The sequence below is a fragment of the Procambarus clarkii genome, chromosome 52, assembly GCF_040958095.1.
Source record: "Procambarus clarkii isolate CNS0578487 chromosome 52, FALCON_Pclarkii_2.0, whole genome shotgun sequence".
Classification (NCBI taxonomy): domain Eukaryota; kingdom Metazoa; phylum Arthropoda; class Malacostraca; order Decapoda; family Cambaridae; genus Procambarus; species Procambarus clarkii.
Window position 1 is genome coordinate 6,838,238 of NC_091201.1, and position 72,089 is coordinate 6,910,326.

At 47.3% G+C, this 72,089-nt stretch overlaps 1 long non-coding RNA gene across 1 annotated transcript; it reads right to left on the reverse strand.

Moving 5' to 3' along the window:
* Positions 1-18,079: 18,079 nt before the first annotated feature.
* LOC123763816 (uncharacterized) lies at positions 18,080-54,780 on the reverse strand. Its single transcript, XR_011222698.1, has 3 exons — positions 54,628-54,780; positions 40,131-40,261; positions 18,080-19,524 (listed from the first exon to the last, which is right to left on the reverse strand). It is a non-coding gene; the product is annotated as an uncharacterized lncRNA (long non-coding RNA).
* Positions 54,781-72,089: the final 17,309 nt, after the last annotated feature.

A 72,089-nucleotide genomic window follows, 5' to 3' on the forward strand; every position in this document is an offset into this window, starting at 1 on the left:
GGAGGCGACCCCGGGTATTCGTCAGAACGTCACCCCAAAGAGAATGACGACAATTGAAGTCACCCAGCAGGAGCACAGGCTCCGGCAAGGAGTCCAGGAGGTGTTTCAAATCAGGAAGAGAGAGCGGGACACTCGGGGGGAGATAAATGGAACAAACTGTGTACCATTTCCCCACAAAGATACGAGCAGCAGAACAATGGAGAGGCGAAGGAAAAAGTAAAGGAACAAAGGGAACATCAGCCCGAATCAAAAGAGCAGAAGAATTAGAAGCCCCAGCAATGGCTGGGGGGGGGGGGAGAGGAAGGAATAGCCACGAAAACGACCAGGACGAGCACCAAGCATTGGCTCCTGGAGACAGACACAAAGGGGCGAAAACCGCGAAATCAGAAGTTGGAGTTCGAGGAAATTGGCGTAATAACCTCGAACGTTCCATTGAAGAATGGACAACGACGAGAAGAGAAAGGACAAAAACAGAGAACAAGGAAGAAACAAAGGCGAAAGACCAACAGAGCACGTTAAAGAATATCAGGGTCGGGATCAGGGTCAGCAAAGTCAGGGTTAGGGGGCATGGGTAAACTGAGCAAAGACGGAGGGAAGGAAACGGGAGAACAGAGCAGAGGTGGGCGGGCAGGGTCTGGAGGAGGAGGAGGAAGAGGAGGAGACAACGGAGAGGAGCCGTCAAGGACAGCAGCAGGAGGAGGGGGAGTAGAAAGAGGGGAGCGCACCCCAGCAAGAGCAGCAACCGAAAGGGAAGCAGGGGCCAAAGAAACCTCCATAGCAGGAACAGGGGGCGCAAGCACTGAAACGGGAGGGGAAGGAGCAACAGAGCCAGAAGGAGGAGCTGAGGAAGAAAGCGAAGCCTTCTTACCCGCCGGGGAAGAGGAAGGAGAGGAGCCAGGCTTACGCTTCTGACTTAAAGAGACCGGTGTCCCAGCAACTACGTACCGGGCAACGGATTCCAGTGTCTCAACAGGAGAAGCCGAACGAGAGCACACACGACGGCCGTTAGGAGAGCGATGGACATCCGCCCGCACCGACAGGCGGTGGGGAGAGCCAATAGATGGAGGAAGAGGATGGGAAGGAGGATCGGAGGGGGACGAGGAAGAAGACACAGAAGACACGACAGACCGGGTAGAAGGAAGGGGAACCCCAGACAGAGGACCAGGAGGAGGATTCTTCGGGAGAGAACCCAAAGGAACAGAGGAGGGGGCAGTGGGCGCATCAGGGTCCAAGGCCCGGAAACGGTTGTGAGTCTGAGGAAGGCGGGAAGGACGAGGAGAGGAAGAGCGCAACACGCGAGCATAAGAGATATTAGCATAAGGCGGGAGCCGGCGAACCTGGCGCCTCGCCTCAGGAAAAGATAAACGCTCCCGGTGCTTCAGGTTGAGGACGGCTGCCTCAAGCTTGTAATGGACACACGCACGGGAGAAGGTAGGATGGGCCTCACCGCAGTTGAGGCAACGAGCCTGGGGAGAAGTGCACTCCGACTTAGAGTGACCTTCGCCACCACACAAAGGACAGAGAGAGACAGTCCCGGAGCAGCGGAGGGCACCATGCCCAAACCTCCAGCACTTGTTGCAGAGCCGAGGAGAAGGAATGTACTCCTGGACAGAGCACCGGGCACCAGCAAGCATGACAGAGGGTGGAAGGGTCCTACCATCAAAGGTAATCTTCACAACCCGGAAGGGTTGACGGCGACTACCACGAGGGGGACGAGTAAACGTGTCCACCTGGAGAATAGAATGGCCCTGGGCAGCGAGGATATGGCGAATATCGTCGTGGCAGTCGCGCAGGTCCCGAACACCGGTTGCAACATGGGGCGGGAGCAAAATAGTGCCAACACTGGCATTCAATTGAGCGTTCTTCGAGACCCGAACGGGGGTCTCGCCAAGGCAGGATAAGGCAGCCAAGCGGGAAGCAGCATCCTGAGAAGGAGCAGCAACGACACGTGTACCGAGACGAGTGGGGTTGAAAGTAATGAAGGCACCCACGGAATCAATGAGATGTCGATGAAGGGAGAAATCGTCAGGAGGCGCAGAATCAAGAGGGAGGAGATCAAAATATTTGGCCCACGAAGCGGGACCAAACAGGGCTTGATAGGTAGCAGAACTGGAAGGAATCGAGCGAGGGCGGCCGTGACGAGAACGGCGGTGAGAACCCCCAGAGAGAGAGGGGTTAAAAGGCGCAGTAGTTACAACTAGAGAAGGAGCCGCGCCAGGGGACGAGGTAGTCACCACTGGGGGCTTGGGGCTCGACCCAACCACAGAGGAGGGAGGGGAGCCAGGGGAAGGAGTCAGAGAGGCCAAAGGAGGAGCAAGGTCGGGGCCCAATGCAGCGGAGGCTACAGAGCCCGGTCTTCCAATACGGACCGACTCGGGGGCTTGGTCGCCCACCCCACGAGCCTGAAAAGGTAAGCCAGAAGCAGCCGAAACAGGGGTTATCATCTTGACGAAATTAAGAATTCACTCACGAATGAGCCCCCACACCCACCATGGAGCCACAATTAGAGGCAGGACACCCAACAAGAAGCTATCGCCGATCTTGTCGGGGCCTCCTAGGGGTGCGTCGTGAGTATACGCCCCACAAACGCCACCTTAAGAAACCGACAGTCCGTCGAGATCGGGTTCAGTGACGAAGTGTGGATTGACAATAAAAGGGTCCCCTCGCTCTCGACGTCGGGTACTGCAGTTCTACGGGTGCATGAGTATGCCTCCTCAAGCACCCGGGCGTCAAAATAGAAGAAGTCCATGGAAGAACCAGAACGAGCAAAAGGTCGGCAGGAAACGGCAAGCTGATAGGAGAAGAGGGGGGAGAAAAACGAAACAGAAGGAAAAGGAAAAGGTGCCCAGCAGAATTGGAGAGGACGGCAGCAGGAGCACAAGGCTAGAAAAGGACAGAGGACTGTCCTAAGGAGCATCACACTCCAGCAGCCGCCCACGAAGCCCCCACACGGCGACAACGAGCTGAGCGGGGAGGGGGTCTCTCCTCGTAGCTTATACCTCTCAGCTCGGGTACTAGTCTGGAGGCAAACCTTTGAACCTTCTGTGTGTATGTGTGTGTACTCACCTATTTGTGCTTGCGGTGGTTGAGCTTCGTCTCTTTAGTCCCGCCTCCCACCTGCCAATCGACTGGTGTACAGATTACTGAGCCTATTGGGCTCTATCATATCTACATTTGAAACTGTGTATGGAGTCAGCCTCCACCACATCACTGCCAATTGCATTCCACCTGTTAACTACTCTGACATTGAAAATGTTTTTTCTAACGTCCCTGTGGCTCATTTTGGTACTCAGTTTCCACCTGTGTCCCCTTGTTCGCGTCCCACCAGTGTTGAATAGTTTATCCTTGTCTACCCTGTCGATTCCCCTGAGGATTTTATAGGTAGTGATCATGTCCCCCCTTACTTTTCTGGCTTCCAGTGTCGTAAGGTGCATTTCCCGCAGCCTTTCCTCGTAACTCATGCCTTCTTAGTTCTGGGACTAGTCTAGTGGCATAACTCTGAACTTTTCCAGCTTCGTCTTATGCTTGACAAGGTACGGGCTCCATGCTGGGGCCGCATACTCCAGGATTGGTCTTACATATGTGGTATACAAGATTCTGAATGATTCCTTACACAGGTTCCTGAAGGCTGTTCTGATGTTAGTCAGCCTCGCATATATACCGCAGATGTTATTCTTTTTATGTGGGCTTCAGGAGACAGGTTTGGTGTGATATCAACTCTTACGTGTGAGTGAGTGAGTGAGTGAGTGAGTGAGAGTGTCTGTCTGTGTCTGTCTGTGTCTGTCTGTGTCTGTCTGCGTCTGTCTGCGTCTGTCTGCGTCTGTCTGCGTCTGTCTGCGTCTGTCTGCGTCTGTCTGCGTCTGTCTGCGTCTGTCTGTCTGTAGCTGTGTCTGTGTGTCTGTGTCTTAACGGGTCTAACAAAAAAACATGCAAACAACGCGCCAACAGCGTTACCAACAAATATTGGTAACGTTCCTTGCCAAATAAAATGTCAGTTTATTAATGATGAAAAGTGGCGATGATGACTGTCAGAGGCTGTCACAGTCTGGCCTCTCAAGCGTTACATTACAGTCACCGCACCCGTACTGCCTGCGTGCGTGCGTGCGTGCGTACACGTGTGTATTGGTGGTGTTGAGTAACTGTGTACTCTCTTCTCCAGAGGTGTTGAGTACCTGTGTACGCTCTCCTCCAGTGGTGTTGAGTACCTGTACATGCTCTTCTCTAGTGGTGTTGATTAACTGTGTTACCCAACACAGTTACGTAACTACCTCTACGGGAGGTAGAGCAAGAAACAGAGTGGAGGACAACGTCGAACACGGTGTCATGATAAAGGAGGAGGATTTGACGGAGAGGCAGATGAGAGAGGTCGGAAAGAGTAGCATGAAGGGTAGATAGATTTCAGTCAGCCTTGGCAAACTCTCACCTAGGGAAGGAGAAGGGAGGGTGAAGAGAGAAGGTAATAAGGTTGGGGGAAATGGTCACTATTATGGAGGTCATCAAGAACCCACCAGGTGAAATATAAGTAAATTATAGACGAGCAGAGAGAAAGATCGAGACAGGAGAAGGGTGTGAGTGCGTGAACCAACACGAGTCGGTTCACCAGTATTCAGAAGAGACAGAGAAGAAGAGAGGACAAATGGTTCAAGAAGGCGGCCTCGGGTATTTGTCAGAACATTGCCTCAGAGTATGACAACGGTTAAAATCACCCAAAAGAATAACAGGCGCCGGTAAGGAGTCCAACAGGTGTTTAAAATCAGGGAGATAAAGCGGGACATTTGGGGAGGAGGCGGGGGGGGGGGGACAAATGGAACAGACAGTGTACCATTTATTCATACAAGGCAGCAGAGGAAGGAATAAGTGACTGGAAAAGAAGGGGGACGAAGAGAATATCATTACGGATCAAGAGTGCAGTAGAGATAGAGGGCTTCAGCAAAAGCTGAAGGCGGGGGGGGGGGGAAGAAAGAAAGAAAAGACAGAGAGAGAGCGAGAGAGCGAGAGAGAGAGAGAGAGAGAGAGAGAGAGCGAGAGAGCGAGAGAGCGAGAGAGCGAGAGAGCGAGAGAGAGAGAGAGAGAGAGGAATAATCGCGGAAGCTGCCCAACAGGGCAAGCATCGGCTCCTGAAGACAGACACAAAATTACACGACCAGAAGTTGGAGTTCATAGGAAGTGTGCATAGAAACCGCGAATATTCCCTTGAAGAATAGACAGTCTCAAAAACAGAGATCAAAGAAACAGATAACAAGGGAAAAACAGTATACTAGATAGGATCAGGATCACTGAAATCAGTGTTATAGGGGCAGAGGTAAATCCAGCAAAGACGATTATTGAGTCAAGGGAGCGGTAGGATGGACTAGAGACTGCAGTGGGAGGAGGCATCGGAGGGAGGCGGTCAAGGGAAGCTGTGGGTGGAAGGGCAGAAACAGGGGAGTGGACATGATTAAGGGCAGCAGCTGAGAGAGCATCAGTGGTCAAGGAAAGCTCTATAGCAGAGGCAGGCAACTCCGCCATTGAAATGGGAGGAGACTCATGGATAGAGGCGAAGTCAAGGGATGTTTTGACGTCTTCTTACCCGCCGGGGAGAAGCCAGGTTTACATTTCTGACTTAGAGGGACAGGCGTATTAGCAGCAATGTACTATGCGACACCCTCCAAATTTTCAAGAGGAGAGGGAGCGGTTAACATGAAGACGACTGAGAGGAGGAGGAGGATGGACATCGGCCTGGACGGACAAGTGTTGTTGAGGCCCAAAGGACAGAGAAGAGGACTCAGGAGGAGGATTGAGTCGAGAAGAGGAGGGGGCACATGAGACCGGGAAGGAAGAGTGGAAACACCAGGTGGGGAACCATGAGGAAGTTCCAGAACACAAAGCAGCAGAGGTACGGGGAGGTGGAGGCGGCGTCATAGGCCAAGGCCTATGATTTGAAAAGTGATTTTTACTACACGAAGAGGCTGACGACGACGACCCGGAGGGGTCGAGTGAACTTATCAGCCTGGAGGATAGATGCCTTGGGCCTTAAGGATGTATTTAATATCCTCAAGGCAGTTTTTGAGGTCCTTGTCACCAGTAGCGACATGGTGCGGGAGAATAACTGTGCCTATGCTGGCATTTAACCGGTCATTTTTGGAGATCCTGACTGAGATCTCAAAGATGCAGGACAACATAGCCAAGCGGTTGGCCGCTTCCTAAGAGGCTGCAACAATATGTATGTTCCAATATAGATGGGGATTAATAGTGATAATGGTATCCACCGAATCAGCGAGGTGTTTATGGAGGAATAAACCATCAGGACGCATAGAATCAACATGACTTGAAATCAAAATACTTAGTCCACTTAGCAGAACCAAACAAATCCTGGAATGTAGTAGACTGGGAAGGAATCATGCGTGTTTGAGTGTGGAGGCGACGGCACCGAGCACCCCCACTTAAAAGGGGAGAAAGGTGATGAGGTAGTCACCACTGGGTGCTTGGGGCTCAACCCCGCCACAGAGGTGGGAGGGGAACAGAGAGGGGTATTCGTGAGAATAAGAGCAGCAGCTTGGTCTGGGTCTAGTGTAGCGGGGTCTACAGAGTCCTGGCCTTCCATCACAGTCCTACCAGAGGCCTGGTCGCCCACCCCACGAGTCTGAGAAGTTAAATGAGGGTCTGAAATCGGCATAGAACGAATATGAATATAATTTCATCCATTAATAAGCCCCATACCCACCATGGAGTCACAATTAGAGGACAGGACACCCGACAAGACGGGGCCTCCCGGGGTGGGGATGCATCGTGGTTATGCACCCCGCAATCGTCACCTTAAGAGGTGTCAACCCGTCAAGATGGGGCTCACCAATGAAGGCAGGTTTTGACGTAAAAGTTCCCTTCGCTCGACTACGTCAGGTACCACAGCTCTACGGGCGAGAAACATTCACTGGAAAGGCGAAGCATTAGGGGTTTACAAGCGGATGAATAGACATAAAAAAGCGGATATTAATGGGGTATTAAAAGTACCAATACGTGGTGGAGGTGGGGTCCCTTGATTGTTTCAAACGTGGGTTAGACATATATATGAGTGGGATTGGGTGGTTATAAATATTCTGGGCTCACCATAGCCCGTGCTACATGGACACTTCATTCTGAGTAGCTAAATCTAAAACAACAATAGGTTATAAATAGGAGCTGCCTCGTATGGGGGCCAATAGGCTCTCTGCAGTTACCTTTATTCTTATGTTCTTACAGTGCTGTCCCAATCACCCGGCGTCAAAACAGAAAACGAAGAATGTTCTAAATTGGCATCAAGTTGGCTGGAAGGAACAATCAGAAAGGAGGAGAGATGAGGAGGAAAAGTTAAACATGAGGGGAAGGAAAAAGAAGTCAGCAAAAATGAGTAAAGACAGCTGCAGGAGTATAAGGCTTCAAAAGGGCATAGGAAATGCTGTCTCACAGAGCATTACTCAAAGCCCCCATGACCACAAAGGGCTGGAAAAGGGACTAAGGTGAAAGGCAAGAATGGGGGGTGAATGTAAGAATCGGATAAGATAAGGAGGAGAATAAGAGGAAAGGTACAAAAAGAATGAAAAATGGGTAGGCTTTAAGTCAGGTCATGTTTGTTATGGGGCATTTAAGTATGTACTGTGAGAGGGAAGAGTCAACAGCAACAAAGTCAGGACTAAGGTTCAAGTTGGGTATGTAGTGTATCCAACCCGTCCTCGACTCAAGTCCATTACATTCAGCGGTCAACCCCACAGACGCATTCATAAATTTTAACATGCTGTTCATTCAAAACGGGAATTTTCTCAAGTATAAATTAATATTATAACATATTAGCATATTGTGTATATATAGGCATAGGATAGGTTAGGTTAGGTGTTTAGGTTCTGTTGGCGATTATTTGTAGTACGTGGGTGAAGCATTTACAGCGTTGTGGTTCTAACAAAATTCGTCAGTGAAGCACTTGTTCCGGATATGTTCGAACGTCAGCAGTTGTGAGTCGTGTATAAACCGCTTTTCATTCATAAACAGGGGGTTTGGTGGGTGCATGGAATCACTTTGGGGTCTTTGTTTGGAGGACGGGCTGAGTGTATCAGAGCAGATTCAACAAGACGGCGTTTGTGTAGAGGAAGGAAAGATTAAATGAACAAATCCACAAGGGCCGTGTTGAGGGTTCGAACCTACGGCCTAGAGGATCCCAGACGCACCTTAATCGACTGTGCTACGACATGGTTAAAAGAGTTTTAACAGAGTTCATCTGCCCTCACACGGGTCCTGCAGTCACTCCGAGACACAAACCAGGGTTTTACACAATTTCCCCGTGCACCCGGGCTCTGTCAATAAGCTGTTCTACCTCTTTAAGGTGCGTCTGAAATCCTCTCTGACGTAGGCTCGAACCCTCATCACGGCCCTTGTGGCTTTGTTCATTTGATGCATCACGCTATTGTGATTGACGTGTGTAGTGTAAGGAAAAATTATTTTTCAAGAAGACCAATCAAGTGGATGATTCGAATTCCTAACATGATAGAAGAGAGCATTGCTTGTGTCTGCAGACATAACACTACTTCTGTGCTCCTAAAGTCTGTCGATCAGTGTACAGCCAGTTTCACAGAAGTAATGGAAGGGACAAGACAAACAGGAAATATAGTAGACACCAACAGCATTGTAAGCAGGAGGGGCAGTGTGAATTAATTAGTACGAAGTGTGTTTGTTAGTATGTCGAATGGCTAATTTCATGTCAAGAGGACAAAGGGTATTAGATCCGAGTTCAGGTATGAAATGGCTGCCCAGCACTGTTACTAGTGTGGAAAACATGTTTAGGATGAAAACCAAGTGTTAGCTTGAGAATAGGCACAGTTGATAAAATGTAAGGGGGTATCCAGGACGAGAAAGACCAACAGACATCTCAGAATAAACTGAGGATCACTGATGCACACAGTCTAGAGGAAAGAGGACGACGACCATGACCATGAATTACCAGATCTGGAGAAAGTGTCAGGTCATCACACGACGACTTGCCCGAAAAGCTATGCGTATTAGTGGCTTTAGGTATTGTATGTACTAGCTCTTAATAAATCCAACATTATCTTTGTAAATCAACTATGTATGTACTTTTCCTGAATAAAAATGTATTATTATTTATTATTATAATATTATTACTATATAGCACTAGGGGGGAAAAGACACTTAACAGAAGTAGGATGGTAGGAAAAGTGAATGTATATACCACTGTGCATAGGCAGAGAAAGAAAATTAAGACAGCTGTGAACATGAACGTCTAGAAAATGAAGGAGGGAATTACACTCATTCTACTTTGAAATTGATAGGATCCAGACTGATAAGAGATGAAAAAGAAAAGGCTGGATACATGTGATAATAGAACAAAAAATATGAACACAGCAAAGCCAGAGAGGGGGTCGAGTATAAATAGTTGGAAGAACAGTTTCAAAAGGAATTCTAAACAAGTGCCAATAGTATTTAGCACAAGATTTTTATCTAAACTATGTCAAGAGAACCACCCGAACACTTCCCCATGCAAGGCGATAAAGGGACAGAAGGCAAAACTAGTGTTAGGGAACTTCGTACTAGGGTCAAGGAGAGGGATGCTGGCGGGACACCAGTAACCTGTTCTTTCACAAATTATGTCTGAATTTGGCTGTTTGCCCGTATTGCCGAAAATGGACATAATTTAAAAATGATGGAAAAATTTAAAATTTTAGTTTTATTCTTTCTCCAAACCGGCTATGTTAAGGGTCCTCTGGTAGGCAAGCAGAGCAGGAAATTCTCCTAAGGTTTCAAAACGTCATGATAAATGTTAAGGGGGCTTATTACGGGTTTCGTAAAAATTGTTCAATTTGTTTATAAATTTATGTATGAAATGGCTATAGAAAGAGGCTGCAACTGGTCCAAGTTTCAGCATCACACCCTAAACAGAAAAGGAGAAAAAAAATACACAACGTATTATGCAACGAATTTTCAACATTTTCAAATAGTTTCAGGGAACACATGTGTCAACTAAAATCATTTCTATAACACTCAGATATTAAATGTAGCACATAATAAAGGAATGTAGTGATCAGTTTTATCAAAAAAGTGTTTAGTGCAATAATATAATTATTCAAAGTTACCCTTCCAAAAATATGCAATATATGATGTTTATAAATTTTTATAAAATCAACAAATGGACTTTGGACTAAAATGTCTCAATAGGTTTGTAGAAGCACAAACTCTACATATAAGGTGTAATTTGCATATAAATTGATTAATAAATGAAAGCTCTGAAGTACTTTGAAGGTGTAAATTACTTTCCAGAGTAAAATATCCAAGTTCGGCCACCTGTAGCTGAGCTTGACTTCGACAGATTTCGTTCATAATTGGCACCCTTGCAGATAGGCATCCATTGAGCAAGGTGTGCAAGTTTCATGCAAATCCCTTGATAACAAACAAGAAAAAAAAATTGGCCAAAAAAAAAAAAAAAAAAAAAAAAATTACATATTGCACATACATATTACAATTATTACAAGAGTTTGTGCTTCTACAGCACATAGTAGACATGTTAGTTGACACATGTGTTCCCTGAGATTATTTGAGAATGTTGAACATTCGTTGCATAATACCTTGTGTATTTTTTTTCTCCTTTTCTGCTTAGGGTGTGATGGTGAAACTTGGACCAGTTGCAGCCCTTTCTATAACCATTTCATAAAAAAAATTATAAGCAAATTGAACAACTTTTAATTTATACCGATATGCCCCCTTAATTGAAAGTTCTCTCTCGCCTAACCTAACCGAGTAAGCCAGAGGACAAAAAAAAAAAAGGGACAGTACAACACTTTCGTGAGCCGATTCCATTTCAAATTACATCCATTTTTGGCCATAGCGCGCATACGAGCGAACAGCGACGTAATTTTTAAGAGGACGGGTTGAAGGGTTGCAAGCCCACATGGGCTAACCCACTTAATTGTGTACTGTCGCAGCAAGGAGGGTTAGTGGAGTAAAAGCTATTTGGACTCCCCCCCCCCTCCCACCTTGCCCCATCAATGAAGTAATTATCAATAGAAGGCACCAAACCGGGAAGGCTATGTAGCACCATCAAAGTGCGGTATAATCAGAGGGCACTAAATATCACAAGGATGCCAATACGAGAACAAAAACGCATAAGGCGAACGATATCAAAAGTATCAGAGTCGCCAAGAATTCTATCAAGAGACAAGCGACCACGGGGGACAGTCGGAAAACAAGACACACGCTCGTGTCGTGTCCTGGAAGTCAGGACATTCAACAAGCAGACCGTACGACTACGACCGTAAGAGGGACAATGCAATTCGGACAATAAGGAGCCGGGCGGCGCTCCATCAAGTGACCGTGAGTTAAACGGGTATGGCCAATACGTAACCTAGCCAGAGCCGTTTCCCACCGCCGGTTACGGTGGCAGGAGGAAGGCCACTGGGACACACAACTCTTAAGAGTACGCAGTTTGTTACCAAGAACAGAAGACCAACAACTCTGCCATCGGGCAAGGATGGAGGCATGAATAACTGGGTAAAAGTCAGAATAAGGAACACCTTTATGGGAGATGGGACAAGTGCGGATAGCGTCCTTAGCGGCAGCATCCGCACGCTCATTTAAAGAGAAACCAACATGGCTGGGAACCCAGCAAAATGCAACCGACTTAAATTTACTGGAGATAAGAAACAGCCAATGTTGAATCTCGATGACCACAGGGTGGGCTGGATTAAAGGACCCTAAAGCCATGAGGGCACTACAAGAGTCAACTACTACCACGAAGGAGGATTGCCTCCGGGAAAGCAGGAGACGAAGAGCATAGAGAATAGCATAGAGTTCTGCTGTGAAGATGCTAGCCTCCGGAGGAAGGCGACACATATAAGTATGGTCAGGAAAAACAACAGAGTAGCCCACACCGTCAGCAGACTTCGACCCGTCAGTGAAGATGGGAACAGGAGTGGGAGTGAGAAGAAAAGTGCTCAAGGAAGAGGCGTTTCAGAACTGTAGGAGGGGTAAAAGCTTTAGTGATGCCGGTCAGAGAAGTACAAAATTTGCGAAGGGGGACCCTCCACGGGGGCAAGGAGGGAACAATACGAGGAGAAACATTAATAAGACGAACCGAAAGAGAACCTTGTAAGAGAGACAAACGGACAGAAAGAGGAAGGTGGTGAAGAGGAACAGGAACTACAGGTGGGATAAAAGTCAAAGCACGATAGAGGCGAGAGTGAGGATGCTGTAAGGATCGCGCAAGATAGCGAAGACTGTAGCGATCACGGCGGTCCTGGAGAGACAGAAAGCCAGTGTCAGCGTACAAGCTGAGGGTAGGAGTTGAACGAAAAGCACCAGAGCTGAGGCGCACCCCAGTATGGTGCAAAGGATCAAGACGGCGAAGAGTAGAAGGAGAAGCAGAAGAGTATGCAGGGCAACCATAATCGAGTTTAGACAGGACGAGAGAGGAATGCAAATAGAGGAGCGTGCGCCTATCTGCTCCCCAAGAAGTATGGGACAAAACCTTAAGTAGGTTAAGGGCCTTAGAGCATTCAACACGGAGGTGAGAGATATGGGGCGACCAAGACAAACGAGTGTCAGAGAATAACCCCAAAAGCTTCGTGGAATCTTTGTACTCAAGGGGATGACCATACAGTGACAAAGAGGGACGAAGAACGGCCCGCTTCCGAGTAAAAGTCATGGCACAAGTCTTAGTAGTAGAGAACTTGAAGCCATGATCGGTGGCCCAAGATGACACGGCATCAATCGCAAGTTGAAGCTGCCGTTGAAGGAGAGGCGAATCATCACCTCGACAGCAAAGAGTAAGATCATCAACATAAAGAGCAGAGAAGATGCCAGAAGGAAGGGAGGTAAGGAGACCATTGAGGGCAACCAGAAAAAGAGTAGTACTCAGAACACTACCTTGGGGCACACCTTCATACTGCCGAAAAGAGGCAGAGAGAGTGGCACCAAGCCTGACTCGAAAGGATACGACGAGAGAGAAAGCTTTGAAGGAAGAGAGGGAGATTATCACGAAGGCCAAAAGAACGAAGTTGCGACAGAATATGGTATCTCCAAGTCGTGTCATAAGCCTTTTCCAGGTCAAAAAGGACAGCAACAACGGACGTCTTCGCAGCAAAAGCAGTACGAATATAGACCTCCAATTTTACCAGGACATCTGTCGTGCTGCGGCACTTGTGAAAACCAAATTGAGAAGGAGAGAGGTGGTGATGGTGTTCCAAGAACCACATCAGACGGACATTTATCATACGCTCAAACAGCTTGCAAACACAACTCGTGAGAGCAATAGGGCGGAAGTCCTTAGGGGACGTACCGAGAGACCCTGGTTTCCGAATAGGGAGTACAACGGAATCGAGCCAGTCCTCAGGGACAGACGATGACTCCCAGACTTGGTTATACAGTTTCAGTAAATACTGAAACGTGCACGGAGGGAGATGGCGAAGCATCTCATAATGAACGTCATCCGAGCCCGCTGCCATAGATCAGTAGAGGGCCAGGGCAGACCGAAGTTCAGAAAGAGAGAAAGGATCGTTATAGGGAAGGCGGAGAAGAGTGTGGAAATCTAAAGGAGAAGATTCAAGAACAGGCTTACGAAGAAGGAAGGAGTGAGGAAGATGAGAACCAGAGCTAACAGAAGAAAAGTGGGAACCCAGTTCGGTCGCGACCTTCACTGGATCCGCCACAAGTTTCCACGGAGGTGGAGAACAGGCGAGACATCTGGAACGAACTTGCCCGCAATCTTGCGGATCTTCTTCCAGATCTGCGGTAGAGGAGTATCGGACGTAATGGTGGAAACATAAGATTTCCAACTCTCACGTTTAGCAGTACTGATGGTCCTACTGGCCACCGCACTTGCCTTCCGAAACAGAATAAAAGATTCAGCCGTCTGCCGGCGGCGGTGTTTTTTCCAGGCTGCACGCTTACAGCGGACAGCCCGAGCACAGTCCACATTCCACCAGGAAACACACTTCCGTGTGCCCCGGGAGTAAGAGCGAGAGATAGAGCTGAGGGCAGCGTTGAAGACTGTCATAAAAAAGGAGGAGGGTGCAAGGAAGAGGCAGAGAGGAGAGGTCAGAGAGAGTAGCACGGAGAATGAATAGGCACCAGTCAGCCTTGGCAAACTGCCACCTAAGGGAAGGAGAGGGGAGGGTGGAAAGAGAAAAAGGGAAACGAGGATGGGGAAATGATCACTGTTATGGAGGTCATCAAGAACCCTGCCACGTGAAATCTAAGTAGAGGGACGACGAGCAGAGAGAAAGATCAAGACAGGAAAGGGTGCGAGATCGAGAGTCCACATGAGTGGGCTCACCAGAATTCAGAAGAGAGAGAGATGAAGCGAGGACGAACGGTTCGAGAAGACGGCTTCGGGTGTTTGTCAGAACATCACCCCAGAGGGAATGTCGACAGTTGAAATCACCAAAAAGGAGCACCGGCTCTGGCAAGGAGTCCAGGAGGTGTTCAAGATCAGGAAGGGAAAGAGGGACATTTGGAGGGATATAAATGGAACAGACTGTATACCATTTACCCACAAAAACACGGGCAGTAGAACAATGGATAGGGGACGGAAGAAGTAGGGGGACGAAGGGAATATCAGAACGAATTAAAAGAGCAGTAGAGTTATGGGCTCCAGCAAGAGCTGGGGGCGGGGGAGAAAGAAAGGAATAAACACGAAAGTGACCAGGACGAGCACCAAGCATTGGTTCCTGGAGACAAACACAAAGTGGTGTAAACTGTGTAATGAAAAGTTGGAGTTCATGGACGTTGGCATAAAATCCACGAATATTCCACTGAATAATAGACATTATCAAGGAGAAAGGACAGTAACAGAGAACAAGAAAGAAATTAAGGGAAAGAGGAGCACAGTTTACTAAAGGATCTCAGGATCAGGGTCAGGACCAGGAGCAGGGTCAGGATCAGGGTCTGGATCAGGAGCATGGTCGGCAAAATTAGGGTTAGGGGGCATGGGTAAACTTAGTAAGGAGAGAGGGAAGGGAGCGAGAGAACAGACCAGAGGCGGACTGACGGGGTCCAGAGGAGGAGGGGACAACTGAGAGGGGCAGGCATGGACAGTTGGAGGAGGGGGGAGGCAGAAATCAGGGAGTGCACCTCAGGAAGGGCAGCAACAGAGGGAATCGGGGGCGGAAGAAACCGCCATATCAGAGACAGGGGGTTCGACTACTGAAATGGGAGGGGATGTAGTGACAGTCAGAGGGAAGGGGGGCGAGGAAGAAAAGCGAAACCTTCTTACCCGCCGGAGAGGAAGGAGAGGAACCAGGCTTACGTTTCTGGCTCAAAGAGACAGGCGTTCCAGTAACAACGTACCGGGCGACAGACTCAATGGTCTCAGCAGGAGAAGAGGAATGGGAGCAAACAACATGAAGATTGCTGGGAGGATGATGGATATCAGCCTGGACAGACAGGTGGCGTGGAGGGTCAAGAGACTGGGGGGAGGGTCGGGAAGAAAGAGTGGGGGGGAGATGGGGAAGAAGACAAAGGAGATATGGCGGACTGGGTAGGAAGGGGGGAAATCCCAGACGGAGAACCGGGGAGACCGATCCATCCGGGACAGGAGGCAAAGGAATCAGGGGAGGAGGTGGTGGGTGTGGTCGGGTTTAAGTCCTGGAAACGGTTGTGAGACTGAGGAAGACAGGAAGGACGAGGAGAGGTAGAACGCAACACGCGAGCGTAGGAGACGCCCGCGAAAGGAGCGAGACGACGAACTTGGCATCTCGCTTCAGGAAAAGACAGACTGATCACGGTGCTTCACGTTGAGGACGGCTTCCTTGAGTTTGTAGTGCATACATGAGCGTGATAAGGTAGGGGGGGCTTCACCACAATTGAGGCAACGAGCCTGGGGAGAAGTGCACTCTGACTTAGAATGACTATTGTCCCCACACAATGGGGCACAGATACACAGTACCTGGTGCATTTGAGGACACCGTGCCCGAACTTCCAACACTTATTGCATAGTCTAGGAGAGGGAATGTACTCCTGAACGGAGCATCTGGCACCAGCAAGAATAATAAGAGGGTGGAAGGACCCTACTATCAAAGGTGATTTTCACAACTCGAAGGGGCTGACGGCGATGACCACGAGGGGGTCGAGTAAACGTGTCCACCTGGAGGACAGAATGGCCTTGGGCTTCGAGGATATGTTTAATATCCTCATGGCAATCTTCGAGGTCCCGAACACCAGTTACCAACATAGGTGTGGGAGGAGAACAGTGCCAACACTGGCATTTAACCTAGCGTTCTTGGAGACTCGAACAGGGGTCTCTCCAATGCAGGACAAAGCTGCTAAGCGAGTAGCCGCATCCTGAGAAGGAGCAGCGACGACATGCGTACCGTAACTGGTGGAGTTAAAAGTAACAGAGGAATCTACTGAATGAACAAGGTGTTTATGGAGGGAGAAATCGTCAGGAGTAGAATCCAGATGGTGGAGATCAAAGTATTTAGGCCACGTAGCAGGACCAAACAAGGCATTGTATGTAGTATTACGGGAAGGGATCGTGCTAGTGCGGCCGTGGCGGGAACGGCGTTGAGAACCCCCGGAGTTCACGGGGGTAAAAGGCGCAGTAGTCACAATGAGAGACGGAGCCGTGCCAGGGGACGAGGTGGTCACCACTGGGGGCTGGGGACTCGACCCTACCGCAGAGGAGGGATGGAAACTGAGGGGAGTAGTCAGATCGTTGGGGCCCAATGCAGCAAGGGCTACAGGGCTTGGTCTTCCAACACAGTCCGACTCGGGGGCATGGTCGCCCACTCCACGAGCCTGAGAAAATACAAGGGAAACATTATCACCCATGAAAACGAGGAAAAACTTTCATTCACAAATGTGCTCCCACACCCACCATGGAGCCACAATTAGAGGCAGGACACCCAACAAGAAGCTATCGCCGATCTTGCCGGGGCCCCCCAGGGGTGCGTCGTGAGTATACGCCCCACAAACGCCACCTTAAGAACCGTGAGTCCGTCGAGAGCGGGTTCAGTGACGAAAGGAGGATTGACAATAAAACGGTCCCCTCGCTCGAGACGTTTGGTACTACAGTTCTACGGGTGCAAGAGTATGCCTCCTCAAACACCCAGGCGTCAAAGCAAAAGAAGGTCGAAAGAATAATCAAAACAGGCATAAAGGTCGGCAGTAAATGATAATTTGACAGAGAAGAGGTTATCTTGAGATGATTTCGGGGCTTTAGTGTCCCCGCGGCCCGGTCCTCGACCAGGCCTCCACCCCCTGGAAGCAGCCCGTGACAGCTGACTAACTCCCAGGTACCTATTTACTGCTAGGTAACAGGGGCATTCAGGGTGAAAGAAACTTTGCCCATTTGTTTCTGCCTCGTGCGGGAATCGAACCCGCGCCACAGAATTACGAGTCCTGTACGCTATCCACCAGGCTACGAGGCCCCTTCCACCAGGCTACGAGGCCCCTCGTAGCCTGGTGGAAGGGAAGCGTTTTCTCCCCCCTCGTAAGAGGGGGGAGAAAAATGAAACGAGTAAAAGGAAGAGAGGGGAGAAAAATGAAACACTAGTAAAAGGAAGAGGGGGGAGAAAAATGAAACACGAGTAAAAGGAAAAGGGGCCTGGCAAAATTGGTAAAGGCAGCAGCAGGAGCATAAGGCTGCAAAAGGACAGAGGACTGACCCACGGAGCATCACACTCCGGCAGCTGCCCACCAAGCCCCCTCACGGCGACAACGAGGCAGACAGTGAGGGGGCCCCATCAATGAAGTACTCAAGGTGGAGAAAGGCCTAAAGCCACCTCCCCTCCCCCCCCCCCAAAAAAAAAAGTCAAGATGTATAAAGAGAATTCTGCTCATCGATAAATACATTTTTTTATTGTTGCTGCTGGAGGCAGCTTATTTTATTGTGCACTCCATACTCATCCTGTGAGCGGTAGGGCGCAAAAAAAAAAAAAAAAAAAAAACAATTTACAGAGGGCAAAAAAGTTCTTTACCAGACCTCAACGGAGATTATTAGATTCATCTAGTAGTAGATTGTTCCACTTCAAGCTACGTATTTACAGTTAATTTTAAATTATTGGTAGGTCTTTTTGCCAATACATATTTGAGGCACAGGAAAGGGTGTACTGAAAATACAGTGTCATAGGAAAGCTGCAGTTTTATTATTAATCTTCACAATACTCTACTTTGTTCATCATACATGTCGTTTATCCACTAGAAGCGAAATATTAATAGTGCAAAAATTTCATGCATCTTATCTGTAATATGATGATTTGGCATTTCATACAGTGCGAGTTTAGATTCATCTCTAAATGGCTCAATTTTTATTTCAGTCTAAGATGTAATGCTGTAGTGTGTGTCCTTGTCTGACCACACACCTTACTTCAAGATCCCTATAAAAGTCGAACTAGCCAAAGCTCCCTGCAGCAAAGTCTTATTGAAGCCAAGTCTTATAATAGGTTAGTCTTCTGGACTAAACTATTCTTGCCCCCCCCCCCCTAAAACTGCACACTTATCGAATACTACATCAAAGTGAGCATGGCAAGGTAGTTAACAAATCAAATGGGTAAAAATCATAAATGGCAATTGGAGCAGTGTAAGGGTTAATAACCATCCAGCGTTATTTTTCCCTTCAAAATACTAAAGGCCTGTATGGTCCTCTAAACATTATAATTCACGCCGAGTCAACGTTTAGGAACATTTATATCGTTCCAGTTAATGAACTAAACATTTATTGGTGAGAATTGCTCATTAAAATACATGTTCAATAAACCAGTATATTGGAATTAAAATACAAAAAGAGTAACTAAAAATATTTATACATAGAATGATCGTGGATATATTTCTGGGATTTTTCAAGTTCTTCGAGAAATTCCTTATTATATTTACGTAAATAGTCTTTGGTGTAAGGACCGGTTTTAAAGTTTTTATACAATGCTTCCATACTCAGGTCCTCGTTATACCGCCGCTTGTAATTAAAACTGCAAAGTTCGCCAAACATGGAACGCTTGTGACCAAGTGAATTGAAACCTTCTCTGTTGTACCCACAGCAGTCAAAGCCATGCACGTCGTACATGTTCCTATCGTAGTTGTTGCGCGGAATTCCGTATCTGTTGAAGCCATACCAGTTGAAACCCTCAACGTCGTAGCCTCGGACATCGTACCCATAACAATCATATTCATTTGGCATGTTCCCATGTCTGTTATACCCGATCTGGTTGAAGCCCATCCAGTTGAATGACAGGTGCAGATTATCGAACCAGTTCTGTTCAGCCTTCTGTCTCCCGGCCCTGCTCCCAGATGGCATCGGTTCACCATTATTCCACTTCACAGGATCATTCGCTGGTAAACGCCGCTGGAGTTGAAGTGTATATCTGCCACATCTTTCCAGAAGCAAACCATTATTTGGGAGCACTGATGCAGCGGAAGTTTGAGGGGCAAGAGGCGTTTCTTTCAATGGGGCAAAAACATCAGCTAAGTAATCAAGCTCTCGAATACAGATCATTGATTGTGTGTAATCTGCCATAGCGTTAATCGATGTATGAAACGATGCTGTGCTGAGAGACGAGTCTGGATCCACTGAAACTATAAAATGATAGATGTTGAGCCAAGTGACAAATCCAGGTAATTATCAGGAACACTATTTAAGAATTCGTACTTTTCTGTCTAACTGCACGAGTTGGCAAGCAAATCTTTGTACAAGTTCTACACTAACACGAGTGAGGTAATGCCGACGAGAAAGGACAAAAGCAGGAATGGGTTCTGCATCACGGGTAGACAAGTGGCTACTTGAATTCAAAGCAAATCAATGCAAGATTACAGAATGTAATGGGGTCAGGAGGAAAACAGAACAATACAGACTGGAAGAGATAATTAAATTCCCCAACAACACAGGAAAAACTTTAGTAGACAACAAAGGAAAGACAACTGTTAGACATGAACTTATTATAATCTTCACTCGTGTTAGTTTAACTGAAGTAGACAAGGTCTTCACAACACCATCGCCTGTATCTATTCGTTCGTGAGGCTGGGCTGCACATGCCCCTTAGAGAGAACAGTTAGGACGGATTCTGTCTAAATCTCTTCCCTTTTCTATGAGGCACGTGGTAAAGTTTTTTTACTAGCAGATTTGGTAACAGGTGATGTGTGGCCACACCACACATTAATCATTTTCCTATATTTACAAGTGGCAACCAACTACATATATGGAAAGATCTACCTAATAAACTCCATGTAAGTAATTATCAAAAGGCACCAAACCGGGAAGGCCATGTAGCACCATCAAATGTGCGGAGTAATCAAGAGGGCGCTAAATATCACCAAGGATGCCAATACGAGAACAGAAACGCACAAGATGAACGATATCAAGAGTATCCTATTCACCAAAAATTCTAGCGAGGGACAAACGACCACGAGGGGCGGTCGGAAAGCAAGACACACTCGTCCTGGAAGTTAGGACATTCAACAAGGATATGCATGATGGTAAGAGGGACAACGCAATTTGGATAATAAGGAGTAGGGCGGCACTCCATTAAGTGACCGCGAGTTAAGCGAGTATGGCCAAGACGCAACCACACTAGAGCTGTTTCCCACCGCCGGTTACTGTGGCAGGAAGAAGGCCACGTGGACACACAACACTTAATAATATTATGCAGTTTGTTACCAACAACACAAGACCAACAACCCTGCCAACGGGCAAGGATGGAGGAATGAATAACCGGATAAAGTCGGCAAAAAGGAATACCTTTACGGGAAATGGGTCAAGAGCAGATAGCCTCTCTAGCGGCAGCATCCGCACTCTCTCTAAAAAAACACCAACATGGCTGGGAACCCAGCTAAACTCAACGGATTTAAATTTACTAGAGATAAGAAACAGCCAATGTTGAATCTCTTCGACAACGGGATGGACAGGATTAAAGGACCCGAGAGCCATGAGGGCACTACGAGAGTCAACGACAATCACAAAGGAGGATTGATAACGAGAAAGCAGGAGACGGAGAGCTATCGAGAATAGCATAAAGCTCCGCTATGAAGATGCTAGTCTCCGAAGGAAGGCGACATATTTAAGTGCGGTCATTAAAACCAACGGAGTAGCCCACACCGTCCGCGGACGTAGACCCTTAGAAACTGAGCGGGAGTGTAAAGAAAAGTGCTCAAGAAAAAGGCGTTTCAGAACCATAGGAGGAGTAAAAGCTTTAGTAATGCGGGTCAGTGCCGTACAAAACTTTGGAAGGGGGACCCCTCCACGGGGGCAAGGAAGGAATAATACGAGGAGAAATATGAGAAAGACAAATGGAACGAGACCTGTAAGCGAGATAGCCAGACAAAGAGGGAGGTGGTGAAAAGGAACATGAACTACAGGAGGGGTAAAAGTAAAAGCACGACAGAGGCGAGAGGAAGGATGTTGCAAGGACTGCGCCAGATAGCGAAGACAGTAGTGATCATTGCGGTCCTGGAGAAATAGGAAACCAGTGTCAACATACATGCTGAGGGCGGGAGTCAAACGAAAGGCACCAGAGCTGAGGCGCAATCCAGCATGGTGCAAAGCATCAAGACGGCGAAGAGTAGAAGGAGAAGCGGACGAGTAAGCAGGGCAACCATAATCGAGTTTAGACAGGACGAATGAGGAACGTAGAGAGGGGGGGGGGAGAGTACACATAGCCACCCCCAAAAAGTATGGGATAAAAACTTGAGGGAAAGGGCCTTAGAGCATTCAGTGCGGAGGTAAGAGATATGGGCTGACCAAGACAAACGAGTGTCAGACTAACCCCAGAAGCTTAGCAGAATCCTTGTACACAAGGGGATGTCTATAAAGAGACAGAGGGACGAAGAATGATACGCTTCCGAGTAAAAGTCACAGCACAATTCTTAAATGCAGAGAACTCGAAACCATGATTGGTGGCCCAAGACGACATGGCATCAATCGCTAGTTGAAGCCGCCGTTGAAGGAGAGGCAAATTATCACCCTGACAGGAAAGGATAAGATTGTCTGCATAGAGAGCGGAGAAGACGCCAGAAGGAAGGGAGGAAAGACCATTGAGAGCAACAAGAAAAAGGGTAGTGCTCAGAACACTACCTTGGGGCACACCCTCATATTGCTGAAAAGGGGCAGAGAGAGTGGTACCAAGCCTCACTCGCAAGGAACGACGAGAGGAAACTTTGGAGGAAGAGGGGGAGATTACCACGAAGGCCAAAAGAATGAAATTGGGACAGAATATGATAACCGCCAGGAAGTGTCTTAAACTTTTTCCAGGTCAAAAAGGACGGCAACAACGGAGGTCTTCGCAGCAAAAGCAGTACGAATATATTCCTCCAAGTTCACCAGGACATCTGTTGTGCTGAGGCATTTGCGAAAATCAAATCGAGAAGGGGAAAGGAGGCAATAGTGCTCTACGAACCACATCAGACGAATGTTAACCATATGTTCAAAGAGCTTGCAGACAACTCGTGAGGGCAAAAGGACGGAAGTCCTTGGGGGGAAGTCCCGAGAGACCCTGGTTTCCGAACAGGGAGGACAACAGCGTCGAGCCAGTCCTCAGGGACTGACGACGACTCCCAGACCCGATTAAACAGATTCGGTAAATACCGATTCGAGCACGGAGGGAGATGTCGAAGCATCACATAATGAATGCCATCGGAGCATGCCTCCGTAGAACTGCAGAGGACCAGGACAGACTGGAGCTTAGAGATAGAGAAGGGATTGTTATAGGGAAGGCAGAGATAGGTACAGAAATCCAAAGGGCTAGATTCAAGAAGAGGCTTACAAAGGAAGGAAGGAATGGGGGAGATGAGAACCAGAGCTAACAGACGAAAAGTGGGAACCCAATTCGGTCGTGACCTGCATCGGGTCCGCCACAGGAGTACCACCGAGGGGAAGGACCAGGAAGACATCGGGAATGAACTTACCCGCTATCTTGCGGATACGCATCCAGATCAGCTGGAGAGGAGTTTCGGACGTGATGGTGGAGACATAAGACATCCAACATGCACGTTTAGCCGTTCGGATGGTCTTACGGGCCACCACACTTTCCTTTCGAAACAAAAGAAAAGATTCAAGCGTCTGCCGGCGACGATGTCTCTTCCAGGCCGCACACATACAGCAGACAGCCCGAGCACAGTCCACATTCCACCAGGGAACGCACTTCCGCGTTCCCCAAGAGGAAGAGCGAGGAATAGAGCGGAGGGCAGCGTCGAAGACCGGTGTCATAAAAAAGGAGGAGGGCACTAGGGAGAGGCAGAATGGAAAGGTCAGAGATAGTAGCATGGACTACCTAGGGAAGGAAAGGCGAGGGTAAAGAGAAAGGCGAGGGTAAAGAGAAAAAGGAAACAAGGATGGAAAAAAGGTCACTGCCATTGAGGTCATCAAGAACCCGCTATTCGAAATCTAAGTAAAGGGAAGACGAGCAAAGAGAAAAATCAAGACAGGAAAGGGAAAGAGTCCGTGAGTCCAAATTAGTGGGCTAACCAGAATTCAGAGGAAACGGGGAAGAGAGGATGAATGGTTCAAGAAGGCGACCTCGGGTGTTTATCAGAACATCACCCCAAAGGGTATGTCGACAATTTAAATCACCTAGCAGGAGCACAGGCTCCGGCAAGGAGTCCAGTAGGTGCTTAAGATCAGGAAGAGAAAGCGGGGCATTTGGGGCGAGATAAATGGAACAAACCATGTACCATTTCCTCACAAAGATACTAGCAGCAGAACAATGGAGAGGCGAAGGAAAAAGTAAGGAGACAAAAGGAACATCAGAGCGAATCAAATCAAGAGAGCAGAAGAGTTAGGAGCCCCGGGGGGGGGAGGGGGAGAAAGGAATAGCCACGAAAGCAACCAGGACGAGCACCAAGCATCGGCTCCTGGAGACAGACACATAGGGGCGAAAATCGTGAAAAAAAAATTGGAGTTCAAGGAAATTGGCGTTATAACCTCGAACGTTCCATTGAAGAATAGATATCGACAGTTAGAGAAAAGACAGCAACAGAGAACAAGGAAGAAACAAAGGTGAAAGAGGAACATAGCACGCTAAAGAAGCACATGATCAGGGTCAGGGGCATGGGTAAACTGAGCAATGACGGAGGGAAGGAAGTGGGAGAACAGACCAGAGGCAGACAGGCGGGGTCTGGAGGAGGAGGAGACAAACAAGAGCAGCAGTCAAGGACAGCAGCAGGAGGAGGAGCAGCAGCAGAAAGAGGGGAGCGCACATCAGCAAGGGCAGTTACTGAGAGGGAAGCGGGGTCCAAAGAAACCTCCATAGTAGGAACAGGGGGCGCAACCACTGAAACGGGAGGGGAAGGAGCAAGAGTGTCAGACGTAGGGGCCGAGGAAGAAAGCGAAGCCTTCTTACCTGCCGGGAGGGGGAAGGAGAGGAGCCAGGCTTACGATTCTGACTCAGAGAGACAAGTGTCCCAGCAACAACGTACTGGGCAACAGATTCTAGGCTTCTCAACAGGAGAAGCAGAACGAGAGCAGACACGATGGCCGTTGGGAGAGTGATGGACATCAGCTCGCACCGACAGGCAGCGTAGGAGAGCCAATAGACATGAGGAGAAAGACGGGAAAAAGGATCGGAGGGAGACGAGGAAGAAGACACGGGAGACAACACACTGGGATAGAAAGAAGGGGAACCCCTGACAGAGCCATGAGGGGGACCCTTCAGGACTGAACTCAAAGAAACAGAGGTGGCGGTGGTGGGCGTGTCTGGGTCTAAGGCCCGGAAACGGTCGAGAGACCAAGGAAGCCAGGAAGGACGAGGAGAGGAAGAGCGCAACACGCGAGCATAAGAGACGTTAGTGTTACCAACCTTACCTCCTGTGGAGGTTGGTTTCGGTTGTAAAATGTTGGTGGACACAGGGAGAGTGTATATTAGTATAAATCCCCAGCTGAGATCAGAGAGGCTGCGAGTCACCATTATTACTCCGCCCAGTGAAGTAGTGCCTTCTCAGGTGGAGATCATCAGAAATAATGTGAACTTGAATAGCTTTACTATGTAAGGGAAAAATGGACTATAAAAAAGTATGCACGGGGGAATATAGTAAATAAAATCATTAATGTGTTTGATAGCATATGTAAAGAGAGTATTAAGGGGCGATGAGGCAAGAGAGGTGGACGCCATCTTGACTGGAGTGGGAGGTGTATCGCTGCCGACCGTTCCTGCTGTTTGAGGGGTTTTCTCCGGCCGTTCAGTCAGATAAGCCTAGTCCTTGTCTATATCCAGGGTTGCAAGATTGGGTAGAGTAACATTACAGATGTTGGAGAGGTTTATAAAACCTCTCCAACTCCAATGATTTTATTTACTATATTCCCCCGTGCATACTTTTTTATAGTCCATTTTTCCCTTGCATAGTAAAGCTATTCAAGTTCACATTATTTCATTAGTTCACAGAGGTTTATAAAACCTCTCCAACTTCTGTAATGTTACTCTACCCAATCTTGCAACCCTGGATATAGACAAGGATAGGCTTATCTGACTGAACGGCCGGAGAAAACCCCTCAAACAGCAGGAACGGTCAGGCAGCGATACACCTCCCACTCCAGTCAAGATGGCGTCCACCTCTCTTGCCTCATCGCCCCTTAATACTCTCTTTACATATGCTATCAAACACATTAATGATTTTATTTACTATATTCCCCCGTGCATACTTTTTTATAGTCCATTTTTCCCTTACATAGTAAAGCTATTCAAGTTCACATTATTTCTGATGATCTCCAGCCTGAGAAGGCACTACTTCACTGGGCGGAGTAATAATGGTGACTCGCAGGCCTCTCTGATCTCAGCTGGGGATTTATACTAATATACACTCTCCCTGTGTCCACCAACATTTTACAACCGAAACCAACCTCCACAGGAGGTAAGGTTCGTAACAGTTAGCTATAAGGTGGGAGATGGCGAACTTGGCGCCTCACCTTAGGAAAAGAAACGTTCCCAGTGCTTCAAGTTGAGGACGGCTGCCTCAAGCTTGTATTGCACACACAAGCGGGAAAAGGCAGGGTGGGCCGAGTAGTGAATAAGGAGACAAATTGAGGTAAAAAAATTTCAGAAACGGTTGGGCACTTCCATGCCGACTTGACCCTGGCGGGCCAGATCGTCCAACCCTCTTGTTTTTGGTGGTTAGGTTAGGGCACAGTCAGCGCGCTCCTGGCTGGCTGGCGGGGGTGGGGTGGTGGTCCCCCCTGGGGTCCCGGGGGGACCACCACCCAGGGTATACCTGAGGAACTGGTGCCCTATCCTAACCTGTTTTCTCGCACGATTTGTCTCGAGCTTTTAAGATGAGTCTAGGGCCTCAAGAAGGGGGTCTCTACTTATGAGAGGTACCGAGGATGAATGTTCAATAGTTGGAAACCAAAAAATACACTGGTGAAAGGCATATAAACGTTTTTTGGAGTATTTAATGGCACTAGTATATGTGTGCGTGTTTTTTTTTAAATACAATATATCTGGGGTTTTTTAATTCCTGCTGAGAAGTGTATCTGAAATAAAGGGTTTTGTCTTTACATTTGGTAAGGTTTCAATAATCAGGTAAAAAATAAAATGATTAAGACTCGAGTTATATTTTTTCATCAGTTACTCCAGATTATTGTCCCCATTTTCTCTATTCCGTTTCACAGAAAACATCTTCACGGGCGGTCCAGTCCCGTTTTCGTCTATGGGGAAACTCAGATAATTGACAGAAAAAAAAAATATGCAAGTTCCATTTTTATTTCCAAACACTGGATAGTTTAATTATTAAGATCGGGAGTTTGCTTATTATTCAGATCTGGAAACAACAACGTATTATTATTTCATGTTTTTTTTTCATCCAAACATATAGAAACAAGTATTTGTTTTAATTTTAGAGGAAAGAACATTATCAAGTATTTGTTTTGTTTTGTTTTTTCATAGGAAAGAGCAAACATCAGAAAAGACATAATTCATTCATTCATTCAGTATTATAGATATCCCCCCACCGGTAAATTAAAAACATTATTTATTTTCATCGTTAGTTCTTTTTTAATCTATCATTGTAGTCATGTGTATTGTAGGTTTTATTTGTTCAATAAAAAAGAACTAACAATGAAAATAAATAATGTTTTTAATTTACCGGTGGGGGATATCTATAATACTGAATGAATGAATGAATTATGTCTTTTCTGATGTTTGCTCTTTCCTATGAAAAAACAAAACAAAACAAATACTTGATAATGTTCTTTCCTCTAAAATTAAAACAAATACTTGTTTCTATATGTTTGGATGAAAAAAAAACATGAAATAATAATACGTTGTTGTTTCCAGATCTGAATAATAAGCAAACTCCCGATCTTAATAATTAAACTATCCAGTGTTTGGAAATAAAAATGGAACTTGCATATATTTTTTTTCTGTCAATTATCTGAGTTTCCCCATAGACGAAAACGGGACTGGACCGCCCGTGAAGATGTTTTCTGTGAAACGGAATAGAGAAAATGGGGACAATAATCTGGAGTAACTGATGAAAAAATATAACTCGAGTCTTTCTCATTTTATTTTTACCTGATTATTGAAACCTTACCAATTGTAAAGACAAAACCCTTTATTTCAGATACACTTCTCAGCAGGAATTAAAAAAAACCCAGATATATTGTATTTACATAAAAAAAACACGCACACATATACTAGTGCCATTAAATACTCCAAAAAACGTTTATATGCCTTTCACCAGTGTATTTTTTGGTTTCCAACTATTGAACATTCATCCTCGGTACCTCTCATAAGTAGAGACCCCCTTCTTGAGGCCCTAGACTCGTCTTAAAAGCTCGAGACAAATCGTGCGAGAAAACAGGTTAGGATAGGGCACCAGTTCCTCAGGTATACCCTGGGTGGTGGTCCCCCCGGGACCCCAGGGGGGACCACCACCCCACCCCCGCCAGCCAGCCAGGAGCGCGCTGACTGTGCCCTAACCTAACCACCAAAAACAAGAGGGTTGGACGATCTGGCCCGCCAGGGTCAAGTCGGCATGGAAGTGCCCAACCGTTTCTGAAATTTTTTTACCTCAATTTGTCTCCTTATTCACTACTGGGCCGCACTGCAATTGAAGCAACGAGCCTGGGGAGAAGTGCACTCTGAATTCTGGTGACCCTCGTCTCCACACATAGGACAGAGAGAGTACTGGCGCAGCAGAGGACTCCATGCCCAAACCTGCAGTACTTATTACAGAGCCGAGAAGAGGGAATGTACTCCTGGACAGAGCACCTGGCACCAGCAAGAATGACAGAGGGTGGAAGGGTCCTACCATCAAAGGTAATCTTCACAACCCGGAGGGGCTGACAACGACGACCACGAGGGGGACGAGTAAACGTGTCTACCTGGAGGAACCAATGGTCCTGGGCATCGAGGATATGCCGAATATCATCGTGGCAGTCCTGCTAGATTCTGAACACCGGTTGCAACATGGAGCGGGAGGAGAATAGTGCCAACACTGGCATTCAAACGAGCATTCTTGGAGACCCGAACAGGGGTCTCGCCATGGCATGATAAGGCAGCCAAGCGGGAGGCTGCATCCTGAGAAGGAGCAGCAACGACACGTGTACCGAGACGGGTGGGGTTGAAGGTAACAGACGCATCCACGGAATCAACAAGATGCCGATGGAGGGAGAAATCGTCAGGAGGCGTACAGGGAGGAGGGATGAGGAGAGGGATCAAAGTATTATAATATATAATAATATATAATATAAAATATAATATATAATATTATAATATATATAATATACATATATAATATTATAGGAATAATCAAGAGGGAGGAGATGAAAAGTATTTGGCCCACGAAGGTGGACCAAACAAGGCTTGATACGCATCAGTACGGGAAGGAACAGAGCGATTGCGGCCGTGGCACAGACGGCGTTGAGGACCCCCAAGAGAGGCTGAAAGGCGCAGTAGTCACAACGAAAGACTGAGCCGTGCCAGGGGACGAGGCGGTCACCACTGGGGGCTTGTGGCTCGACCCAACCACAGAGGAGGGAGGGGAGCCGAAAGGAGTAGTCAGGAGGGTCACAGGAGGAGCAATGTCAGGCCCAATGGGGGCTACAGAGCCCGGTCTTCCAATATAGTCCGACTTAGGGGCTTGGTCGCCCACCCCACTAGCCTGAGAGGTTACAAGAGGAACATTCACAGACATAAAAATGAGAAATAACACTTTCATTCACGAATGTGCCCCCACACCCACCATGGAGCCACAATTAGAGGCAGGACACCCAACAAGAAGCTATCGCCGATCATGCCTGGGCTCCCTAGGGGTGCGTCGTGAGTATACGCCTCACAAACGCCACCTTTAGAACCGTCAGTCCGTCGAGATCGGGTTCAGTGACGAAAGGGGAATTTACAATAAAAGGTTCCCCTCGCTCGGAACGTTGGGTACTATAGTTCTACGGATGCAAGAGTATGCCTCCTCAAACACCCAGGCATCAAAACAAAAGGGCAAAAAAATGATCAAAACAGGCACAAGGTCAGCAGGAAATGACAATGAGAAAGGAGAAGAGGGGGAGGGGGGGGGGGGAAGAAAAACGAGAAAAAAAAAAAGGTGTTCAGCAGCAGAAGAACAAGGCTACAAAAGGACAGAGGACTGTCTTAAGGAGCATCACACTCCGGCAGCCCCCCACCAAGCCCCCCCTCACGGCAACAACGAGCTGGACAGGCAGGGGGTAAACTCCATGTAACCTACCTTACCCCTAAATGTCAACCCATGTCTTGCTATTTTAAACAATGCTGTTTGTTGACCAACTTGTTTAATTGCTAATTTCTGCCTTGTTCCCCCCCTCCCCTCCTTTTTATTCCTTTTTTATTCCTTTTTTCAACACAATTTATACTTTAATCACAATTATATATGAAGAGGAAGGACACTTATTATGCACAAGTGATAATATATCAAAGCCCACTTTGCCCACAAGTGCCCATCTTATCTTTCATCCATTCGCCTAACACAAGGCACTATGTATTTGTTCATGTTTTAACCGACAAGCTTACATGATTTGCTGCTTTGGCAATAAATTAAAAATACGAAGCAGTGATACATTTCTTTGCAATATGTGCTCACCAAACAACTACACAATAACAATACAATTAGACCATTATATTGCAGAGATCAATATTCAACTTACCCAAGCAGAAAAAATCAAATAAAAGTCTGAACCAAGAAACTCTCGCAAACTTTCAACTCGTCAGCGTCTCGATAATAAAGTGCGTTGTCCATCTCTAAATTCCCCCAAAATAATTAATTTTCTTATATATGTGCGTGCGTGCATGTACTCGCCTAATTTTACTCACCTAGTTGTGCTTGTGGGGGTTGAGCATTGTCTCTGTTCTTGCCATCAAAGACACATCTGTACTGAGCTGCTGAACACCACAAAAGATATGTGGAAGTGCTGATAGTCAAAATAGAGATCCTAAGTGTAGTTACTGTATTGTCCTTGTATACAAGTCACCGGAGGCAAACCCTCAGCAGTTTAAAAACCAACTAATGAAAATAGAACACTGCTTGGAAAACCTATCCAACCCCGAACATCATCCTGCTTGGGGACTTCAACCTACGGCACCTGAAATGAAAGTACCTGGCAATACAGTGTGACGATAATCTCTTTCAAGAGAGATTGAGCCTGCTCTTCCCTCCAAACTACATCCCAGTAACAACTAATATAGAAGATATATCCAACAAGTACAGCAACAAGTTTTGCCCATAGAGCAAAACGTATCCAGCACCGGCGCCCCTGCTCGCCTCCGCCACCGTTAAACCGGCAAACTGCTTGTCCATCGCCTGCCTGTCACTGATTGGCTGGTGCCCGTCGCACCTGCCCCACCACCCGCCACACGAGCTGATGTCCGGGCCACCGCGACCTAGGGAAGGCAGAAAATATCGTGCTCCACACAAGTTAACACGTCTCATTGGTAGACTAAGCCTTGGCTTACGTGTACTAAGGGAGGTGGCAGCTTGAAGCCAATATTCCTGCACTAATATAATTTACTTTGCCATTATTCACTTGTCTTAATGTAACTTTTCATTTGCCAGTGATTATTCTTATTATTTTGTTTGTTGATTTATGTTACATTTTTATGCCCAATTTTATTCATGTTTTGCTTTTCTAACGTAATTAAAATTTCATTGTTAAATTTACTTGTGTTTTGTGTGTCTTCCCATTACCTTACCACAGACGAAAGTTCCAGCTTTTTTCTTTTTTTTCTTTATGTGACGAGGCCATACCCCTAGCTTTTGAAACAAGCCGAACACCAACGCGTTACCGTCACAACAGTAATATCAGAAAGAATACCAGGAAGTAGCCTAAATGAACAGGAACATGCAAATGACCTGCTACGGATGTGCAACAGGTTTGCCTTAAACCAGCAAATAGTGGAACCAACTAGGAAGAACACGCTGGACCTCATTTTCACCAATAATGATGAATTGATCAGGAACATAATGATTACAAATACCTGTTACTCAGATCACAACTTAATTGAAGTTCTGACAAGCATGGGGATAGACCTTCAAAACCACTCCAGATTCCCAAGTGGAGGAGTTTTCAGCAATTTCAACTTCAATAATAAACATAAACTGGGAGCAAATAAACCAGGACTTCACAGAAATAAACTGGGAAGAACGGTTAGAAAATGCAAACCTGAACCAGTGCCTGGAAAAACTAAGCTCAGTAGCACTAGAAATATGTTCAAACTGCATACCCCTAAGAAAAAAAAGAGAAAGAGATGCAGATTGGAACGGGAACGTAGTTCCCTGTATAGGCGAAGAAAACGAATCGCGGAACTTGAGAGTCGCACCCTATCTCAAGAACGGTGAAGAAGGTTAGGTAGAGAATTAGAAACAATTGAACTTAAGCTACAGGAATCATAAAAAACCCAGGAGAGGCAAAGAGAGCAAAAGGCCATCAGTGAAAGAGAGAAATCGAAAATATTTTTTCTCCTATGCATAATCAAGATCAAAAACCACATCTAGTATCAGGCCCCTGCGAAAGGGAGATGGAACTTTCACTGATGACAACAAAGAAATGAGCAGTTACTGAGGAAGCAGTACGACTGTTGTGAGAGAGTCTCTCTCACGATTCTCCCACAGCTGACTTGAATGGCTCATTGCAGTGCACAGTGCACCGATCTTGTGCACAAGCCTATCTCTTTTAATCCTGGATAGTGACCTGGCATGTTCGGTATCTCCAGAATGCCCACTTAACCAGGAACACTTTCATAATACGGAGGCCGCCGTATGTTCAGGCAGGAAGTAGATACAGGGAGTTAAGCATACTTGCCACCAAGGGTCAGTGGGCACATTGGCCGGTGGGAGCGTGGGACAGAGGGGAGATGCTAGCAGCGTCTGACCTCTGGGGTCAACCAGCATGATGGTGAATAACAGCTATGACGTGTTCATGACGTTCATGACGTCACCTCTCCTACTGCTCATCGAACGGTCATTATGATTGGTTTCCGCCCATTTGCTGCAATGCTATTGGTCAAATTGTAATCCCCTTGTGTGTGCCCCATAAGATGCCCTGAGCTTCAGGCAAAACCATTCAAGTGAGGGAGACCAAACCTAGGACAGGTTCTGTTCTGTCTACCGGCCAATAGACTGAACACCGACTATTCCTCACCATCAAGTTAACTCAGCGTCTGAAAAAATATACCACACACACGCCCAGAATCACGAGTGTGAATATATTGTTCAGAAGCCTAAAGTGACAAATCTCCAGAGTGAAACAGACTGGTATCAGGTAACCCCTGGTGACAAAGATCGTTGTGAGTGACTTAAAGTGAACTAAGGCAGTGCCGCCGCCTAAGTAACCTGTGTGTGACTTTACCACAAGTGTACCTGCATGGTACCACAGCCGTTACTCGTCTTGAGCGTGTACCTCAGTACCTCGAGGCACCCGCCGCCGCCCTCACTACTACGTGACGTCATCACCTTATTCGCCGCCAGTGCCTGAGTGAGTGCCTGAGTGCCTGAGTGAGTGAGTGTGTGAGTATGAGTATGTGAGTGTGTGTACTCACCTAATTGTGCTTGCGGGGGTTGAGCTCTGGCTCTTTGGTCCCGCCTCTCAACCGTCAATCAACTGGTGTACAGATTCCTGAGCCTATTGGGCTCTATCATATCTACATTTGAAACTGTGTATGGAGTCAGCCTCCACCACATCACTTACTAATGCATTCCATTTACTAACTACTCTGACACTGAAAAAGTTCTTTCTAACGTCTCTGTGGCTCATTTGGGTACTCAGCTTCCACCTGTGTCCCCTTGGTCGCGTCCCACCAGTGTTGAATAGTTCATCCTTGTTTACCCGGTCGATTCCCCTGAGGATTTTGTAGGTTGTGATCATGTCCCCCCTTACTCTTCTATCTTCCAGTGTCGTAAGGTGCATTTCCCGCAGCCTTTCCTCATAACTCATGCCTCTTAGTTCTGGGACTTGTCTAGTAGCATACCTTTGGACTTTTTCCAGCTTCGTCTTGTGCTTGACAAGGTACGGGCTCCATGCTGGGGCCGCATACTCCAGGATTGGTCTTACATATGTGGTGTACAAGATTCTGAATGATTCCTTACACAGGTTCCTGAACGCCGTTCTGATGTTAGCCAGCCTCGCATATGCCGCAGACGTTATTCTCTTTATGTGGGCTTCAGGAGACAGGTTTGGTGTGATATCAACTCCTAGATCTTTCTCTCTGTCTGTTTCATTAAGTACTTCATCTCCTATTCTGTATCCTGTGCCTGGCCTCCTGTTTCCACTGCCTAGTTTCATTACTTTGCATTTACTCGGGTTGAACTTCAACAGTCATTTGTTGGACCATTCACTCAGTCTATCCAGGTCATCTTGTAGCCTCCTACTATCATCCTCTGTTTCAATTTTCCTCATAAGTTTTGCATCGTCGGCAAACATTGAGGGGAACGAATCTATACCCTCTGGGAGATCATTTACATATACCAGAAACAGTATAGGTCCAAGGACTGACCCCTGCGGGACTCCACTTGTGACGTCTCGCCAATCTGAGACCTCACCCCTCACACAGACTCGTTGTCTCCTGTTGCTTAGGTACTCCTCTATCCACCGGAGTACCTTCCCTCTCACTCCAGCCTGCATCTCCAACTTTCGCACTAGCCTCTTGTGTGTGTGTGAGTGTGTGAGTGTCTGTCTGTCTGTATGTCTCTGTCTGTCTGTGTCTGTCTGTCTTAAGCATGCAGCACGCCCTACTGCAAGTACCCTCCGTGTCTACGAGCGAAACCAGCTGTCAGGCCACCTACGAGTGCTTGTATAAATGTGCCTGAGTGAGTGAGAGAGAATCAGAGAGGTACCATATCTGTAAGTACAATATTTTGTCATTGTTTTATTGTGTGTTTTGATCTGAGATATCAACCACAGTTCTCACCTTCTCCTACCTGTCACAGGTCATAGGTGAATCGACGGTGTATGCGTGTTTATCTCTGGTATCACGGCATTACACTCGTCTGTTGAATGTGAGCTTCACATACACCACACATTTAGTATTGTGTGTGATTATTATTGTGCATGTTATTGCCTGTCCCATTGACAGTATTTGCGATTTATTGCATATTATCATTACCCGAGTATCCTGTTGGAACTCTTGTGATCCCTTTGCATACCGGCAGTTAGGTTGCCGTGTTAATGATTGGCTGTCAACTGTGTTAAGTTAGGTGTTTCTCCACGAGTGGATCCGAGTCAATTAGCCAGACGGCAAGAGTCTCGCTAACACAACCATAGCCTTGCTGACGCCAATCTAAAGTAAATCAAGCACCCTGTGTATTAGTGGTTAAGTTAGTAAATAAACTACTGTTAAGCTTTATACGGTGTTTCCGTTGAACCACTTCTGAATACTGCCAACATTACTCAAGCCTTCAGCTCTAAGTGTCTTCAACACAGAGTTGCTTATATTCACTAAACTATAAATGTGATGAGGACCATGGGAGTCCCTTAAAGTGTTAAGTCATTGAGGAGATGCCAACGATCAACGTGGACCAGGACCAGGTGAGGCTAGTCTGAGAAGAGACCCTCAAGGACTCTAACTCGGCCTTGCTCCCAGGCCCTGTACGGTTGTTCTCGTATTTTCTATTCTGCTAATTCCGACAGCTTCGTGAAGCGTCTGCCACATGTACATTGGCGACGTGCGCATACAGTCGTGAAAGCAAAAAAGAAAACCCCCACAACTGTTTTCAGCGAGCCACTAAATACACTAAAGATTGATAACCCAAATGAATTTTCCATGGATATGATACCAACATCAAATCATATATCAGACGTCAGCCTATCCAAAAATTCGTTCCAATGTCTCTGTGGCTCATTTGGGTACCAAGTTTCCACCTGTGTCCCCTTGCTCGTGTTCCACCCGTGATGAGTCTCGTAGCTCATACCTCTCTGTTCCGGGATGAGTCTGGTAGCTTACCTCTGAATCTTCTCTAATTTTGTCTTGTCTTTAACTAGGTATGAACTACAGGCTGGAGCTGCATATTCCAGAATTGGTCTTACATAAGTGGTATACAGGGTTCTGAATGATTCCTTACACAAGTTTCTAAAGGCAATTCTTATGTTGGCCAACCTAGCATATGCCGCTGATGATGATATTTTGATGTGGGCCTCTGGGGACAGGTTCGGTGTGATATCAACCCCCAGATCATTCTATTTGACTTTTGCAGGATTTCACCTCCCAGATAGTACCTTGTGTTCAGACTTCTGCTCCATTTGCCTAATTTCATTACTTTACATTTTCCCGAGTTGAACTTTAGTAGCCATTTTCTAGACCATTCCTCCAGTTTTTCCAGGTCGTCCTGTAATCTCTGTCTATCTTCATCTGTCTATTTTTTCATAATTTTTGCATCATCAGCAAACATTGAGATGAATAAGTCTGTACCCTCTGGAAGATCGTTTACATATATTAGAAACAGGATGGGTCTAAGCACAGAGCCCTGTGGGACTCCGTTGGTGACATCTCGCCACTCTGATGTCTCCCTCTCACAGTTACTTGCTGTTTTCTGTTGCTTAAATACTCCCTTATCCACTGAAGCACCTTCCCTTTTACTCCTGCCTGTTGCTCTGTATGGAGTGAGTGAGAACACACTGTGGGTATAGCTGACAAGGGGACCTTCAGGTGGTCCCCTGATTAGCTGAATCAACGCGACTCTAATCATGACTGCTCTCTTGGAGAGAATTTTTAATATACTTGGCACATTTCTTGCCGGAAAACTATGAAACTTATGTTTGTTCAAAAACTTGGGAATGTCGAAATATTAAATGTTTTTACCAATTTGTATATTGAGCACCATGAAAATGTTATTACTAAATCCATTTATATTTGCAGACGAGCAAATTGCGAACACCGACACCAAATTTTAAGTAAAACTAAAATATTTGAAAAAACTGAGAATATAAACATTCCAGACATCTCTGAACGGAACCCTGAGGTGCCTGCAACATTTATGGTCAAGAAGGCGCCTAGCTACTGGTCGGATAGTTAAAGTTTTATGAATTTGTAAACAATATTTAGTTGGTAAAGAGATTGATCGACACTAAAACTTATATTCTGGCGTAAAGATAAAGCATAAAACAAGATCCTCTCTTGCACCCAGCACTGCCGGCTGGGTAAACAATGAGCAGAAGACTAGCTTCATTCTAGATTGTCACACCCCCACTCCCATCTTGGTACTGTATACCGGGAAGAGACGGTAGGCAATCTCCAGTGATGCGGTAGTCATGAGAGATTCATCATCATCATCTACCGCATCAAAGTCCGGTTTCGGGCGGAAACCAGATTCACCGGGGCCCAAATACTTAAGAAAATTTTTGACATCACGAATGCTGCTCCATTGGACATTCGAGACGATGCCGACGGCGCTGTACTTTATTCAAGAGAGGAAGCTCTGGAGCAACTGTTTGCACCGGAACACCAGGTCGCCCTTCTCAACTCTGACCTTATCATCCTACCTACCCGACGCTAGCTGGCTGAACGAACCATCTTCGTCAGCCACACGAGTGTCAACATCACCACCCAAGACCCTGACACCATACTTGATAGTATCAACACAAGCACCTCAGCCCTTACTGCAGTTAAAGTCGAGGCCATTAAGAACGACGACAGCCCACAGCCTACCCTCAAGGTTACATTCTCAACAACAGCAGCAGCAGCGAGCCAGGCAGTAGAAAAGGGCTTCAGGTGCTTTGATATAGCAATCACACCTGACAGTCAAGAAAGAACGTTATTACGTCATTGGTCAATGCTTTAAGTGTTACAAGTACGAACACGATACCAAGCACTGCCCCCAAGCTGAAGCAAAGTGCAGCATCTGCACAGAAAACCATTACTTCTAAAAACTGTATCACTAACCCAAAAGCGCCTCATCTGTGGGGAAGTACATACAGTTATGACTATGGACTGCCCTATTAGACAGGCAGAAATTAGGAAATCGGCAACCGCCACACCATCCACCAATCAGCCTGCAAGTTTCAATGTCCAGGCATCGACGTTCCCTGTGTTACCCCACTCCTCTGCTACACCAGGCCAGGCCGCACCCCTACTGGGGACCCAGCACACAGGCGATTGCCGTCCAGTCAGCCACCTCACCAGTCAACCAATCAGCGGCCTCGGCCGCTTCCACTCTCATCCCAGTCCTGATCAGTGGAGCCGAGAAGATGGCTGGGACAGACGTTGCCAAATACGTGATAGTACTGAACATGCTGCTTTCCCAAAACAATCTACCTACGATGTCTGTCCCAGCGGACCTACTGCACCCTCACCTTGTTGCCTCAACCCAAACAAACCAGACCAGCAACCGAAGCAACACCAGTGACCCAGACAACAATCTCCTCCCAGTCCACCTCCACTCAGACCACCAACCAATGGAAACCTCAACACCTTCCACTGAAGCAAAACAAAAAAAAAACAATTATGAAGGACTGCCAAGGAAAAAAAAAATGACTGACCAGACTGTTGCACCAGACAACACCTGCAACAGCCGAAGCAGCACCAACGACACATACCTCAGCTACAGCCGAAATAGATACATAAAACCCTGCTACTGTCTATATTTCTAACAAAGTAGAGCACAATGGCAACAGCACTACAAGAAAACACCCCCTGGCCCTAGCATGTAACAAGCTCATCTCCGACCGGGACAGTGACGTACTCCCCCACCCCGTGTTCGTCCACTACTCTACATTGGAACGCTACTTAGACCTCACCATCCTGCAAAGAGATGATGTCATCGACCCAGTCTTCATACAAAATAAAATGACGCAAGTTGATTTCTCTATCGAAGACCAAGACCCGGAAGGAACTCCAATACCCGGGGTGGCGTACAGCGCATTCAAACGAAGTTTTGACCCCATACCATCAACACCTAGATTACCGAACAACCATTAGAAGAACGAAAAGGTTCACCAACATCATCGGAAAGAGGCCTCCTCTAAGCCAGGCAGAAGACCTCATCTGAACCAGGACAACACCTCACCGCCTCACCACTAGCCTCCTGCTTCTTAAGATGATCCCAAGCCAAGAACAAAAACATATCTCCAAATACGGTTTAACCCGAGGGCTTGGTCGCCCACCCCACGAGCCTAGGAAGTGAAAAAAAAGAGGGTCAATAATCGGCAAAATAATGAGCAGGTAAGAAACTCATTCTCAAATAAGCACCCATACCCACCATGGAGCCACAATTAGAAGATAGGACACCCGACAAGATGGTCCCTCCCCCCCAGGGGTGCATCGTGAATATACACCCCGCAATCGCCACCTGAAGAACCATCAGTCCGTCGAGATCAGGTTCGGCAACGAAGGAGAGGACTGACAATAAAAGCGTCCCCCCTCGCTCACAACGCCGGGTACCACAGTTCTACGGGTGAGAGCGCGCCTCCCCAAACACCCGGGCGTCAAAATAGATGTCAGAAAGAATAATCAAGAACGGCAAAAGGTCGGCGGGAAACGACAATTACAAAGGAGAAGAGGGGGAAGAAAATGAAAAAAGGAAGAGAAGATAGCTTCTATCAAAATTAGTGAGGACGGCAGGAGAGGCATAGAGCTTCACAAGGACCTAGGACCGTCCCATGGAGCATCACACACCGGCAGCCACGCCTCCTCACCACGACAAGGGGCTGAAAAGCGAGTGGGGGGCTAATCATGGTTAATGATTCAACCCGTCCTCCTAAAAATAACGTCACTTTTGGCTCGTATGCGCACTATGGCCAAATTTGGACGTAGTTTGAAATGAAATCGACTCACAAAAGTGACGTACTGTTCCGTTTTCTGTTCGAGTCATCCGGCCCTCCTCGGACACCTTAGAAGAGGAACTTTCAATTAACGTTTTTCATAACGTTTTGAAACTTTATGAGAATTTCCTGCCCACCTAACCTATCAGAGGACCCTTAACTTACCGTTGTTGAAAACAAAAATCCCAAATTTATTTTCAATTTTTTTTCATTTTCAAATTACGTCCATATTCGGCCATACGGGCAAACGGCCAAAAGCGACGTTCTTATTAAGAGGACAGGTTGAATATGGCGCATTTATTTATTGTGATAATTGCAATTCCCTCAGAGTTTACATTTGCTTTAGTATTTGTACCTAATCAAAAGCCTTATTCATAAATGTTTATACATTGTTTAATGGGAAATTTTACACAAGAACTCTTGAGACATGTTTTGAATTTAGTCAAAGCTTGGTCTAGCAGACAAGCTTATTTCAACAATCACACCATTTCACTCCTAGTTACACACAGAAAAAACAGGTGCTACTTCCAATAAACTTTTAATATAAAGTTCTCTTATATTCGACACGTATGAATCTGAGCCTCTCCTGTCCTCAAATAGAACATTGTGATGACAGTAACAGTTATTTACCATAATCCTTTTGTGGCACAAACTCTTAAGTTTTAAAAAATAAAACAAAAAAAAAAAACAAGTCCAGAGTTCCCAGACAGGACGAGAGAGACACCCGTGTATGTTTCCTTACACCTGATTCCCCGGCCTTCATTAAGCAGTAAATTAGTACCTGGGAGTTAGAGAACCGTTGTGGGTTGTATCCTGAAGATCAATTATGGCCTAATTAGTCCTAATAAGCCTAATTGGCTTCCGGTTCCCAACAAAGGAAACACATTCAAAACCATTTTAAACATTCAAGTTTTATCGGTAATATACTCTCAGACGTGACCCCAACATACTACCAAAGCAAAGCGCACTCGTGTGGCAAGCTACTGACCAGAGTTTAATGCAAAGTCTTCAGACTTCTTGTTCTTCCTGCTGAAAGTCAGTGTAAACTGCTCTCGCCAGCACCTCCGAGCTTTGTGTTGCAACAGAAACACTGTCAAGTCTGCGCCTCAACACCACAATCTGCAATGTTATAGATTATTACAAACATTTGAAGGTTGCTGAGTTATAGCTTAACACAAGAAATTATAAAGTCATGGTAACACCAGCTCGCCCTTCTAAGGTTCCACAACGTCAAGAAACTGTCGTACTAAAAGTGCCATTATTTTAACCTTCCAGAAGACCCCAACAAAAAAAAAAAAAAAAAATGGGAGCAGTGTCAATTTTGCGAGCCGCTTCTAGTAAGACTATTTTTGCCCTAATGTTGAGCATACGTCAAATTGCGACGTGATATTAGGAGGACGGGTTAAATACAGGCATTACAAAACAACCTGACAACGTGAGGAAAACTGCTACAGATTTGGCTTTATTGCGGACGTACAGAAACTTTGCTCTGGACGAGCGCATCCGCCCTATTACAGAGCATAACCAGTATATTATGTCCAGTAGTGGTGGTGCCCTAGATCAAGATGCTGTATTGTCCAAACATTCGTCCAATGACCAAACCTAACACTGCACAACTTCAGTGACCAGGAGCCATGACACTTTGTGCATTGCATCAAAAGTTCAATGCACAAAAATAACCAACATGCACAACAAATGACTGTTTTAATAGAGATGGCGAGGGGACCACGAGGAGGATGGTGGTAAAATGTTATGTACATAGGAAGAGGCCAAATCTACAAACATACTAACAATACAAACATACCAACAATACAAACATACCAGCAATACAAACATACCAGCAATACAAACATACCAGCAATACAAACATACCAACAATACAAACATACCAACAATACAAACATACCAGCAATACAAACATACCAGCAATACAAACATACCAGCAATACCAACATACCAACAATACAAACATACCAGCAATACAAACATACCAGCAATACAAACATACCAGCAATACAAACATACCAGCAATACAAACATACCAGCAATACAAACATACCAACAATACAAACATACCAGCAATACAAACATACCAACAATACAAACATACCAACAATACAAACATACCAGCAATACAAACATACCAGCAATACAAACATACCAGCAATACAAACATACCAGCAATACAAACATACCAACAATACAAACATACCAACAATACAAACATACCAGCAATACAAACATACCAGCAATACAAACATACCAGCAATACAAACATACCAGCAATACAAACATACCAGCAATACAAACATACCAACAATACAAACATACCAACAATACAAACATACCAGCAATACAAACATACCAACAATACAAACATACCAACAATACAAACATACCAACAATACAAACATACCAACAATACAAACATACCAACAATACAAACATACCAACAATACAAACATACCAACAATACAAACATACCAACAATACAAACATACCAACAATACAAACATACCAACAATACAAACATACCAGCAATACAAACATACCAGCAATACAAACATACCAGCAATACAAACATACCAGCAATACAAACATACCAGCAATACAAACATACCAACAATACCAACATACCAGCAATACAAACATACATGAAACTACACAGCAGTGAGAAGTGTTGAAATTGCAAAATCTGAATGCTTGAGATCTGGGGATTATAAGAACAAGGAACTAAAGGAACTCCTGAAGATCTATTGGCTCTATACGTGCAGCTCTTATCTATTATCCACTCAAACTCTTCCCCCTCACACGTCTTGCCTACGCTTTAAACAATCATTGATCCACAAGTCTCTCCTCTCCTGGTAAATTTTTCCACAACAATAATCCTGTTTTTAAACCTAGAATTTATCCAGGTCATTCCTAAATCTAGACTTATAATTCATATCGCACGTTTCACGTTATATTGTACCGAATCCATTATTAATATGCCTTTTGTTTGAATGCTGATGAGAGTCGCCTCAGGGCTCAAAGTAATTTTTTCATTTCGTCTTTTATTGTTAACGTTCCTAGAAATAAACCCCAGTATCCAACTTGCCTGATTTGTAATAGTTAAGCAATTTTGTGGTTTTAAATTCGCAACTAATTATGATCCCCAGATATTTTTCGCAGTCAAGAATTCACAATTTAAATACTATTCAGCTGAAATCTTCTATCATTACCGAGCTTCAGAAGGTTACACCTGTCAGTATTATACGTCACACAAAGCTAGTTGACAAATGGAAAAATTTAGAACATTTAAACCAGGTACATAACCACAGCCGGATTTGATAAGATGGAATTATCGATACCCACAACTTTAAAAACACGAATCATAGATTTAAGCAAAGAAAAAAAAGTGTCACAAAACACACAAATTCTTAAACAAATCTTCTCTTCCACAGCGTTAGAGTTTAACGAGAAGGTTGTGAATACTAAAATCCTCGGAGGCTTTAGAGCGTCAAGTGACAACAGTAGGGGACACAGACCTTGAGTCTTTTCCTGTAACACTTAAGTAATTGTACTCAACACTTACTTAAGGCAAATGGGGGGCATCTACGACAAGCCGCCTGCTTCCTGTCCTCGTCGAGGCCACTAGGGTAGAAGGGGCATCGGGTGAGATAGGACGGGGGAAGAAGGGGGCACAGGGGTAGGGGCATGGAGTCATGGGAGGGGGTAAAGAAGGAAGGAAGATGGGGAAAAGAGAGGAGTGTGTGTTGGTTGGGTAAGCAAGACAATTATCAATAGGAAAGCGCCGCTAGGAAGGGGTTAGGATAAGGATTTGGGACGGGACGGGAGTGGGGGGAAGGAATGGTGCCCAGCCACTTGTGGACGGTCAAGGATTAAACGCCGACCTGCATGAAGCGAGACCGTTGCTCTACCGTCCAGCCCAAGTGGTTGGAGAGGCGGAAGGACGAGGATAAAAGGACCGACTGATACACCCCCCTCCCTCTCCCAATCCATGTGTAACCCTCCCCCCTCTCCCAATCCACGTATAACTCTCCCCCCTCTCCCAATCCACGTATAACCCTCCCCCCTCTCCCAATCCACGTATAACCCTCCCCCCTCTCCCAATCCACGTATAACCCTCCCCCCTCTCCCAATCCACGTATAACCCTCCCCCCTCTCCCAATCCATGTATAACCCTCCGCCCCTCTCCCAATCAACGTACAACCCTCCGCCCCTCTCCCAATCAACGTATAACCCTCCGCCCCTCTCCCAATCAACGTATAACCCTCCGCCCCTCTCCCAATCCACGTATAACCCTCCACCCCTCTCCCAATCCACGTATAACCCTCCGCCCCTCTCCCAATCCACGTATAACCCTCCGCCCCTCTCCCAATCCACGTATAACCCTCCGCCCCTCTCCCAATCCACGTATAACCCTCCGCCCCTCTCCCAATCCACGTATAACCCTCCGCCCCTCTCCCAATCCACGTATAACCCTCCCCCCCTCTCCCAATCTACGTATAACCCTCCCAATCCACGTATAACCCTCCCCCCTCTCTCCCAATCCACGTATAATCCTCCTCCCTCTCTCCCAATCCACGTATAACCCTCCCCCCTCTCTCCCAATCCACGTATAACCCTCCCCCCTCTCTCCCAATCCACGTATAGCCCTCCCCCCTCTCTCCCAATCCACGTATAACCCTCCCCCCTCTCTCCCAATCCACGTATAACCCTCCCCCCTCTCTCCCAATCCACGTATAACCCTCCCCCCTCTCTCCCAATCCACGTATAACCCTCCCCCCTCTCTCCCAATCCACGTATAACCCTCCCCCCTCTCTCCCAATCCACGTATAACCCTCCCCCCTCTCTCCCAATCCACGTATAACCCTCCCCCCTCTCTCCCAATCCACGTATAACCCTCCCCCCTCTCTCCCAATCCACGTATAACCCTCCCCCCTCTCTCCCAATCCACGTATAACCCTCCCCCCTCTCTCCCAATCCACGTATAACCCTCCCCCCTCTCTCCCAATCCACGTATAACCCTCCCCCCTCTCTCCCAATCCACGTATAACCCTCCCCCCTCTCCCAATCCACGTATAACCCTCCCCCCTCTCCCAATCCACGTATAACCCTCCCCCCTCTCTCCCAATCCACGTATAACCCTCCCCCCTCTCTCCCAATCCACGTATAACCCTCCCCCCTCTCTCCCAATCCACGTATAACCCTCCCCTCTCTCCCAATCCACGTATAACCCTCCCCCCTCTCTCCCAATCCACGTATAACCCTCCCCCCTCTCCCAATCCACGTATAACCCTCCCCCCTCTCTCCCAATCCACGTATAACCCTCAACCCTCTCTCCCAATCCACGTATAACCCTCCCCCTCTCTCCCAATCCACGTATAACCCTCCCCCTCTCCCAATCCACGTATAACCCTCCCCCCTCTCCCAATCCACGTATAACCCTCCCCCCTCTCCCAATCCACGTATAACCCTCCCCCTCTCCCAATCCACGTATAACCCTCCCCCCTCTCCCAATCCACGTATAACCCTCCCCCCTCTCCCAATCCACGTATAACCCTCCCCCTCTCTCCCAATCCACGTATAACCCTCCCCCAATCCTCGTATAACCCTCCCCCCTCTCTACCAATCCACGTATAACCCTCCCCCCCTCTCCCAATCCACGTATAACCCTCCCCCTCTCTCCCAATCCACGTATAACCCTCCCCCCTCTCCCCCAATCCACGTATAACCCTCCCCCCTCTCCCAATCCACGTGTAACCCTCTCCCCCTGTCTCCCAATCCACGTGTAACCCTCCCCCCTCTCCCAATCCACGTATAACCCTCCCCCCCCCTCTCCCAATCCACGTATAACCCTCCACCCCTCTCTCCCAATCCACGTATAACCCTCCCCCCCTCTCTCCCAATCCACGTATAACCCTTCCCCCCTCTCTCCCAATCCACGTATAACCCTCCCCCCCTCTCTCCCAATCCACGTATAACCCTCCCCCCTCTGGGGTCAGCCTCTACATCAAAGACACACTCATCTGTACTGAGCTGCTAAACACCTCAAATGATATGGTGGAAGTGCTGATAGTCAAAATAGAGATCCTAAATGTTGTTGTTGTCCTTATATATAAGTCGCCGGAGGCAAACCCTCAGCAGTTTAAAGACCAACTAATGAAAATAGAACACTGCTTGGAAAACCTCGCAAATCCAGCTCCTATCATCATCCTGCTTGGGGACTTCAACCTACGGCACCTGAAATGGAAGCACCTGGCTAATACAGTAAAATCAGAAAGAATACCAGGAAGTAGCCTAAATGAGCAGGCACATGCAAATGACCTGCTACGGATGTGCGATAGGTTTGCCTTAAACCAGCAAATAGTAGAACCAACTAGGAAGGAGAACACGCTGGACATCATTTTCACTAATAATGATGAGTTGATCGGGAACATAATGATTACAAATACCTGTTACTCAGATCACAACTAAATTGAAGTTCTGACAACCATGGGGAATGAAACTTCAAAACCAGTTCAGATTCCCGGTGGAGGAGATTTCAGCAAATTCAACTTCAATAATAAACAGATAAACTGGTAGCAAATAAACCAGGACTTCACAGGAATAAACTGGGAAGAACAGCTAGAAAATGCAAACCTGAACCAGTGCCTGGAAAAAATAAGCTCAGTAACACTAGAAATATGTTCAAACCGCATACCCCTAAGAAAAGAGAGAAAGAGATGCAGATTGGAACGGGAACGTCGTTCCCTATATAGGCGAAGAAAACGAATCGCGGAACAACTTGAGAGTCGAAACCCTACCTCAAGAACGGCGAAGAAGGTTAGGTAGAGAAATAGAAACAATTGAACTCAAGCTACAAGAATCATACAAAACCCAGGAGAGGCAGAGAGATCAAAAGGCAATCAGTGAAATAGAGAGAAATCCGAAATATTTTTTCTCCTATGCAAAATCAAGATCAAAAACCACATCTAGTATCGGGCCCCTGCGAAAGGGAGATGGAACTTTCACCGATGACAACAAAGAAATGAGCGAGCTACTGAGGAAGCAGTACGACTGTTTTCAGCGAGCCATTAAATGTACTAAAGATTAATAACCCAAATGAATTTGTCATGGATATGATACCAACATCAAATCATATATCAGACGTTGCCCTATCCCCACTAGATTTTGAAGAAGCCATAAACAGTATGCCTATGCACTCTGCACCAGGCCCGGATTCTTGGAACTCCATATTCATCAAGAACTGTAAAAAACCACTATCGCAGGCCCTTCACATTCTGTGGAGACAAAGCCTAGATACTGGCGTTATCCCTGACATACTAAAAACAGCAGAGATAGCACCACTCCATAAAGGAGGAAATAAGGCAGAGGCAAAAAATTACAGACCGATAGCACTAACATCGCACATCATAAAAAATTTTGAGAGAGTGCTAAGAAGCAAGATCACAAAATACATGGAATCACAGCATCTCCATAACCCCGGACAACATGGTTTCAGAACAGGGCGCTCTTGCCTGTCGCAGTTGCTGGACCACTATGATATGGCATTAGATGCTATGGAAGACAAACAAAATGCTGATGTAATTTACACAGATTTCGCAAAAACCTTTGATAAATGTGGCCATGGTGTTATTGCACATAAAATGAGTTCAATAGGAATTACCGGGAAAATAGGCAGATGGATCTACAATTTTCTGACTAACAGAACCCAATGTGTAATAGTCAACAAAATAAAATCCAGCCCATCAACCGTGAAGAGCTCAGTCCCTCAGGGTACTGTGCTTGCTCCAGTACTTTTTCTCATCCTCATATCGGACATAGACCAGAACACAACTTATAGCACTGTATCATCTTTTGCAGATGACACTAGGATTTTCATGAGAGTTGGCAACATAGAGAACACGGCAAACCTCCAATCAGATGTAGATCAGGTCTTTCTATGGGCTACAGAAAATAATATGGTGTTTAACGAGGATAAGTTCCAGCTCATGCGCTACGGAAAAATTGAAAATATAAAAACAGAAACCACGTACAAAACTCAGGCAAATCATAACATAGAACGAAAAGGCAATGTAAAGGATCTGGGTGTACTCATGTCGGAAGACCTTACCTTTAAAGAACACAATAAAGTAGCCGTCACAACTGCAAGAAAAATGACAGGTTGGATAACAAGAACTTTTCACACTAGAGATGCTATACCGATGATACTTTTCAAAACGCTTGTGCTCTCTAGAGTGGAGTACTGCTGCACAATGACAGCCCCTTTCAAAGCTGGAGAAATTGCTGACCTGAAGAGCGTGCAGAGATCCTTTACTGCTAGAATCCACTCGGTAAAACATCGAAATTATTGGGACCGACTAAAGAGCCTAAATCTGTACTCCCTTGAGCGCAGGCGGGAGAGATACATAATAATTTACACGTGGAAAATAATTGAGGGGCTGGTCCCAAACCTGCACACAGAAATAACATCACATGAGACCAGGAGGCATGGCAGGATGTGCAGAATACCCCCGTTGAAAAGCAGAGGTGCAACAGGTACTCTGAGAGAGAACTCTATCAACATCAGAGGCCCGAGACTGTTCAATACGCTTCCACTACACATAAGGGGCATAACTGGCCGACCCCTCACAGTGTTCAAGAGAGAACTGGATAAGCACCTCCAAAGGATACCTGATCAACCAGGCTGTGACTCATACGTCAGGCTGCGAGCAGCCGCGTCCAGCAGCCTGGTTGATCAGTCCAGCAACCAGGAGGCCTGGTCGACGACCGGGCCGCGGGGACACTAAGCCCCAGAAGCACCTCAAGGTAACCTCAAGGTAAGGTAACCTCTCTCCCAATCCATGTATAACCCTCCCCCTCCCCTCTCCCAATCCAGGTATAACCCTCCCCCTCTCCCAATCCATGTATAACCCTCCCCCCATCCATGTATAACCCTTCCCCCTCTCTCCCAATCCATGTATAACCCTCCCCCTCTCTCTCTCTCCCAATCCATGTATAACCTTCCCCCCCCCCCTCTCTCTCCCAATCCATGTATAAACTCCCAATCCATGTATAACCCTCCCCCCCTTCCCCCTCCAAAACAATGTATCGCCTAACTACATCAATTAACATGGTAAATATATTTAAACATTTGGAGAAATATTAACATTTCCAAGACCCAGAACCTAACTATAGTGTGGAGACATGTGGGAGAACTCTGCACACTTCTCCAGGAGCAAGAGCCAAGACGATCATACAGCGAGCGTAACCCCTCACTCTAGGTCTTGGGGGGAACGTAACCCCTCACTCTAGGTCTTGGGGGGAACGTAACCCCTCACTCTAGGTCTTGGGGGGGAACGTAACCCCTCACTCTAGGTCTTGGGGGGGAACGTAACCCCTCACTCTAGGTCTTGAGGGGGAACGTAACCCCTCACTCTAGGTCTTGGGGGGAACGTAACCCCTCACTCTAGGTCTTGGGGGGGAACGTAACTCCTCACTCTAGGTCTTGGGGGGGAACGTAACCCCTCACTCTAGGTCTTGGGGGGAACGTAACCCCTCACTCTAGGTCTTGGGGGGGAACGTAACTCCTCACTCTAGGTCTTGGGGGGGAACGTAACCCCTCACTCTAGGTCTTGGGGGGAACGTAACCCCTCACTCTAGGTCTTGGGGGGAACGTAACCCCTCACTCTAGGTCTTGGGGGGAACGTAACCCCTCACTCTAGGTCTTGGGGGGAACTCAGGTTGGAGGCAACCATATGTTGCCTGGAGCCCGCCACCCTCCCCCCTCTTCAATGTTGCCTGGAGCCCGCCACCCTCCCCCCCTCTTCAATGTTGCCTGGAGCCCGCCACCCTCCCCCCCTCTTCAATGTTGCCTGGAGCCCGCCACCCTCCCCCTCTTCAATGTTGCCTGGAGCCCGCCACCCTCCCCCTCTTCAATGTTGCCTGGAGCCCGCCACCCTCCCCCTCTCCAATGTTGCCTGGAGCCCGCCACCCTCCCCCTCTTCAATGTTGCCTGGAGCCCGCTACCCTCCCCCCTCTTCAATGTTGCCTGGAGCCCGCCACCCTCCCCCTCTTCAATGTTGCCTGGAGCCCGCCACCCTCCCCCCCTCTTCAATGTTGCCTGGAGCCCGCCACCCTCCCCCTCTTCAATGTTGCCTGGAGCCCGCAACCCCCCCCCCTCTTCAATGTTGCCTGGAGCCCGCAACCCCCCCCCCTCTTCAATGTTGCCTGGAGCCCGCAACCCCCCCCCCCTCTTCAATGTTGCCTGGAGCCCGCAACCCCCCCCCTCTTCAATGTTGCCTGGAGCCCGCCACCCTCCCCCCTCTTCAATGTTGCCTGGAGCCCGCCACCCTCCCCCTCTTCAATGTTGCCTGGAGCCCGCCACCCTCCCCCCTCTTCAATGTTGCCTGGAGCCCGCCACCCTCCCCCCTCTTCAATGTTGCCTGGAGCCCGCCACCCTCCCCCCTCTTCAATGTTGCCTGGAGCCCGCCACCCCTCCCCCCTCTTCAATGTTGCCTGGAGCCCGCCACCCTCCCCCTCTTCAATGTTGCCTGGAGCCCGCCACCCTCCCCCTCTTCAATGTTGCCTGGAGCCCGCCACCCTCCCCCCTCTTCAATGTTGCCTGGAGCCCGCCACCCTCCCCCCTCTTCAATGTTGCCTGGAGCCCGCCACCCTCCCCCTCTTCAATGTTGCCTGGAGCCCGCAACCCCCCCCTCTTCAATGTTGCCTGGAGCCCGCAACCCCCCCATCTTCAATGTTGCCTGGAGCCCGCAACCCCCCCCCTCTTCAATGTTGCCTGGAGCCCGCAACCCCCCCTCTTCAATGTTTCCTGGAGCCCGCAACCCCCCCTCTTCAATGTTGCCTGGAGCCCGCAACCCCCCCCTCTTCAATGTTGCCTGGAGCCCGCAACCCCCCCTCTTCAATGTTGCCTGGAGCCCGCAACCCTCCCCCCCTCTTCAATGTTGCCTGGAGCCCGCAACCCCCCCCCCCTCTTCAATGTTGCCTGGAGCCCGCAACCCCCCCCCTCTTCAATGTTGCCTGGAGCCCGCAACCCCCCCTCTTCAATGTTGCCTGGAGCCCGCAACCCCCCCCCTCTTCAATGTTGCCTGGAGCCCGCAACCCCCCCTCTTCAATGTTGCCTGGAGCCTGCCACCCTCCCCCTCTTCAATGTTGCCTGGAGCCCGCCATCTTCCCCCCCTCTTCAATGTTGCCTGGAGCCCGCCATCTTCCCCCCCTCTTCAATGTTGCCTGGAGCCCGCAACCCCCCCCCTCTTCAATGTTGCCTGGAGCCCGCAACCCCCCCTCTTCAATGTTGCCTGGAGCCCGCAACCCCCCCCCCTCTTCAATGTTGCCTGGAGCCCGCAACCCCCCCCCCCCTCTTCAATGTTGCCTGGAGCCCGCAACCCCTCCCCCCCTCTTCAATGTTGCCTGTAGCCCGCCACCCTCCCCCTCTTCAATGTTGCCTGGAGCCCGCCACCCTCCCCCCCTCTTCAATGTTGCCTGGAGCCCGTCACCCCCCCCCTCAATGTTTCCTGGAGCCCGCAACCCCCCCTCTTCAATGTTGCCTGGAGCCCGTCACCCCCCCTCCTCAATGTTTCCTGGAGCCCGCAACCCCCCCTCTTCAATGTTTCCTGGAGCCCGCAACCCCCCCCCCTTCAATGTTGCCTGGAGCCCGCAACCCCCCCCCCCCTCAATGTTGCCTGCAGCATGCCACCCCCCCCCCTCAATGTTTCCTGGAGCCGGCCGCCCCCCCCTCTCAATGTTGCCTGGAGCCCGCCACCTCCCCTCAATGTTGCCTGGAGCCCGCCGCCCCCCTCAATGTTGCCTGGAGCCCGCCCTCCCCCTCAATGTTGCCTGGAGCCCGTCCCCCCCCTCCTCAATGTTGCCTGGAATCTGCACCCCGCCCCCCCCCTTCAACGTTGCCTGGAAAACTCAATGTTGCCTGGATCCCGCCCGCCCCCCCACCCTCAATGTTGCCTGGAGCCCGCCGCCCCTCCCTCAATGATGCCTGGAGCCCGGCCCCCCCTCAATGTTGCCTGGAGCCCGCCACCCCCCCGTCAATGATGCCTGGAGCCCGCCGCCCCCCACCCCCTCAATGATGCCTGGAGCCCGTCACCCCCCCTCAATGTTGCCTGGAGCCCGTCACCCCCCCTCAATGTTGCCTGGAGCCCGTCACCCCCCCCCTCAATGTTGCCTGGAGCCCTTCACCCCCCCCTCAATGTTGCCTGGAGTCCGCCACCCCCCTCCCCCCTCAATGTTGCCTGGAGCCCGTCACTCCCCCTCAATGTTGCCTGGAGCCCGTCACCCCCCCTCAATGTTGCCTGGAGCCCGTCACCCCCCCCCTCAATGTTGCCTGGAGCCCGTCACCCCCCCCCTCAATGTTGCCTGGAGCCCGTCACCCCCCCCCTCAATGTTGCCTGGAGCCCGTCACCCCCCCCTCAATGTTGCCTGGAGCCCGTCACCCCCCCCTCAATGTTGCCTGGAGCCCGCCACCCCCCCGTCAATGATGCCTGGAGCCCGCCGCCCCCCACCCCCTCAATGATGCCTGGAGTCAATGATGCCTGGAGCCCGCCGCCCCCCACCCCCTCAATGATGCCTGGAGTCCGTCACCCCCCCTCAATGTTTCCTGGAGCCCGTCACCCCCCCCCCTCAATGTTGCCTGGAGCCCGTCACCCCCCCCCTCAATGTTGCCTGGAGCCCTTCACCCCCCCCCCCCTCAATGTTGCCTGGAGTCCGCCACCCCCCTCCCCCCTCAATGTTGCCTGGAGCCCGTCACCCCCCTCCCCCCTCAATGTTGCCTGGAGCCCGTCACTCCCCCTCAATGTTGCCTGGAGCCCGTCACCCCCCCTCAATGTTGCCTGGAGCCCGTCACCCCCCTCAATGTTGCCTGGAGCCCGTCACCCCCCCTCAAAGTTGCCTGGAGCCCGTCACCCCCCCCCCTCAATTTTGCCTGGAGCCCGTCACCCCCCCCCTCAATGTTGCCTGGAGCCCGTCACCCCCCCCCCCCTCTCAATGTTGCCTGGAGCCCGTCACCCCCCCCCCTCAATGTTGCCTGGAGCCCGTCACCCCCCCCCCTCAATGTTGCCTGGTGCCGGTCACCCCCCCCTCAATGTTGCCTGGAGCCCGTCACCCCTCCTCAATGTTGCCTGGTGCCCGTCACCCCCCCCCTCAATGTTGCCTGGAGCCCGTCACCCCCCCTCAATGTTGCCTGGTGCCCGTCACCCCCCCTCAATGTTGCCTGGAGCCCGTCACCCCCCCCCTCAATGTTGCCTGGAGCCCGTCACCCCCCCCTCTCAATGTTGCCTGGAGCCCGTCACCCCCCCCTCAATGTTGCCTGGAGCCCGTCACCCCCCTCAATGTTGCCTGGAGCCCGTCACCCCCCCTCAATGTTGCCTGGTGCCCGTCACCCCCCCTCAATGTTGCCTGGAGTCCGCCACCCCCCTCCCCCCTCAATGTTGCCTGGAGCCCGTCACTCCCCCTCAATGTTGCCTGGAGCCCGTCACCCCCCCTCAATGTTGCCTGGAGCCCGTCACCCCCCTCAATGTTGCCTGGAGCCCGTCACCCCCCCTCAATGTTGCCTGGAGCCCGTCACCCCCCCTCAAAGTTGCCTGGAGCCCGTCACCCCCCCTCAAAGTTGCCTGGAGCCCGTCACCCCCCCCCCCCTCAATGTTGCCTGGAGCCCGTCACCCCCCCCCCTCAATGTTGCCTGGAGCCCGTCACCCCCCCCTCTCAATGTTGCCTGGAGCCCGTCACCCCCCCCTCAATGTTGCCTGGAGCCCGTCACCCCCCCCCCTCAATGTTGCCTGGTGCCCGTCACCCCCCCCCTCAATGTTGCCTGGAGCCCGTCACCCCTCCTCAATGTTGCCTGGTGCCCGTCACCCCCCCCCTCAATGTTGCCTGGAGCCCGTCACCCCCCCTCAATGTTGCCTGGTGCCCGTCACCCCCCCTCAATGTTGCCTGGAGCCCGTCACCCCCCCCCCCCTCAATGTTGCCTGGAGCCCGTCACCCCCCCCTCTCAATGTTGCCTGGAGCCCGTCACCCCCCCCCCCCTCAATGTTGCCTGGAGCCCGTCACCCCCCCCCCTCAATGTTGCCTGGAGCCCGTCACCCCCCCCCCCTCAATGTTGCCTGGAGCCCGTCACCCCCCCCCTCAATGTTGCCTGGAGCCCGTCACCCCCCCCCCCCTCAATGTTGCCTGGAGCCCGTCACCCCTCCTCAATGTTGCCTGGTGCCCGTCACCCCCCCCCCTCAATGTTGCCTGGAGCCCGTCACCCCCCCCCCCTCAATGTTGCCTGGAGCCCGTCACCCCCCCCCCTCAATGTTGCCTGGAGCCCGTCACCCCCCCTCTCAATGTTGCCAATGTTGCCTGGAGCCCGTCACCCCCCCCCCCTCAATGTTGCCTGGAGCCCGTCACCCCCCCCCCCTCAATGTTGCCTGGTGCCCGTCACCCCCCCCCCTCAATGTTGCCTGGAGCCCGTCACCCCTCCTCAATGTTGCCTGGAGCCCGTCACCCCTCCTCAATGTTGCCTGGTGCCCGTCACCCCCCCCTCAATGTTGCCTGGTGCCCGTCACCCCCCTCCCTGAATGTTGCCTGGAGCCCGCCACCCCCCCCTCCCCCCTCAATGTTGCCTGGAGCTTGCCACCCCCCCCCCTCAATGTTGCCTGGAGCCCGCAACCCCCCCTCGAATGCCTGGAGCCCGCCGCCCCCCCTCAATGTTGCCTGGAGCCAGCCACCCCCCCTCAATGTTGCCTGGAGATCGTAAATTAAGTCTACAGTTTTGCTCAAGTGTGTGGAGGTGCCATGTTAACCCCCCCCCCCCCCCATGGCCTCACTCAGCTGGTCATGTGAGACCATGTTTGAGTACCCTCACTGGAGGCGCCTGGGGGAGGAACACAACCTGGGCAGAACTATTCAAGAGCAATCCTGCAGCTTAGCAGACAGGCAGACGGGCGAACGGACGGACGGACGGACGGACGGACGGACGGACGGACGCCCTCCTCCCCCCCCCCCCCCTATTATCTGTGTCGAGGCTCCCCAGTGCATTACTTTACCCGGAGCTGTTATGATGAACCTTGATGCTGGCCCCCTCAGGATAGGGGATACAAGTGTCCCCCCCCCCAGGAGGGAGAGTACCCAAGTGTCACTCGACTGTCACCTAGTGAAGTGTAGTCCTCCAAATGCTGGGCTGCCAGTCACCGCCTTACGGCGGAATAGCTTTATTCTAAATTCAGAACCCTAATGGCAATAACTCAGTGTTATCTTCAAGTGAAAGCAGGGTCCAGAGGGCCCACTAGGGGCCAACCAGGAGCCCATACCCGGTACTTCTGGGCCAAGTCGACGCCAGACACCACCTCCCTTCCCAAGAGCCGGCAAGAACCGTATAAAACTGTAAATCAAACTCCACGTGATCTCAGGGGATGATAGCGCCAAATGTCTTATTTATCCGGGCGTTGAAGGTCATATTCTGCCTGACATTACCCATAAGTACGTCACCTTACCCGGCGGTTCCCGGGAGGATATTGTCAAGCCGTCTGGTCTTCCTCAGCTGTTGTAGTCGTACTGAGGTCTCCTCTAGTCGACTCGTACATGGCCGTTTTTCATACCCTCGGTTCCGTACACGAGCAACTTCGTTCATTGTCCATTTCGTATAGAGGAACCCTTTCATATTTTACTTGAATATACCTAATGTCTGTGCCTTTAGGAAATTCAAGTAATATATGAATATCTATCATATCTCTCTTGTCGCTGGATTTTGAACTGCAATATTCCTGGCATTAACGGCTTCGATGGGTAGGCGGTTCCATAATTATATAACCATACGGGCGAAAAATTTACCTGCTCGTTTATCGAGTCGGACCAAAAATTCAGAAGTTGGTACAAAAAAAAAAAAATCTGGTTGATATAACATTGTAAGTTATGGATAGGAACATGTTAAATGCTTTGAGTATAAAAGGTGGCAATTCTTTACCATATAAATCAACATGCAAAGTTAGTTAACTAGTCATTTATTATGCACCCCATACCAATCCAGAAAGAGGTGGTCAACCCGACCTCACACTAAGCTGTTTAAAGCAGCGGCCGTCCTCCCTAGACGCATTCATCAATTTTAACACACTGTGTATTAAATATTGGTTTATTCTCATATAGAAATTAATATTTTTATACATACAAATTTTATGTATAGTTATGCATAGGTTAGGTCAGGTGTTTAGGTTCTGTGGGCAATTATTTGTATTTATAGTACGTGAGTGAAGCATTTACAGCGTTGTGGTTCGAACAAAAGTCGTCAGTGCAACCCGTCCTCGACTCAAGTCCATTACATCCAGCGGTCGACCCCACAGACGCATTCATAAATTTTTACATGCTGTTCACTCAAAATGGGAATATTCTTAAATATAAATTAATATTATAATATATTAGCATATTGTACATATAAAGGTTAGGTGTGTAGGTTCTGTTAGCGATTGTTTATATTTATAGTACGTGGGTGAAGCATTTATAGAATTGTGGTTTGAACAGAAGACGTGTGCGAAGCACTTGTTCCAGAAGTATTCGAACGAAATCAGTTGTCAGTCGTGTGTAAACCGTTTTTCATTCATAAGCAGGGGGTTTGGCGGGTGCATGGAATCACTTTTGGGTCTTTAGTCAACCCGTCCTCGACTCAAGTCCATTACATCCAGCGGTCGCCCCCACAGACGCATTCATAAATTTTAACTTGCTGTTCATTCAAAACAAGAATTTTCTCAAATATAAATTAATATTATAATATATTAGCATATTGTGCATATATAGGCATAGGTTAGGCTAGGTTAGGTGTTTAGGTTCTGTTGGTTAGGTTAGGTTAGGCTAGGTTAGGTGTTTAGGTTCTGTTGGTTAGGTTAGGTTAGGCTAGGTTAGGTGTTTAGGTTCGGTTGGCGATTATTTGCATTTGTAGTACGTGGGTGAAGCATTTATAGCGATGTGGTTCGAACAAAACTCGTCAGTGAAGCACTTGTTCCGGAAGTGCTCCAACGAAATCAGTTGTGAGTCGTGTGTAAACCGTGTTTCATTCATAAACAGGGGGTTTGGCAGGTGGATGGAATCACTTTTGGATCTTTGTTTGGAGGACGGGCTGCTTTAGTTGGAGGATGGGCTGGACTCACAACTGATGACGTTCGAAAAGTTCCGGAACAAGTGCTTCACTGATCCAGCCCGTCCTCCAAACAAAGATCCAAAAGTGATTCCATGCACCCGCCAAACCCCCTGTTTATGAATGAAAAACGGTTTACACACGACTCACAACTGCTGACGTTCGAACATATCCGGAACAAGTGCTTCACTGACGAATTTTGTTCGAATCACAACGCTATAAATGCTTCACCCACGTACTACAAATACAAATAATCGCCAACAGAACCTAAACACCTAACCTAACCTATCCTATGCCTATATATACACAATATGCTAATATATTATAATATTAATTTATACTTGAGAAAATTCTTGTTTTGAATGAACAGTATGTAAACATTTATGAATGCGTCTGTGGGGTCGACCGCTGGATGTAATGGACTTGAGTCGAGGATGGGTTGACTGATCAGACCGTTCTCCCAGCCCATCCTCTAACTAAAGACCCAAAAGTGATTCCATGCACCCGCCAAACCCCCTGCTTATGAATGAAAAACGGTTTACACACGACTCACAACTGATTTCGTTCCAACACTTTTGGAACAAGTGCTTCGCACACGTCTTCTGTTCAAACCACAATTCTATAAATGCTTCACTCACGTACTACAAATGTAAATAATCGCCAGAAGAACCTAAACATCTAATATAACCTAACCCTTGCCTATATATATCCACAATATGCTAATATATATAAATAAAAATGGAAATGTTCGTTTGTTCAAAATCGCTAATCTCCGAAAGTTCTTCACCGATTGCTTTGAAATTTTCACACAATGTTCCATTCGCATCTAAGCAGGTTTTCATATACATATTATATTGATGTTAGGTCTGTGAAGGAAAAAAACATGCATTTTTGGAAAAACTTCTTGTTTTCATGTGATTTTCATGTGAGAGAAATCTTCGAAACCTCTTTACTGATTGCTTTGAAATTTTGACACAAGGTTGCATTCGAATATGCGCGTGTTTCTATATACCTACTATATACATGCTTCTTTTGAAAAACATCGCAATCTACTGGATATAAGAGCAACACACACTGTAGTCTTCCAAAGTACTTCACCAATTGCTTTGAAATTCTTACACAACGTTCCAATCAAATACGCGCATCTTTTTATATACCTACTATATAGATGCACCCCCCCCCCCGTGTCAGGTAAAAATGCATTTTTGAAAAACAGTGCCCTCTGTTGTGCATAATATCAACATGCACGCTATACTAAATATATCACGAATTCCATATCAATGTTTCCAATTGCATTGATAAATTTTATTTTCATAGATTTCGATTTATTATATTTTTTATTTAATTATTTTGTGTGACATTGTGTTGGAATTGAGCTGTGTTGTTTACCATACCGTTCATTTCGTAAGTGTAAGTATAGATGCCACATCTGTTACAGGTAAAACTATGCTTTTCTTGAAAAACAGCGCCATCTGTTGCATGTAAGAGCAACACACATGCTATACTAAATATGTTACAATTCCATTTCAATGTTTCTGATTGCATTGATAAAGTGAATTTTCATAGATTTTGATTGATTTTTATTTTGATATAATTATTTTGTTTGAATTGCGTTGGAATTGAGCTGTGTTGTTTACCATACCGTTCATTTCGTGAGCATAGTTTATTTTTTTACTTTTTCATATTTTCATTACACTTTTTGACTGTATTTCATATATATCAGTGATGGGAACATCAGATCACTTGATATTATCAATTTTCTGATGGGAACATCAGACCATTTGGGAAGACATCAGACGAGGGAGGGGAGAATGGTGGGGGATGGCGAGGGGACGGAAGTGAGAGATGGTGGGGAGGACAAGGGGACAAGGGAGGCGATAATGCTGGGGAAGAATAAGGGGACGGGGGAGTTTGGGATGGTGGGCACGAGGGGATAGCGGAATGGAGAATGGTGGGGAGGACAAAGGGACGATGGAGAGTGGAATGGTTGGGAGGCCGAGGTGACGGGTGAGGGGGGAATGCTGGGGAGGACTGGGGGACAGGGATGGTTGCTGTGGCTCAGCAACATACATACGTTGCTGAGCCACAGCAACGCGTGGCCGGGTACTGCTAGTATATCTATATAAAAAAAATGTAAATGTTCATTTCTTCAAAATCACTAATCTCCGAAAGTTCTTCACCGATTGCTTTGAAATTTTCATACAAAGTTCCATTCGTATCTAAGCGTGTTTTTATATATATACTGTATAGATGTCACGTCTGTGACGGGAAAAAAACATGCTTTTATTGAAAAACTGTGTTTTTTATGTGTTTTTCTTTTGAGGGAAACCTTCGAAACATCTTTACCGATTGCTTTGAAATTTTGACACAACATTGCATTCGAATAGGCGCGTGTTTTTATATACCTACAATATACATGCCTCACCTGTGACCGGAAAAAATGTTTTTTTGTTTTTAAAAACAGCAGCATCCGTTGGACGTAAGAGCAAAACATATTGTAATCTCCAAAAGTTCTTCACCGATTGCACTGAAATTTTGACACAACGTTCCATTCGAATACGTGTGTGTTTTTATATACTACTATATAGATGTCACATCTGTGACAGGTAAAAACATGTTTTTTTGAAAAATAGCACCATCTGTTGCACGCAATAGCAACACATGTTCTACTAAATATGTTACGATTCCATTTCAATGTTTCTGATTGTATTGATAAATTTAATTTTCATATATGTCGATTTATATTAATTTTAATTTAATTATTTTGTGGGACATTGCATTGGAATTGAGCTGTGTTGTTTACTATACAGTTCATTTCATAAGTATAAGTACAGATGCCAAGCCTGTGACAAGTAGAAACATTCTTTTTTATGAAACAGCTCCATCTGTTGCACGTAGAAGCAACACATGCTATACTAAATATGTCATGATACCATTTCAATGTTTGTGATTGCATTGACAAATTATATTTTCATCGATTTTTATTTATTTTCATTTTGACTTAATTATTTTGTGTGACATTGCATTGGAATTGAGCTGTGTTGTTTTCCATACAATACAGTCAAACTGTGTAGATTTCACAGGTTCACCTTCACATGTTCAAATATACTCATTTCGTGAGTATAAGTATAGATGCCACACCTGTGACAGGTAAAAACATGTTAAAAATAACAGCGTCATCTGTTGCATATAAGAGCAACACACACTATACTAAACCTGTTATGATTCCAGTTCAATGTTTTCGATTTCATTGATAAATTGAATTTTCGTAGATTTGGATGTATTTTCATTTTGAGTTAATTATTTTGTGTGACATTGCATTGGAATTGAGCTGTGTTGTTTACCATATCGTTCATTTCGTGAGTATAGTTTAATATTATTTTTTTTTTCATTTCGTTTTTAACTGTTTTTCTTATATTTCAGTGATGGGAACATCAGATCATTTGATGTCCTCAATTTTCTGATGGGAACATCAGATCATTTGGGAATGCATCGGACGAGGAAGTGGGGAATGGTGGGGAGGACGAGGGGACGGAGGAGTTGGGGATGGTGGGGACAAGGTGACAGGGGAATGGAGAATGGTGGGGAAGGACAAGGGGACAGAGGAGTGGGAGATGGTGGGAGGACGAGGAGACGGTGGAGTGGGGAATGTTAAGGAGGACGAGGGGACAGTGGAGTTTGGGAGGGTGCGGGAGGACTGGGAGACAGGGTATGATGGCTGTAGCTCAGCAACAAACATGCATTGCTTAGCCACAGCAACGTGAGGCCGGATACAGCTAGTATTATAATATTAATTTATATATGAGAAAATTCCCATTTTGAATGAGCAGCATGTTTAAATCTATGAATGCGTCTGTGGGGTCGACCGCTGGATAGAATGGACTTGGTCTGAGGATGGGTGGAAATTAAAAAATCGCTAACACAACTTAATCACCTAACCTAACCTATGCCTATTTATATGCCCTATGGTAATCTATATAAATAAAAATGTAAATGTTCGTTTGTTCAAAATCTCTAAATCTCCGAAAGTTCTTCACCGATTGCTTTGAAATTTTGACACATCGTTTCATTCGCATACGAGCGTGTTTTTATATACCTACTATATCAGCTCGTCCTCAAAACAAAGACCCCAAAGTGATTACATGCACCCGCCAAACCCCCTGTTTAGCTGTTTACACACGACTCACAACTGCTGACGTTCGAACATATCCGGAACAAGTGCTTCACTGACGAATTTTGTTCGAATCATAATGCTGTAAATGCTTCACCCACGTACTACAAATACAAATAATCGCCAACAGAACCTAAACACCTAACCTAACCTATTCCTATATATGCACAATATGCTAATATATTATAATATTGATTTATATTTGAGAAAATTCCCGTTTTGAATGAACAGCATGTTAACATTTATGAATGCATCTGTGGGATCGACCGCTGGATATAATGGACTTTAATCGAGGACGGGTTGACTATATAGATGTCATGTCTGTGACAGGTAACATCATGCTTTTTTTGAAAAACAGCACCATCTGTTGAACGTAAAAGCAACTCACTCTATACAAAATCTGTTACGATTCCATTTCAATGTTTCCGATTGCATTAATAAATTGAATTTTCATAGATTTTGATTTATTTTCATTTTAATTTAATTATTTTGTGTGACATTGCGTTGGAATCGAGCTGTATTGTTTACCGTACCGTTCATTTCGTGAGTATAGTTTATTTATATATTTTTTTCAATTTTTCATTTCGTTTTTTTTTAACTGTTCTTATTTTTCAGTGACAGGGGATGGGGAATAGAATGATTTGGGAACATCAGATTTGGGAACATCAGATCATTTGATGTTCTTATTTTTCTGATGGGAACTCAGAGTGAGTGTCCACTCACTCTCCAGGCCCTTCAGAGGCCTGGAGAGTGCCTGGAGGAGATGAACTTTGTTACACAACGACAACATGACTTTAGAAGACAAAGGTCGTGCCTGTGGCTTAGACACGACAGGAAAAATCAGACTGAAGAGACAGTATATTCCAGGGTACATGGACATATCTGGCGGTATTCTTAACACTTATATAGACCATCAGCTTTGTGACAAGAGAAAACTGGAGATGCTATATCGGATAAAGTAGGTGATGCACTTCTGAACTACGAGGTGAGCTGCGCGGTTGATCAGTTCGTGGATACATTGCTATGGGTGTGTGGTGGTCCCAACGGTGCAACTCCTCTCATTGTAGCAGGGCAGATCACCGGTGGAACCGTGAGTTATCGTGTTGAAAGGATTACCCGGACCCCTAGGATTACGAGTGCAGAGCGCTGTCCACTCACCCACAGGCCGCTATTTCTCTAAGAGCGAGAGAGAGAGAGAGAGAGAGAGAGAGAGAGAGAGAGAGAGAGAGAGAGAGAGAGAGAGAGAGAGAGAGAGAGAGAGAGAGAGTGTGTGTGTGTGTGTACTCACCTAGTTACTCACCTTAGTTGTACTTGCGGGGGTTGAGCTCTGGCTCTTTGGTCCCGCCTCTCAACTGTCATTCAACTGGTATACAGATTCCTGAGCCTACTGGACTCTATCATATCTACACTTCAAGCTGTGTATGTAGACTGCCTCCACCACAACACTACTTAATGCATTCCATTTATTAACTCCTCTGACACTGAAAAATTCTTTCTAATGTCTCTGTGGCTCATCTGGGTACTAAGTTTCCACCTGTGTCCCCTTGTTCGTGTTCCACCCGTGCTGAAGAGTGTCTTTGTGTGTGTGTGTGTACTCACCTATTTGTGTCTGCAGGATCGAGCATTGACTCTTGGATCACGCCAATGTGTGTGTGAGTGTGAGTGTGTGTACTCACAAAGTTGTGTTTGCGGGGGTTGAGCTCCTGCTCTTTGGTCCCGCCTCTCAACTGTCAATTAACTGGTGTACAGATTCCTGAGCCTATTGGTCTCTATCACATCTAACATTTGAAACTGTGTATGGAGTCAGCCTCCACCACAACACTACTTAATAATGCTTTCCATTTGTTAACTACTCTGACACTGAAAAAATTCTTTCTAACGTCTCTGTGGCTCATCTGGGTACTACGTTTCCACCTGTGTCCCCTTGTTCATGTCCCCTTGTCATACTAAAGAGTTTGACTTTGTCCACCCTGTCAATTCCCCTGAGAATTTTGTAGTGGTTATCATGTCTCCCCTTACTCTTCTGTTTTCCAGGGTTGTGAGGTTCAGCTCCCTTAGCCTTTCCTCGTAGCTCATTCCTCTCAGTTCCGGGACCAATCTGGTGGCATACCTCTGAATCTTCTCTAACTTCGTTTTGTGTTTAACTAGGTATGGACTCCAGGCTGGAGCTGCATACTCCAAGATTGGTCTTACATAAGTGGTATACAGGGTCCTGAACGATTCCTTACACAAGTTTCTAAAGGCAGTGTTTATATTGGCCAGTCAAGCATATGCCGCTGATGATATCCTTGTGATGTGGGCCTCTGGGGACAGGTTCGGTGTGATATCAACCCCCAGATCTTTCTCTCTATTTGACTCTTGCAGGATTTCACCTCCCAGATGGTACCTTGTGTTCAGCTTTCTGCTCCCTTCGCCTAATTTCATTACGGTACACTTTCCTGAGTTGAACTTTAGCAACCATTTTTTAGACCATTCCTCCAGTTTGTCCAGGTCGTCCTATCTTCATCTGTCTTGATTCTTCTCAGAATATTTGCATCGTCAGCAAACATTGAGAGGAATGAGTCTATACCCCTCTGGAAGGTCGTTGAAATATACTAGAAACAGGATAGGTCCGAGTACAGAGCCGTGTGGAACCCCGCTGGTGACATCTCGCCACTCTGATGCCTCCCCCCTCACCGTTACTCGCTGTTTCCTATTGCTTAGATACTCCCTTATCCACTGGAGCACCTTCCCTTTTACTCCTGCCTGTTGCTCCAACTTTTGTAACAGCCTTTTGTGAGGTACTGTGTCAAAGGCTATCTGACACTCCAGGAAAATGCAGTCTACCCACCCTTCTCTTTTCTACCTAATTTGTGTTGCTTGGTCATAGAATTCTATTAGGCCCGTGAGGCACGATTTACCATCTCTGAACTCATGCTGGTGGTGTCTTGCAAAGCTGTTTCCCTCCAGATGCTCTACGAGCCTTTTCCTCACAATCTTCTCCATCACCTTGCATGGTATACAAGTTAGGGAAACTGGCCTGTAGTTCAGTGCCCCTTGCCTGTCACCCTTTTTGTAAATTGGGACTACATTAGCTGTCATCCAGCTTTCCGGAAGGTCTCCCATTTCCAGTGACCTGTTATACACCATAGAGAGTGGCACACTTAGTGCTTCTGCACCTTCTTTTAGAATCCACGGTGAGATTCTGTCAGGCCCAACAGCCTTTGACGTATTCAGCTCCAATAGATTCCTTTTGACCTCATCACTGGTGAGGTAAAATTCATTTTGACCTCATCACTGGTGAGGTAAAATTCATTTTGGCCTCATCACTGGTGAGGTAAAATTCCTGCAAGGTTGTTCGGTTTACCTCCTCATTTAGTGCAGGGGCTTCTCCTTGTTCTATTGTGAAGACCTTCTGCAATCTCTTGTTGAGTTCTTCACACACCTTGTCGTTCTCTGTGTATCTGTTCTCCCCTTTTCCTCAGTTTCATCACTTGTTCCTTCACTGCTGTTTTCCTCCTGATGTGGCTGTGGAGCAGTTTTGATTGGGTCTTGGCTTTACTCGCGATGTCATTTTCATACTGCCTCTCTGCTTCTCTCCTCACTCTGATGTACTCATTTCTGTGTGTGTGTGTGTGTGTGTGTGTGTGTGTGTGTGTGTGTGTGTGTGTGTGTGTGTACTCACCTAGTTGTACTCACCTAGTTGTGTTTGCGGGGATTGAGCTCTGGCTCTTTGGTCCCGCCTCTCAACCGTCAATCAACAGGTGTACAGATTCCTGAGCCTATTGGGCTCTATCATATCTACACTTGAAACTGTATGGAGTCAGCCTCCACCACATCACTTCATAATGCATTCCATTTGTCAACCACTCTGACACTAAAAAAGTTCTTTCTAATATCTCTGTGGCTCACTTGGGCACTCAGTTTCCACCTGTGTCCCCTTGTGCGTGTGCCCCTTGTCTTAAATAGCATGTCTTTATCTACCCTATCAATTCCCTTCAGAATCTTGAATGTGTGTGATCATGTCCCCCCTAACTCTTCTGTCTTCCAGCGAAGTGAGGTTTAATTCCCGTAGTCTCTCCTCGTAGCTCATACCTCTCAGCTCGGGTACTAGTCTGGTGGCAAACCTTTGAACCTTTTCCAGTTTAGTCTTATCCTTGACTAGATATGGACTCCATGCTGGGGCTGCATACTCCAGGATTGGCCTGACATATGTGGTATACAAAGTTCTGAATGATTCTTTACACAAGTTTCTGAATGCCGTTCGTATGTTGGTCAGCCTGGCATATGCCCCTGATGTTATCCTCTTAATATGTGCTGCAGGAGACAGGTCTGGCGTGATATCAACCCCCAAGTCTTTTTCTTTCTCTGACTCCTGAAGAATTTCCTCTCCCAGATGATACCTTGTATCTGGCCTCCTGCTCCCTACACCTATCTTCATTACATTACATTTGGTTGGGTTAAACTCTAACAACCATTTGTTCGACCGTTCCTTCAGCTTGTCTAGGTCTTCTTGAAGCCTCAAACAGTCCTCTTCTGTTTTAATCCTTCTCATAATTTTGGCGTCGACAGCAAACATTGAGAGGAATGAGTCTATACCCTCTGGGAGATCATTTACGTATATCAGAAACAGGATAGGTCTGAGTACAGAGCCCTGTGGGACTCCACTGGTGACTTCACTCCAATCGGAGGTCTCACCCCTCATCGTAACTCTCTGCTTTCTGTTGCTCAGGTACTCCCTTATCAACTGGAGCACCTTACCAGCTACACCTGCCTGTTTCTCCAGCTTATGTACCAACCTCTGTGTGTGTGTGTGTGTGTGTGTGTGTGTGTGTGTGTGTGTGTGTGTGTGTGTGTGTGTGTGTGTGTGTGTGTGTGTGTGTGTGTGTGTGTGTACTCACCTATTTGTACTAACCTATTTGTGGTTGCGGGGGTTTAGCTCTGGCTCTTTGGTCCCACCTCTCAACAGTCAATCAACTGGTGTATAGATTCCGGACCTACTGGGCTCTATCATATCTACATTTAAAACTGTGTATGGAGTTAGCCTCCACCACATCACTGCCTAGTGCATTCCACTTGTTAACTACTTTGACACTGAAAAAGTTCTTTCTAACGTCCCTGTGGCTCATTTGGGTACTCAGTTTCCACCTGTGTCCCCTTGTTCGCGTACCACCCATGTTAAACAGTTTATCCTTATCTACGCTGTCAATTCCCCTGAGAATTTTGTAGGTAGTGATCATGTCTCCCCTTACTCTTCTGTCTTCCAGTGTCATGAGATGAATTTCCCGCAGCCTTTCCTCGTAAGTCATGCCGCTTAGTTCTGGGACTAGCCTAGTGGCATACCTCTGAACTTTTTCAAGCCTTGTCTTGTGCTTAACAAGGTACGGGCTCCATGCTGGGGCCGCATACTCCAGGATTGGTCTTACATATGTGGTGTACAAGATTCTGAATGATTCCTTACACAGGTTCCTGAACGCTGTTCTGATGTTAGCCAGCCTCGCATATGCTGCAGATGTAATTCATTTTATGTGGGCTTCAGGAGACAGGTTTGGTGTGATATCAACTCTCAACTCTCTGTCCGTTTCTTGAAGTACTTCATCTCCTATTCTGCATCCTGTGTCTGGCCTCCTGTTTCCACCGCCTAGTTTCATTACTTTGCATTTACTTGGGTTGAATTTTAGCAGCCATTTGTTCGACCAAGGAAGCCGGTCGGCAGAGCGGACAGCACGCTGGGCTTGTGATCCTGAGGTCCTGGGTTCGATCCCAGGCGCCGGCGAGAAACAATGAGCAGAGTTTCTTTCACCCTATGCCTCTGTTACCTAGCAATAAAATAGGTACCTTGGAGTTATACAGCTGTCACGGGCTGCTTCCTGGGGGTGGAGGTCTTCCTGGTCGAGGACCGGGCCGCGGGGACACTAAAAAAAAAAAGCCCCGAAATCATCTCAAGATAACCTCAAGATAACTTCAAGATAACCATTCATTCAGTCTGTCTAGGTCATCTTGTAGCCTCCTACTATCATTCTCTGTTTTAATCCTCCTCATAAATTTTGCATCATCAGCAAACAGTGAGAGAAACGATTCTATACCCTCTGGGAGATCGTTTACATATATCAGAAACAGTATAGGTTCAAGGACTGAACCCTGCGGGACTCCACTGGTGATGTCCCGCCAGTCTGAGACTTCGCCCCTCACAGTGACTCGCTGTCTTCTGTTGCTTAGGTACTCTCTTATCCAATGGAGTACCATCCCTTTCACTCCTGCCTGCATCTCCAGTTTTTTCATTAGTGCCTTATGTGGTACTGTGGCAAAGGCTTTCTGGCAATCCAAAAATATGCAGTCTGCCCAACCCTCTCTTTCTTGCCTGGTCAATTAATCCTGTGAGGCAAGACTTGCCATCCCTGAACCCATGTTGATGCTGTGTTACAAAGTTCTTTCACTCCAGATGTTCCACTAACTTTTTTCGCACAATCTTCTCCTTCAGCTTGCATGGTATGCAGGTTAGAGACACTGGCCTGAAGTTCAGTGCCTCCTGTCTATCCCCCTTCTTGTATTTCAGGACTACATTAGCTGCTTTTCAAATTCTTGATGGGAGATTCCATCTGGGCCTATAGCCTTTGTCACATCCAACTCTAATAAACACTTCCTTACTTCCCCGCTTGTAATCTCAAACTCTTCTAGTGGATCATGTTTAATTACTCCCTCTCTTATCTGTGGAGCTTCTACTTGCTCTAAAGTGAAGACCTCGTGGAATTTCTTATTCAGTTCCTCACACACTTCCTTGTCGTTTGTAGTGAATCCGTCTGCCCCTATCCTTAATTTCATAACCTGTTCCTTTACTGTTGTTTTTCTCCTGATGTGGCTGTGCAGCAATTTAGGCTGAGTCTTTGCCTTGCTTGAGATGTCATTTTCGTATTGCCCTTCCGCCTCTCTTCTCAACCTGACATATTCATTCCTGGCATTCTGGTATTTTTCGCTGCTCTCAAGTGTCCTGTTATTCCAATAGTTTCTCCACGGCCTTTTACTTTGCTACTTAGCTAGCCTACATCTCTGATTAAACCATGGGTTTCTCATCTGCATTTCATTGTTTTCCTTTTGGACCGGGACAAACTTGTTTGCTGCGTCCTTACACTTCTGCGTGATGTAGTCCATCATGTCTTGGGCCGTCTTACCCCTGAGCTCTGTTTCCTATGTTATATCTGCTAGGAATTTTCTTATCTTCTCATAGTTTCCCTTTTGGAATGTCAGCCTTTTGTTTTCAATACCCCTCCTCGAGTTCAATAACCTTTCTTCAACCAGGTACTCAAACTCCAGTACTACGTGGTCGGTCATTCCTACTGGGGGTCTCAAAACCGATTTCTCCTATGTCGGAGTCGTTCAGAGTGAAGACCAGGTCGAGTCTCGCTGGTTCGTCATTCCTCTCATCTTTGTGGGTTCCCTGACATGCTGAGTTAAAAGGTTTCCAGTCACCACCTCCAATAGTTTGGCTTTCCACGTATCCTCACCTCCATGTGGTTCCTTGTTCTCCCAGTCAATCCTTCCATGATTGAAGTCCCCTCCATGATGAGCAGGTGAGATCTATTTCTACAGGCAGCAGAGGCTGCCCTCTCAATTATAGTGTTAACTGCCATGTTGTTGTTGTCATACTCTTGCCTGGGTCTTCTGTCATTTGGTGGAGGGTTGTATATTACTGCTACTACTATTCTTGGTCCTCCCATTGTTATGGTACCTGTTATGTAGTCTTGGAATCCCTCACAGCCCGGGATAGCCATCTCCTTGAAACTCTTTTCCTTTCTCTATGGCCACTCCGCCTCCTCCCCTACCTTCTCTCTCTTTCCTTTTTACTGTGTACTCCTGGGGAAACACGGCATTCGTTATGATTCCTGAGAGTTTTGTTTCAGTGAGTTCAATTATGTCTGGGTTCATTTCTTGTGTTCTTTCCTTTAGTTCACTTGCCTTGCTTGTAATCCTATCTGTGTTCGAGTTTATTACCCTGAAACTGACTCTTCTGCCCTTCCTTTGGGGGGGGGGAAAGGTGCCTGTGGGATCTGGGGTGTGTAGGGGGGGCTGGGAGGATCTGATATGGGGAGAATGATGGAGGAGGAAGGGCTTGGGGGGAGGATATGGGGAGGGTAGGGGGTGAGACGGGGATAATTGGGGGGGGGGGGTGAGAGTGAGACGGGGAGGGTTGCGGGGATGAGAGAGGGAGGGTTATTTTGAGAGGTTATCTTGAGATGATTTCGGGGCTTTTTTAGTGTCCCCGCGGCCCGGTCCTTGACCAGGCCTCCACCCAGGAAGCAGCCTTTGACAGATGACTAACACCCAGGTACCTATTTTACTGCTAGGTAACAGGAGCATAGGGTGAAAGAAACTCTGTCCATTGTTTCTCGCCAGCGCCCGGGATCGACCCCAGGACCACAGGATCACAAGTCCAGCATGCTGTCCGCTCGGCCGACCGGCTCCGTCTTACAGCGTTTTTTTTTTTTTTTTTTTTTGAGTAAAGAGGAAGGAGAGACATAGGTGAAGGGAAGTATAGAAGTGGGAAATACAGTGAGAGGTATGAAAGCAGGCGGGCTGTCCGCCTTGCTGACACGATGTGTGGGTGTTGGCAGCTAAGCTAAGCTGGCTCCCTCTTGTCAGGGAGCTGTGAGTGTGTGAGAGGTGCTTCACATGTGTTTCACCATATATGGATGTCCATAGATGAATACTGTGTAGCATTCATATATACACACTCCGATGCTTCCACACATGTTGTTCTGTTTAAGGCTCTTTGTTTTATTATTATTATTTATCGAGTTGTTCATACACACATATTATTTTTTATCGAGTTGTTCATACACACATATTATTATTTATCGAGTTGTTCATATATACACATATATGAACTGTTCATATATACACATATATATCTCATCTGGGGATTATGTACTGTGGAGTGGGGTTTTCATCCAGAGAATCGAGGCTCTTGGGCCACCAGCTGTGGGAGCGGGGCGTCTCATCTTGGAGCAATCTTTCTAACATTGGGTCCTCTAACATTTCGATGGTGTTCCACACCCTGATGGCTTGGTGCTGCAGTCTGATGTTTAGTGGCTGTATGTTCAGGAGTTCATGGAGCTCCTGGATTGTCTGATCATATGGTGGACGGTGTTTTGCTGCTCTCCTTAGCGCCTTATTTTGTACTGCTTGCAGTTTCTGCATGTTAGTTTTCTTTATGGTGTGTAGTGGTACTGGGGGATACTCTAGATGCGGCCGAACTAGAGCCTTATATAGGTGGATCTGAATGTTAGTACTGAGGCTTCGGAATCTTCTCAAGTTTCCTAATGCTGCTTTGACTTTGTTTAGTCGGTCCCTTACATGAATTTGTATCCCTGTTCTATTTATCATAAGTCCCAGTATTCTGCCTACCTCCGCATATTGGATCGGATGGTTGTCAAGGATGATGGGGTCCGGGTTTCTTTTCGCAATGTGTATTATCTGAAACTTTTGTTTGTTGGTGCTAATCTTCTATTGCTCTTCAAAGTTGTTTATGAGTTCAATTGCCGCCTTGGTCTTGTCGGTTAGTAGCGGCTTTGATGGGCCCGGTTGGCATATTATTTGGGTGACATCGTCAGCGTATGTGATGTATTCTCCATGTTGGGGTTGGGGTAGGTCAGCTGTATATATGTTGAATAGAGTGGGGGAGAGGCAGCTTCCTTGTGGTACTCCACTTTTCAGTTCTATTACGTCACCCAAGTAGCTGCCGATATTAAGCCCAGCAGTTCTGTTGTCTATAAAGCTGCAGAGAGTAGCAGTAAATCTCTCAGGAAGTCCTAGTTCAGATATCTTATATTTTAGGCCTGTGTGCCATACTTTGTCGAAGGCTTTCGAGACGTCCCTAAGCACTATATTACACTGATCTTTTTTCGACACTGCGTTGGCTATATGCTCGTAGATCAGGGCTATAGCTGTATGGGCCCCTCTGCGGTTTTTAAACCCATGCTGCCTGGTGTTGTACTTCCCTTCCTCTTCCATGTACTTCACAAGTCTCTGATTGATAATTTTTTCGAATATTTTACCTGGTACTTCGAGGAGGGAAATTGGCCTGTAGTTTTCAGTTTGGGTTGGGGGTTTACCTGGCTTGGGGATTAATCTTATTGCGGCATTCTTGAAGTATGTGTCCAGATGCAAGAGCTGCATTTAAGATACATGTGTATTGATGGAGTGCAATCACTGGTAGGTTGGATAATAGCATCTTATTTATTTTGCTGTTGCCCGGCGCCTTGTTCTTGAAACCCATAATTGATCACCCAGAAAGTAGGGAGGTCTGTTCCTTCTGGTAAGTTTCATGATGTCGGCAAGGGGAAGGTAAGGACGTCTTGGTGGTTGGTAGCATGTTCCTGTGAAGATTATACCTTTCGTAGTTTGGAGTTCAATTGCCAGGAAATTTTCCTGGAAGTTATCTAGAATTTTGTGAGGAATATTTCTTTTTACGGCAATTGCCGCTCCATCGTTGGCCTGGTCAGCTCTGTTGACCTGGTAAATTTTGTAATTGAAGATCTTGATCTTCTCGCTATTCTTTTTTTCCATGGCTGTTAATGAGTGTTATATCAGGGTCTATTTCCCTGTACAAGTTGCTGAGTTCCAATGCCCTGTGCGGAGTCCAGCATAGAGCATTGTGTTGAATTATTGTTAATGACTGGATGGCTATGTTGAATCTGATGGGTCTCTTCTACCTTGTGGATTGTTTGGGATCGTTCCATAACCATTGCGCATTGCGTCAAAGTCCTCGCTGCTTATCTGTTGAATGGTTATAAGGTTTCGGTTGGGTTTATATGACCTTATCAGGTCGTACACGTCATTCGTAGTGACACCGGGAATGTTGTGTTGGAATTTTATGTGCTGAGTTTGTATTTGCTCTCGGAGGGTCTTGTGGGTAACCAGGTGGGTTGCTTTTCTTGAGAAAAAATTGATTGTGTATGGGGCCTCTACTGAGGCTTGGGTGACATTTTGTGTGGATGTGCGGGAATCAGTGAGGGCCGTTGCAAGTCCCTGGTCCTGTGGTACTTGTATGTTTTGTTGTTTATGTGTGGGCCCTCTCCGGGGGTCCTGAGTGGTAGTTGCTGGTGTTGAATCATCTTCCTCTGGCTTGTTGGTGGTTGCTGGGGATCCCACAGACTTACAGCGTGCTGTCCGCTCCTGGACCGACCGCTCCTCCTAGGGTTGGGGGTTGTGGGAGACGAGGAGGCTTGGGGGGGGGGGGAGACATAGTGGAAGGAAGGAAGGGCTTGGGGGGGATAGGGTAGAAGGGGGGTGCTTGGGCGGCAGAAGAGAGGGAAGGGTTTCGGGGGCCTGGGGGAAATGGAGGGCTGAGGAGGGTGAGGAAGAGGGAAGGGTTTAGGGGAGTGGTGGAGAAGGGAAGGTTTAGGGGGGTAGGGGAGAGTGGCGGACAAAGAGGGTGGGGGAGAACGGAGGGCTTGGGGGTGGGGGGAACGGGAGGTCCTTGTGAGAGGGGGTGAGTGAGGGGAGGGGGGGTGATTGTGGGGAGGGTGCCATAGGTGGGCACTTAGTGGGGGGCTGTCAGGGGATGGGGCAGGTAGGGTGTCTATTGGGTAGAATGTGGGGGTGGTGCCCCACTCCCGGTGGCTGCTGAACTGTTTGTGTGTGTGTGTGTGTGTGTGCGTGTGCGTGTGCGTGTGCGTGTGTGT